The sequence below is a fragment of the Nicotiana tomentosiformis genome, chromosome 6 (assembly GCF_000390325.3).
Source record: "Nicotiana tomentosiformis chromosome 6, ASM39032v3, whole genome shotgun sequence".
In the NCBI taxonomy this organism is placed as follows: Eukaryota; Viridiplantae; Streptophyta; class Magnoliopsida; order Solanales; family Solanaceae; genus Nicotiana; species Nicotiana tomentosiformis.
The window spans coordinates 35156021-35228109 of record NC_090817.1 but is presented as its reverse complement, the minus strand read 5'-3'; the positions used below and the strand labels follow the sequence as shown (position 1 = coordinate 35228109).

The 72089-nt window shown below is 39.7% G+C and overlaps 4 protein-coding genes across 5 annotated transcripts; 3 read left to right on the top strand and 1 right to left on the bottom strand.

Annotated features, from left to right (window-relative positions):
- Nucleotides 1-2905: 2905 nt before the first annotated feature.
- LOC104088619 (protein NRT1/ PTR FAMILY 6.2-like) lies at nucleotides 2906-5980 on the top strand. Of its 2 annotated transcripts, XM_009593328.4 has the most exons (6): nucleotides 2906-3000; nucleotides 3090-3183; nucleotides 3592-3809; nucleotides 3893-4440; nucleotides 4676-5022; nucleotides 5274-5980. In XM_009593328.4, the coding sequence occupies exons 1-6, from the start codon at nucleotides 2998-3000 to the stop codon at nucleotides 5813-5815; spliced, it is 1752 nt and encodes a 583-aa protein (XP_009591623.1). In that variant the 5' UTR covers nucleotides 2906-2997; the 3' UTR covers nucleotides 5816-5980. The 2 variants fall into 2 exon arrangements, with proteins under 2 accessions (XP_009591623.1, XP_009591624.1); XM_009593329.4 differs by lacking the exons at nucleotides 2906-3000; nucleotides 3090-3183 and adding an exon at nucleotides 3296-3453.
- Nucleotides 5981-34924: 28944 nt separating this feature from the next.
- Nucleotides 34925-35889, top strand: LOC138893784 (uncharacterized). Its single transcript, XM_070178446.1, has 2 exons — nucleotides 34925-35180; nucleotides 35606-35889. Exons 1-2 carry the CDS (start codon nucleotides 34925-34927, stop codon nucleotides 35887-35889), a joined length of 540 nt encoding a protein of 179 aa, XP_070034547.1.
- Nucleotides 35890-43461: 7572 nt separating this feature from the next.
- LOC108943812 (dolichyl-diphosphooligosaccharide--protein glycosyltransferase subunit 4A-like) lies at nucleotides 43462-43614 on the top strand. The gene has a single exon (XM_018768279.2). The coding sequence runs from the start codon at nucleotides 43501-43503 to the stop codon at nucleotides 43612-43614; it is 114 nt and encodes a 37-aa protein (XP_018623795.1). The 5' UTR covers nucleotides 43462-43500.
- Nucleotides 43615-61356: 17742 nt separating this feature from the next.
- LOC138893783 (uncharacterized) lies at nucleotides 61357-61692 on the bottom strand. Its single transcript, XM_070178445.1, has one exon. It carries the CDS (start codon nucleotides 61690-61692, stop codon nucleotides 61357-61359), a length of 336 nt encoding a protein of 111 aa, XP_070034546.1.
- Between the last annotated feature and the right edge of the window lie 10397 nt (nucleotides 61693-72089).

Genomic DNA, 72089 nt, shown 5'->3' with positions numbered 1-72089 from the left:
TGATTAGGTTATTATAGCGCTCTGGATCTGCACTTCCGGAGTCTGCACACCCACAGTGAGTGCAATTGTTATTGATTTTTGAGGCTGGATCTGCCCTGGGCTGGATCTGCCTTGTACAATGCCGAGTGCTAGAGCCGAGAGTGAGTGCCGAGTGATTAGGAGGACTGAGTGAATGTGAGGAATGAGTGACCGTGAGGACTGAGTGACTAAGAGAACTGAGTGAATTGATACTCTGAGAGTATACATATGGATTTACCACTGTGTTGCATTGCATTTGACATGCACACCTGACATGCAGGCATAAAGATGCATTTTCCTCATGTTGTACGGTATTACGTCATTCATGACCTCTCATACACATTGACATGTAGGCACAGAGATGTACTTTCCTCATGCCATCTAATAATGATACATTTACCTGTTAAAAGTTGTGGGAAAAATCACAGTTTTTCAAACTTACTCATATTTTGGTGATTTCAGTAAAATATTTGGGTTTTACTATTATACGTGAAAAGTATGACTATTGTTCCGCAACTGTGAACTAGTTGAACATCATATCTGTGGGTTATTTCTTGTATCACTTTTATTATATTGTTATGAGTTGTTGTTGGCTATTGGTATTGAACTCTGACCTTTGTCCCAGCTTGTCACTACTTTCAACCTAAGGTTAGGTTTGTTACTTATTGAGTACATAGGGTCCGTCGTATTCATATTACACTTCTGCACCTTGCGTGCAGATGTTGAATGCTGATGTTGTTGTATATGGTGGGAGCTAGATATGAAGATGTACATGCGTTCCGGTCATAGCTGACTCTTGATCTTGGTAGCTTTAGAATTTTAATATATTTATGTATATTTCAAACAGATGATGTATTTTATTTCATACTAGCTTTGTAAATTATAAATCTTAGAAGCTCGTGATTTGTACTACCAGTCCTTGGAAAATGTACAAAGGTTCAGTTATTTTATCATTCATTTGTCTCAATAAATCTCATTAAATTGGATAGTTGTTAATTGGCTTACCTAGCGGGTTGGGTTAGGTGTCATCACGACTAGTTGGATTTTTGGTCATGACATACTAATACAGGAAAAAATTCACATATAACATATTAACTCATAGTACTTCTCAAGTAAGGAATATAATCTTATCAAATGAAAAGAAACTTGACTTCCATACAAGTGCCTTTTGAAATATTCAACGCATATTATAATTTATTTTCTTTTGGTATCTTCCATATTTAAATACCAAAGTTAAAAATCTTAAATATAAAAGCAACTTTAACTTCTACACAAAACATCTCAAATTAGTAGAAAATGTGTCATAATTCAATGATGTCTTCACCCAAATGAATAAGAGACCCGACAAAATAGCTTTTCGGAGCCAAAAATATGAGTTATATTTTTTTCTTTTACTCAAATGCAAATTTTCACCACAAAAAATCTCAAATTTATAAGGCTTCATTATAATTTTTCTCACATTTGTTCTTCTTAGGATCATGCTATATAACTCTGAAAATATACCTAGACTCCCACACTAAAAGAATTATTCAATTAGGGAATAACCTTTCCACGATTCATAAAGAGTTTTACTAGTTTCTCATACGAAAATCCATTAATTCTAGCTAATGCAAATTAATTCTCTTGATTGATTTTTCTTCAAATGAAACCAAATGAAACATTTGAAAATCCAATGGCACAATAAATTAATACTCTTGATTGATTTTTCTTCAAATGAAACAAAATGAAACATTTGAAAATCCAATGGCACAATAAATTAATACTCTTGATTGATTTTTCTTCAAATGAAACCAAATGAAACATTTGAAAATCCAATGGCACAATAAATTAATACTCTTGATTGTTTTTTCTTCTATGTGATAAGTTTTTATAATATCTCAAGCTTAAGACTCAAAAGATATAATGATATAATCTTAATAAATCTTAATTTACTTTTGATTTGGAGTATAAATTTATGTATAACAATCTATTAAAATGCAATAAATAATATATATGAATCCATAACTCTAAGGGGTTGTTTGGTATGATAGATAAGCAAAAATAATCTTGGGATAAAAATATAGTACCGCCTTATCTCTTGTTTGGTTACTAATTTTGGCATAAGTTATTCCAGGATTAAAAATAGTACCGAGATAACTTATACCTGTCGGAGGATGAAATAAAAATCTTAGGATAAGTTATCTCAAGATAAAGCAGTAAAATTGTCACTCCCAGGATTAATACAACATACCAAACAATCAATAAAAAGTAATACCAAAATAACTAATTTCAGCATAAAAAGTCTTAGTATAACTAATTCCGGCATAACTTGTCTTCAAACCAAACGACCCCTAAGATAATGAGTTCAATTCTAATAAACTTTAAAATTTGAACTCATAAAACTTAAATTCTGGATAATCTACCTCTGCTTACTTTAACACAGCTTTTCATATTTGCATCACCTTTTGGATATAGTACGTATTATTTATCGATAATAAAATATTATTCGCTTATCAATGTTTTTTTGGGTGTAACATAGCCACTGTTTCAAGTTCACGAAAATTTGTTGGAATACACAATTTGAAGCTGCAAATCTTAATTTGAGAATTATTTCCTAATGGTTTTCACTCACAAACACATCTAACCTTTTATCAAATGAAATGCTATATGTTTAAAAGCATACGACTCTACACTTTTTTTCAACTTCAAATACTCGTTTCATTAACCTCAATCAAATGTTGTCCAAAAGGAAACGACAACTAAATGCTAGAACCTTCCATCTTTAAAATATTAATGAGATATATAGGCCTAAATTCAATCAAGAAGTGATCTGTCGATCTCAAGCTAGTAGTGGAGGGACACTTTTTCCAAAAACCTTTGCTATAAAAGGAGGGAATTTGTAAGCGGAAAATCAAGAGTGTGAAAATAAAGAGTTTCAATAACTTTATATCTCTGGGGTCTTTTCTTTTCGACTGTTGACACTAATTAGTCGGGAAAGAAATGGTTAGTAGAATTAGTTAATACTATTATTACATTATCTACGTGTTTCCTGTCTTAATATTCTCTTCATCTCACCAATTACTTTGTTTCAGATGAGTTGGACTGTCTCAGATGCTGTGGACTACAAGGGGTCCCCAGCTGATAAGTCTAAAACTGGTGGTTGGGTACCTGCTGCTCTTATCTTAGGTTTGTACTGTATTATTATTTTATATTTTGAAACCATTTGGCTTTAATAAGTTGGTATAGCGATACAACTTGGAAGTCATATAAAAGTGTTTACTCTTTAAGTTTTTAAGATTTTAAAAGTCTTTATTTATTTTCTTAAATTTCGTGCCGAGTAAATTTTATTGGAGTTTTTAACTCGATCTCAGTGTTTCCTCATGCTTTATAAGATAGTGATTGAGAAACTTAGCATGCATTTTTTGAATTCATTTTCATATGGTTATGCTTATTATGGTAAGTCATGGAAATTAAGAGTTAAGTTGCTTCTGTAACTAAACATTAAAGGCAATGACAAGTGATGTTAATAATTAAAGATATACTATTAACTAATGAAAAAGTGATTGATCTTCGTTGGTAAATGAAATTTTGCAGGGATTGAAATTGTTGAAAGGTTGTCGACAATGGGAATAGCAGTAAATCTGGTGACATACTTAGGTGGAACTATGCATTTGCCTAGTTCAACTTCAGCCAATATTGTAACAGATTTCATGGGCACATCATTCCTCCTCTGCCTCCTCGGCGGCTTTCTTGCTGACTCTTTCCTTGGCAGATACAAAACCATTGCAATCTTTGCTCTTATACAGACACTGGTAATTAAACTAATAATCATGAGGCCGTCAATATTAATAATGTTTTCAACTTTATATTAATAAAAACATAAAATTCTACTCAGGGAACTGGGATGTTAACACTGGCCGTTAGCCTACCGCAGCTGCGGCCACCTCCTTGCCATCGTCATGATGTCAGTTGTCAACCAGCAAAAGGTTCTCAAATGGGAATCCTATACATGGCCTTGTATCTCATAGCATTAGGTACTGGTGGCTTAAAATCAAGTGTCTCGGGATTTGGAACAGACCAGTTCGATGAGAAAGACGACAAGGAAAAGGCACAAATGGCGTATTTCTTCAACAGATTCTTCTTCTTCATCAGCATAGGGACTTTGACAGCAGTAACCGTGCTTGTTTACATCCAAGATGAAGTCGGACGGAGCTGGGCTTATGGTGTTTGCTCTGTATCCATGCTCATTGCCATCCTAATCTTCCTTCTAGGTACTAAAAAGTACCGATACAAGAAAAGCTCGGGAAGTCCTATAGTCCACATTTTTCAAGTCATTTTTGCGGCTATAAGGAAAAGGAAAATGGATCTTCCATATGATGTTGGCATGCTCTATGAGACTACTAATTCAGAGGCTACAAGAATCCAACACACACAAGAATTTAGGTTAGTTTTCTTTTTATATCAAAATTATGTTCGGCTAAACTTACTCGAAGATACTCTTAACATGGTGTGATATTGTCTGCTTTGGGCCAAATTCGTACGGTTTTTCCCAAAAGGTCTCACACCATTATGAGAACCATATTATCTTCTCAGCTACTAATATGGGACTACGTTCACACACCTAACAAATTCAAATATTGGACTCTTTAACTAACAATGTTTACTAATTTGGTTGTAGAGTACTGGACAAGGCTGCAATTGTAGCTGAGGGAGATTTTGAGGACCAATATGGATCATGCTCTGATCCAAATCCATGGAAGCTTAGCACAGTGACAAGAGTTGAGGAAGTGAAAATGATGGCAAGGCTGCTCCCAATTTGGGCCACCACTATAATTTTCTGGACCACCTACGCACAAATGATTACATTTTCTGTTGAACAAGCTTCCACCATGGAAAGATCAATTGGCAATTTCCAAATTCCAGCAGGGTCTCTCACTGTCTTCTTTGTTGCGGCCATCTTGATCACCTTGGCTGTTTATGACCGAATTATTATGCCACTTTGGAAGAAATGGAAGGGAAAACCAGGTATAACTTTTATGCCTTTTAAATATTTTGAATTGTTAAGTATTGTAACTAATGATGTACTTTCCAAATATGAATTTTATTTCGCAAAATTTAAAGATTCTATGTTTGAATTCGCGTCAAAATTAAGAAGTTTGACTCTCAAAATCCGAACTGCATCACATAAATTCGGGCAGAGGGAGGGAGTATATCTGAGTGGAGAATTAAGCTGAAGGTGCTTCATCAACCCTAAACATGCATGGTTAATTTTGCAGGTTTTAGCAGCCTACAAAGAATTTCCATTGGGCTTGTATTTTCCATAATAGGAATGGCAGCAGCTGCCTTAGCGGAGAAGAAAAGATTGACAGTTGCAAAATCCATGGGGCGCCACAACTCTTCAACTAATTTGCCAATTAGTGTATTCTTCTTGATCCCACAATTCTTCTTGGTAGGAGCAGGGGAAGCCTTCATATACACTGGCCAACTCGATTTCTTCATAACACAATCGCCCAAAGGGATGAAGACTATGAGCACTGGCCTTTTCTTGACAACCCTTTCGCTTGGTTTCTTCATTAGCAGCTTCTTAGTATCGGTTATCAAGAAGGTGACCGGAGGCAATGGTACTGATGAAGGCTGGCTTGCAGACAACATAAACAATGGAAGGCTAGACTTGTTCTACTGGCTTCTTGCTGTGTTGGGAGTTATAAACATTGTGATTTACCTAATTTGCGCAACATGGTACAAGCCAAGGAAGCCTAAGTCAGCCATACAGATGGAGAATCCGCACACTAAAAATGCAGCTGAAGAGAAGTGCTAGGATTTATGCTGTTCAAGTTGCCCTTTTCTTAATTTTATTAGCCAATATACAGTGAAAGAGCTGTTGTTTCAGTTTAGTTTCTGTTCTCTATATATCGTGTTTGGATCAGTAAATTGGTTTTCGGTTTTGCAGTATCCTAATAATCTTATTTCTATCTTGATAAAATGTCTATCCACTGGCTTTATCATGACCTTTGTAATGCTTCGATGGGAAATGTTTACTCACTAAATTCATGAAAATTAATACCTTTGGTTAGTTTGTCTCACAAAAGCACTTACACACAAGAAATTTAAGCGTAGTTATTGCGAGTTAAAATAGTTGATTAGACGAAGAGTAACCGCGTTGCGTAGAGGATTTGATGCAGACTAGCAGCGCAAACTAAGATCTGAAAGCCGTAAGAAAGTTGTAAAGAGAACTTGTAAAGGCTTAAAGAAATAAGGAAGACGTGAGGGATAGTTGGTTACAAGGATTAGGATAACAATCCTTGTAAAATATTGGATTATTTTATCCCACTTGTGGTAAGATGCCCTTCTCTAAAACTATTCTCTTAAAGTCCTTAAAGAAAGTCAAAGTTAATATTAAGAATAAAAGTTTATTCAAGTTATCTAGTGAATACATGTTTTATATTATATCTCGCATATCCCATTTTAGTCCAATGAATCGTATATGAAGTAATTTATTGAGGTGAGGGTCTATCGAAAACAGTCTCTCTACCTTACACAAGGTAAAGGTAAGGTCTGTGTACACCCCACACTCCCTAAACCCTACTTGTGAGATCACACATGTCACGACCCAAAATCCCAACCATGGGGTCGTGATAGAGCCTAACATCCGTGTAAGATCCCGTAAAATTTTACCTAAAATCTGGGGTTTTGTGGTGCTGAGGTAGGCTAATGTGTTTGAGGGTTGTACGGACTTTTTGGGTTATGCAATACGCTGGGGAGTTGGAAGGAAAATTGTTGCAGAACATGGCGTTTCTGCGGTCCATTATGCGACCGCAGAACTACTCCGCGGATCGCAGATCCGCGGCGAAGTGGAGTAGAAAAAGGGCCAATTTTTGGAGGTCGTTTTGCGGTCAACTATGCGACCGCATAATTATTTTGTGGGCCTCACATCCATCGCAGAACCAGCATGAGAAAATTCTGGAGGGAGATTCCGCGGCGCGTTATGCGACCGCATAACTGTTCTGCGGGCCACAAAACGGCCGCAAACTTGACCAGGCCAGGCCAGTTTTGGGGACCATTTATGCGGTACATTTTACGGGCCGCAGACCTGATCTGCAGTGCAATCTGCGACCACATAGTTGAGTTCGGACGGTCCAGTTTCTATTTTTATAACCCTACCCCATTTTGATTAAAAACCATTGGGGCTCATTTAGAAGGCAAAAATCAGATATTTTAAGAAGTGGGAAGGAACTAGAGAGAGAAGGAGGGGCTCCAACATCTTCCACTTCAATTCCTTGCACAAGCCTTAGAGAATTCACAAGGAAAACTTGCAAAATTGTCCACTAAAGAGGTAATGTTCTAGCCCTAGCTTTCTATTTTGAATTTGGGGCAGAAGATGAGTAATGGGGAGTGTGATTCTTGGGAATGAGAGTTGTTCTTGTGCATGCATATATCAATAAAGGTGGTGGGGAGGTCATTGAACTAATATGAGTAAGCTCTTGGTGTTGGATTGGTGGCGGGATGAAGGAAATCCCATAAAAGAACCTTGTAACTAAATTGCACACCTAGTGCTTGATGAAATGCTTAAATGAGCTGAACTCATGAATCTATTCCTAATTATGGTTTTGTTATGTCTCTAATTAGATTGAAGTCGCTCGGAGTTTCGGAACATTGTAGTAATTTAAGAAAAGCTCAAGCGAGGTATGTTGGCTAAACTTCTCTCATAGAATCGAGTTCCATGATGTCCTCGTATGTTTCAAGCGTGGTTGGCCGAAGTTCTTATTTCCTCATGATCTGGGCCATTTCTAATATATTCAGTTATCTCAAATAAGCATTGTGTCGGGAATTATATGCTCAAAATATGTTTCAATTGCTCCTATCACGTTATGCCCTCCTTCGTGAATGTATTCAAGTATGGTTCATGTTTCAAAATGTTATGACTCCAATTCATGTTTCAAATGCAAGTTTATGATACTTAATTATTGGGAAGAAAACTCAATGTGCTTAAGACTCCATTTACTAATATACATATTCAAAGTCTGATTTCAAATGCTCTTATTGTTGATAACCTTTGATGATACTTGAAAGTGAATATGAGATATAAAATATGGCCATCGCGCCAAGAATGAAAATTACACTTGTGGCCAATAATGCCAATAAAATAAAAAGAATGTGTGAAAGGCTATGAAATAAGTTGTAACTCCTTTATATAATAAATATTTTGGGAGTATCGTTTAATCACCTAGGAAGGGTAGGTTGAAATAACCTAACCCCGAAACTACGCGTGCCGGCGTAGGAGTGATTGAGGGGTAAATTCCCGTATTGATGTGTTGAGATTATTCCCCTTAAATGGGATGAGATTGATGTGTTGAGATTATTCCCATTAATTGGAATGAGATGATTGCTAGCATAAAGTGATGTCGATCCACACGGCATTGTGGTGAGACGACTTAACTGATCGGGTTGAGATCGGACGCCATGCCACGCACATGGTGGTGTTGTGATTGGATGTCTCGGAGTGAGATGGCTTAGCTAATCGGGCCGAGATCGGACTCCATCGCTAAACACACGGTGGTATATCGGTACTAAAGATCTCCCAACTTAAAAATAATGATATTTACTTGGAAAATACCTTTCTCTTAACTTCATGCTCTAATACTGTTTGAGGCTCTCATTGATTCCATGTTTCTTTCTCATTGTACAGTTATACGATTCATTGAGAGGGTGTTTAGTCTTACATACTAGTACTATTCCATATTTACTAACGTCCATTTGCTGGGGTGCGCTGCATCTTTAATGGATGCAGGTGGTTCCACAGCAAGCGGCATCGATCAGTGATAGCGGTACATACTCTCCTCAACTGACTTGGGGAGCCCCATTTCATATCGGGGTCTTGTATCTTTTGCTCCTTTTGCATAGTGTTTTGAGGTATAGCCGGGGCCTTGTTGCCGGCACCATGATATCACTCTTTGTATCCATTAGAGGCTCCATAGACATAATGTGAGTTATATCGTGACTTTGGAAAGTTAAACTAGAAATGTTGTATATGTATCACATGTTTCTACTTCTAGGCTATGAATGTGCAATGTATTTTGGGAATTATAAATAGAGTAACTAATGATAATGAAATCCTCTCATTGTCTAATGAATGGCATGCATCTTCACTTTATTCATGGGTAAGGTCGGGTAGGAGGCATCGAGCAGGCTTGCTTGACTGGGATATCTCGGTTGAGTACAGGTCGCGTTCCCCAAGGTCAGGGCGTGACAATCCTCTTGCTAGACAAGCCAACATCAGCACAATGACTAAAGCATAACAACTAAAGGCATACTAATAATGATGAAAGGGTGAAATCGCAAAAAAAGAAAAATAGATCTACAGCTCTCGTTGTTTAAGACATTTTCCAGTATCTGGTGTCACAAGTACATGAACCACTAGTAATGCTAAATACAAGTCTGCAATCAAAAATACAATATTGTTTGGTACAATAAACAATAGATAAAGGTAGGAAGGGGACTTCAGAGTCTGTGAACGCCAAGCAACACTAACCCAAGTCTTATGGGAAAGGTCCTAGCAATCACCTATGAACACTGCTGGTACCAACATCGGGATCTATATATACAAGAAGTGTAAAAGTATAGTATGAGTACAACTGACCCCATGTACTTAGTAAATATCGAGCCTAACCTCGAGTTAGTGACGAGGATATGGTAAGACACTCACAATAAACTGTATGAGTAATTAGCAGAAAAACAATGACAATATAGAGAAACAGATAACTACATAATGAATGGAATAAGAAAGTAGATAACAGAGGGCCACAAAATAATATCACATTACAACCTCATAATACAACACGGTAGCGGATCATAATAACCAAGAACAACTACAAGACATCCTTTCCGTTGTGGTGCGCAACCCGATTCCAATATCAATAGCAATACTGTTGTGACGCACAACCTGATCCCAATATCAATAACAATACCATTGGGGCATGCAACCCGATCTCAATATCATTAACAATACCGTTGTGGTGTACAAATCGATCCCAATATCAATTCAATTAAAAATGCTCAATAACAACCAAATATGGCGAATCTCACTATATAACATAAAAGGGAGCTAAAATGCATAATTCACCAAGAAAACACGAACAAAAAATGTCAAACAATTCAATGTTCATAAACTAGCATCACAATATATATCAACAAGAGCCACAATGAGTTGTAATAATGGGAACTATCTAATGATCATGTAATCCGATAAAACATAGTAGAGTGAAACAAAAAACAAGTAAAGGCAATAAGGCAAGTAAAGGTATGAGACATGTAAAAGCATTTATCTAATAGCATGTAAGAGCATGTAATAGGTAAAGGCGTACGATAAATAAAGGTATGAAATAAGCTACAACATGTAACAATTAAGGACATGTAACAAGTGAATACACATATACCAAGTAAAAATATGTATCAAATAAGAGCACCTAATAAGTAAAAATATGAAATAAGTAAAGATATGGTATAGTTAAAGACGTGAATTAAAATGGTACACCCTGCATGCTTAAACTCATGACAATGCATATATACTTGTCACCTTGCATATACGACATCCCCACACATAGATCACATAGCAAATCGACCAATCGTGTCTTAATTCCCTCAAATCAAGGTTAACCATGATACTTACCTCTTTTCGGAATAAGATCAACAATCCAACACGGCTTTTCTTTTAGAACAAGCCTCTAAACCACCAAAATCTAGTCAAATATTACTCAAATAAGTCAAAACAGGCTTTAGAAAATACCCTCGTACGAAAAAGGTTCAATCTTTAACATAATTGAAAAAGTCAACAAAAAGTCAACCCGGGCCCACGTGGTTGAATCTAAAATTAAGACCAAGTTTCGATTATCTATTCACCCCCGAGTCCAAATATGTGATTTATTTCGAGATCCGACCTCAATTTGAGGTCTAAATCTTAATTTTATAAAAACACTAATCTATATCCAAAACTCTAATTTCTACTCTATGAAATCTTAGATTTAATAGTGAAAATTCATGAAACATTAATGGAATTGAACAAGAACAAGTTAAAATTACTAACCTATATGGGTCGCCCGGGACCCAAACTAAATATGAGTACATGTCTAAAATCACCATACGAACCTGATAAAATCGTCAAAATATCGATTCACAGTCGTTTACCGAAAATATTGACCGTAGTCAACTCTAGCCACTTTCAATGTCAAAAATCATATTTTCTTAAAAAATTCAAATTTAAACCTCCTGGAAATAGACACGGACCACGCACGCAAGTCATATATCATTAAATATAGCTATTAAAGGTTTCAAATACAAATGGGAAGCTAGTACTCAAAACGGCCTATCTCCATCTCTAAAAGAAATGTTCGTCCTCGAATGGACATAAAGATTTACTTGGATCGATAAAAAGATGCGAATATATACTCCTTATGTCGCAATCAGACTCCCAAGTAGCCTCCTTAGTCGAGTGACCTCCCCAACACAACTTTTGAACCTTCCGATCTATAGTAACCGTCAGCTTTTCCTCATAGGTTAGATTATTATCAAGTTGCACCGCGCTGAAGTCCAAAATTTGTGAACTATCCTTATGATACTTCCGAATCATAAAAACGTGAAATATTGGATATACCCCTGCTAAGCTAGGAGGTAATACAAGCCTATAGGCAAGGCTCCCCAACTCTCTCCATGATCTCAAACAGAATAATAAACCTCAGGCTCAACTTGCCCTTCTTCTCAAATCGCATCACGCCCTTCATAAGCGAAACTCGGAGAAGAACCTTGCCACCCTCAAAGTAAGCCACATCACGAACCTTTCTATTAGCATAATACTTTTGCCTGGACTGTGTTGTACGAAGCCGCTCTTGAGTCAATTTCACATTCTTCAAAGCATCACGAACTAAATCTGTGCCCAACAATCTAGCCTCACCGAGCTCAAATAACCAACCAAAGAACAACATCGCCTCCTATATAAGGCCTCATATGGAGCCATCTGGATACTCGACTAATAGCTGTTGTTGTAGGAAAACTACGCTAGGGGCAGAAACTAGTCTCACTGACCTCTGAAATCAATAGTGCATACCCTCAGTATATCTTCCAAAATCTGAATGGTCTGATCGGACTGCCTGTCTGTCTAAGGGTGAAATGCAGTACTCAACTCAATATGCGTGTCCAACTCACACTACCTGGATCTCCAAAAGTGTGAAGTGAGCTGCGTTCCATGGTTTGAAATGATATAAATGGTCATACGGTGAATGCAAATAATCTCCCTAATGTAAATTTGATCCAACCTCTCTGCAGAGTAGGGAGTCATCACTAGAATGAAATGTGTAGACTTGGTGAATCGGTCAACAATGACCCAAACAACATCATGCTTCCTCAAGGCCCGTGGTAAGTCTACCACAAATTCTATGGTGATGCACTTCCACTTTCACCCCGCTATCACCAGTTTTTGAGTCAAACTGTTGGATTTTTTATGTTCATACTTCACCTGTTGATAATTCAAACACCGGGAGACATGTACAACAATGTTTTTCTTCATCTTTCATTACCAGTAATGTTACTTTAAGTCATAATACATCTTCGCGACATCTGGGTGAATAGAATACATTGAACTATGACCTTCTTTAAGGATCAACTCTAATCCATCAATATTCTGAAACACAAATCCGGCCATGAAGGCGCATAACACCATCATCCCCAACCACGACCTTCTTAGCACCACCCCACTGCACCGTGTCTTTCAACATCAAAAAGTGAGTATCATCAAACTGGCGACCCTTGATACGCTCCAACAAAGATGATTGTTCCACAACACAAGCGAGAACATATACTAGGCTCCGAAACATCCAACCTCACGAACCTGTTAGCCAAAGCATGGACATCCATGGCTAATGGTCTCTCTGTCGGTAGAAATGTCAAACTACCCATGCTCTTCGCCTTCCTACTCAACGCATCGGCCACCACATTGGCCACTCCCAGATGATATAATATGGTGATATCATAGTCTTTCAATATATCCAACCATTTTCATTGCCTCAAATTAAGATCCCTTTTCTTGAATATATGTTGGAGACTCCAGTGGTCGGGGTAGACCTCACATGGCATGCCGTATAAATAATGCCTCCAAATCTTGAGTGCATGAATAATGACTACTAACTCCAAATCATACACATGGTAGTTCTTCCTATGAACCTTAAGGTGACGAGATATGTAGGAAATCACCATACGATCCTACATCAATATCGCGCTAAGACCAATACGCGATGCATAAGAATACACAGTGTAAGGCCCCGAATCTGTGGGCAATACCAACACTGAGTCTGTAGTCAAGGCAGTTATGAGCTTATGAAAGATTTTCTCACACTCATCAGACCATCTGAAAAGAGCATCCTTCTGAGTCAACTTGGTTAATGGGGCTGAGATAGATAAAATCCCCTCCACGAATCGACGATAGTAGCCCGCCAAACCTAAGAAGGTCTGAATCTCTGTAGTCGAAGTAGGTCTAGGCCAATTCGGAACTGCCTCAATCTTATTAGAATCCACCTTGATACCATCAGAAGACACAACATGATAAGAAGGAAACTGAGTCCAACCAGAACTCACACTTCAAAAATTTGGCATATAGCTGATGATCCTTCAACCTCCTCTCTACTTTGAGAGTAAACCAGAATATCATCAATGAAGAAAATCACAAAATAGTTGAGATAGGTCTTGAAAACTCGGTTCATAAAATCCATGAAGGTTGTTGGTGCATTATTCAAACCAAATGACATTACCAAGAACTCATAATGACCATAGCGGGTCCAAAAATCTATCTTAGGGACATCCGATGCCATAATCTTTACCTGATGGTAGCCCTATCTCAAACCAATCTTGGAAAATACCTTGGTGCTCTGAAGTTGGTCCAATAAATCATCAATCCTAGACAATGGATACTTGTTCTTGATAGTAACCTTCTTCCATTTCCGATATTTAATGCACAACCTCATCGATTTGTCCTTCTTCTTAACAAACAACACCGGTGCACCCCAAGGTGAGATGCTCGATCTAATGAATCCCCTGTCAAGAAAATCTTGGAACTGATCCTTCAATTTCTTTAACTCAACCAGAGCCATACAATACAGTGGAATAGGCTGAGTGCCCGGAACTAAATTAACGCAAACGTCAATGTCCATGTGGGGTGACAAACCTAGCAAATCTATAGGAAACACCTATGTAAACTCCCTCCATCTGCTAGGGATCCATAGGAGGAACCTCTACACTAGAACCCCTAATTTAATCCAAATACGCCAAATACCCCTTCTCAACCATACGCCGAGCCTACAAATATGAAATCACCCTACTAGCGGAATGACCAAGGGTCCATTTCCGCTCTAATTTCGGCAACCCTGGCATAACCAATGTCACAGTCTTGTCATGATAATCCAAGATAGCATGATATAGGGACCATCAATCAATACCAAGAATAACCTCAAAACTCACTATATTCAGCAACACAAGATCAACTATAGTATCAAAACTATTAATAGTAACAACACAAGACTGATACACCAAATTAACTACTATGGAATCTCCAAACAGTGTAGACAGCGAATCAGGAACATCAAGAGAATCACGAGGCATACTCAAGTATGAAGAAAAATATGAAGACACGAAAAAATATATAGAACCTGGATTAAACAACACGAAATGATCTCTATGACAAACTGAGATAATACCTGTAATAACCGCATTAGATGACTCTGCCTCGGGACTACCCAAAAATGCATAAAAATAGGGTTGAGCCCCACCAACCTGTCCTCTACCTCTAGGATGACCTCTCACTGATTGGCCTCCACCTCGAGCTACCTAACCCCCACCTCTAGATGGCTGCGCGGGTGGTGAAACAACTGGTGCCGGAATCATGGAACTAGTACCCTGCTGTAACATGCTGCCCTGCAATCTAGGACAATACCTCCTAATATGACATGTATCTCTGCACTCAAAGCAGCCCATCAGCTAGCGTGGCTGCTGAATTTGAGACTGACCCTGACGACTCGAACGACCATTGTAATAGCTCTGAATCGGTGGTGCACTAATAAGAGCTAAATGTGCACCAAATTCTAGCTTCTCAGAACAAGATCCATAAGTACCGCAGCTGCCTGATGTACCTTGTGTGACCTGCAGTAGTGATTATACCGTCCTGATAAAATGGCCTCTACTAAAGGAACCCCTACCTCCAAACGAGGCACCACTGAATCCTCCAAAATAATGGGGCCTCTTGTCAAAGGCCGCCTCTCACTCTTGGCCTCTCATACGCTCAATCCTCCTGGCGATCTCCACTAACCAAGTAAAAGAAATCTCGGTCTCGATCTCTCTTGCCATATGAAGTCTGATTCCGTATGTAAGACCCTCTATAAACCTCTATACCTTCTCCATCTCAATAGGGATCAGGATAGCTGCATGGCGAGACAAATCAAACAAATCTAATCACATACTAAGTAACGTTCATGCTACCCCGCTGAAGGCACTCGAACTGACTGCGCAACTCCCATCTCTGAGTGAAGGGAATAAACTTCTCTAAGAATAACTACTAGAACTAAGCCCATGTGAGAGGAGGTGATCTCTCTAGCCTGCCCAGCTCATTAATCTGCCACCACCTCTTGGCGGAACCATGCATCTGAAAGATGGTGAAATCAACTCCACTGGACTCCACTAATCCCAAGTCATGCAAAATCTCATGGAAACGGTCCAAGTAGTCATGGGGGTCCTCTGAAGGTTCACTACTAAGATGAGGGGGAAACAACTTTGTGAACCTATCCAACCTCTTCAGCTCATCGGCTGACATTGCAGGCATGTCCCCGGGCTGTGTAGCAGCAACAATAGGTTGAACTACCCCAATTGGCAGTACTCCTGGAGTCTAATAGCCATGGGTCATCTGCTCTGGGGTGTGAGTAGTGGGAGTCTAAAATCCTCCCTCCGCCTAAGAACCCAATGATGCCACAGGAAACACACAACGCTTGAGCCATATGCTCCATGAAGCCAACCTTGCATACTAAGGAATCCTGAAGCACTGGAGTACCATTGAACCCCTATGAGACCTGAGCTAGTCCTACTGGCTCGGTCTAAATTGGGATCTCATCATCATGTGCTACCTGAGGCTCAACTACGAGTGACATTGCGTGTGCTCTAGGCTGAGCTCTGCCTCTACCTCTGCCTCTGCCCTAGCCCTGATCGTTACCCCTGGTAAGGGCTGCAATCTGGGTCTTCGGCTCCTGATCAGGTGTGGACAACGTATATGTTCTCAGCATTTATGAGAGAATAAGAGAAGAAAAAGAAAGATTCAATCTTAATGATAAAACAAACTCACACGATATAAAAAAAAGTTTCCTAAATCCTTATAGCCTCTAGAAGATAAGTACAGACATCTCCTTATCGATCCTCAAGACTCTACTAAGATTGCTCATGACTTGTGAGATCTATACAACCTATGGCTTTGATACCAACTTGTTACGATCCAAAATTCCAACCACGGAGTTGTGATGGTGTCATACATCCGCTTGCTAGGGAAGCCATAATTAGCACAACGACTAAAGCAATTTAACAACTAAGGAAATATTAATAAGGATGAAAGAGTGAAATCGCATAAACGCATAAGAGATACACAACCCTCGTTGTTTAAGACATTTTTCAGTATCTGGTGTCATAAGTACATGAGCCACTAGTTGCTAAACACAAGCCTGTAATAGAAAATACAATATTGTCTGGTACAATAAACAATAGATAAAAGGGAGAAAATGGACTCCAGGGTCTGCGAATGCGAAGCAGCACTACCTTAAGTCTCTTTGGAAAGGTCCGAGCAATCACCTCTAAACACTATTGGGACCAACATCGGGATCTACACACGAAGTGCAGAAGTATAGTATGAGTATAACCAACTCCATATACTATGTAATTATCGTGCCTCAATTCGACGAGGTAGTGATGAGGCTATGACAAAACAATCATTGTAAACCTGTACGAGTAATAAGCAGGAAAAACAATGACAATATAAAGAAACGGATAACTACATAATGAACAGAATAAGAAAGTAGATAATAAAGGCATTCAAAATAACATCACATTACAACCTCATAATACAACACGGTTGCGGAGCATAACAACCAAGAACAACTACAAAACATCCTTTCTATTACAGCACGCAACGTGATCCCAATATCTATAGCAACATCATTGCACCGCGCAACCCGATCCCAATATCAATAACAATACCATTGCGGTGTGCAATTTGTTCCCAATATCAATTCATTTGAAAATGCTCAAAAATAACCAAATACGGCGACTCTCAGAACATAACATAAAAGGGAGCTAAATTCATAATTCACCAAGGAAGCATAAACGAAGAAGGTCAATAAACTAGCCTATGTCAACAAGAACCTTAACGAGTCGTAAACACGGGACCGATCTAAAGAATACGTAATCCGATATAATATAATAGAGTGAAACAAGAAATAAGTAAAGACAATAAGGCAAGTAAAGGTATGAAATAGGTAAAAGCATCTGTTTAATAACGTGTAAGAGCATGTAACAGGTAAAGGCGTACGATAAATAAAGGTATGAAATAAACTAGAACATGTAACAATTAAGTACATGTAACAAGTGAAGACACATAAATCTAGTAAAAATATGTATCAAATAAGAGTACCTAACAAGTAAAACATGAAATAATTAAAGACATGGTATAATTAAAGACATGAATTAAAATGCTACACCCTACATGCTTAAACCCATGACAATATATATACACTCGTCACCTTGCATATACGTCGTCCCCGCACATAGATCACATAGAAAATAGACCAATCATGTCCTAATTTCCTCAAATCAAGGTTAAACACGTTACTTACCTCTTTTTCGGAACAAGATCAATAATCCAACGTGAATTTTTCGATAGAACAAGTCTCCAAACCACCCAAATTTAGTCAAATATTACTCAAATAAGTCAAAACAAGATTTAAAAACTACTCTCGTATAAAAAAGGTTCAATCTTTAACATAATTAGAAATGTCAACAAAAAGATAACTCGGGCCCACGTGGTAGAAATCTAAAATTAAGACCAAGACCCGGTTACCCATTCACCCTTGAGTTAAAATATGTGATTTGTTTGGAGATTCGACCTCAATTGGAGGTCTAAATCTCAATTTTATAAAATCTATAATTTTTACCCAAAATCCCAATTTCTACTCTGTGAAATCTTAGATTTTCTAGTGAAAATTCATAAAAGGGTAATGGGAATTGAACAAAAATAAGTTAATGTTACTAACCTATAAAGTTGGGAAGAAATTGATCTCCAAAGATCGCCTCTATGGAGTCTAGGTCTGAGAAACTGTGTAAAATAAGCTAAGTCCTGAAATTCCAATCTTTTATCCAACTGTAGGTATCGCAATTGCGATGTCCGAAAATGCAAAAAGATGGTCACAATTGCAAACCATCTCTTGAGCTTCCAATATCGCAAATGCAATACATGATCGCAAATGCGAACATGGGATATCCGTAAATGTGAACTCACCTTCGCAAAAGCAAAGTTGTGCCTACTCCTACAGGTCGCAATTGCGATAAGAACTTCACAAATGCGAAGGCTGGATCACTCGCAGATACAAACTATGATTCGCAAAATCGAGCTACCATCCCCTACCCAACATCGTAAATGCGAGGCTCATATTTGTGAACAGAACCTCGCAAATGCGAGATCTGCAGCCCAACAACACCAACAACTCTAAAGCTATTCTGAAACAGTACGCAACATATTCGAAACTCACTCGAACCACTCGGGCTCCAATCCTAATATTCACACAAGTATATTAACATCAAGCGAGCTTTCTTGTAAGCTCATATCATTACAATAACATCTAAAATCAAGAATCGATCACCCAAACTCAAGATTTTTTAAAGTTCACACTCAAAATCCAAAATCATCATACAAACCTACCGGAATCGAACAAATACTGATCTGAGGTCATTTACTAAAAATATTGACCGTGGTCAACTCTAGCCACTTTCAAAGTCAAAAATTACATTTAAGCATTTCAAAAATCGACACGAACCATGCATGTAAGTCATATATCATCAAATAGAGCTATGAAAGGTCTCAAAACACCAAATGAAAAGCTAGTACTCGAAATGACATATCGGATCATTACAACACAGTGTATATTATTGTTATTGTTGTAAATCACACACACACACACACACACACACACACACACATATATATATATATATATATATATATATATATATATATATATATATATATATATATATCCACTAAATAATCTTGTCATTATTTAATGCTTATATTATAATTTTTACATTATAATCTCAGTACAACTTGTTCTCAAACTAAATAAATACTTGAAATAATTGAATTGAATTGGACAGTTTGTGAACTTGATTCTATATGATGTCCACCATGAGACAAAATAGTGTTATTTAATTTTACAAGAGATATGGGTCATTCACATGGCCAAAGCTAATGTAAGTGATAAATGACCAAACAAAAATGGTTATATGTGTGTTTTTCCATCATTTCATATGTGAGTTCCGAAAGATCATATGCTTATCGCCATGAAATATGTTCATTATATGTTTATTGTATGTAAGAACGAGTTTGGATGAAAATTTAAAATTGATTAATTTGATGCAAAAAAGAAATTGAGACTAAGAAAGGAGCATGCCAAAACTAGCACCTCGCGTGAAAGGCGGGCACGCTAGGGCCTCGGACATGAACCACAACCAGTATAACACTTGGCACCAACCCCCTGTGCAAGAAAAAAGAAAGAACTGAGAGCGTGCCTAGGGGTCTAGTATCGCGCGAGACCTAGTTTTCCTAGTCGAAATAGGAGAGCAAAAGGTTGTTTCATATACACCATAATTGATATAAAACATCTAAAAACGTTCTTTTGAGGGGGGGGGGAGATACTACTTTGGAGCGTGCCAACATACTTGGAGGCAAGAATACATGAGAAGCAAAGAGGAAGATTCAATCACAAATTTTCCTTTCTTCTTTTTATTTTTCATTGTTGGTTATGAATTTTAGTATTGTATTTCTACGTACTATTATGAGTAGATAATTATCTCATCTAGGATTTTGATGGAACCTTTTGTAGGATAAATTCTTGTTATGTTATTGTATAATTGAGCCGTTAGATTTCTCTACTTGTTCAATTACGTGCTTAGTTCAGTTGATTGAATGATCATCAATTAGTTGTGCCTATTTATTATGTGTTGCTCGAGAGAGAATTCATATTTAGGTAGTTGTTGAACAACAATACTCCCTAGGTATATTGAGAGATTAATACAACGGGTTTAAAAATAGAATTAGAGATAACAAAGCTTTGGCATGATCATAGTGAGCTGTGAGAAATTGTCAGCTAGAATAGTTCGAGAGAATAAGTTTAGTAAATTATTATAATTTCTCGAGAGAGAATTGCGGTAAGTTGAGTGATCACGATCAGCAGAGAACAAATCGGCAAGATTATAGATAACATAGCAAGAAGAATTCTGATAATTGAAAATTATTGCTCTAGGTCTCTTTAATCTTGTCTCCAACTTCATCCTATTAAGTTGATAATCTTACTGCTTTCTAGTATTTGTTAGTTAATTAATTTAAATAAAAAACACAATCTTTATAACTAGAAAATTATTTGAACTTGTGTTTCTTAGCGATATTGAACAACTGTAGCTAGCCTTAGTTCTTTTTGAAATTTGATTCCGGACTCTTGGACCGAATATATTTGTAGTGATCGCTTATCCTTTTCAGAACTAGAGTTAAGCGTGATCAGTAAGCAAATTATAAAGATAGAAGAAAGAACATGAAGGAAAATTAGAAAGTAGACACAACTTGAAATCCTAAACTAGGAAATAAGGAATTAGAAGACCAATTACCACGGAAAAGAACAAGCAGATAAACTATAGAAACTCTCACAAGGTAAGAATTCCCCCTATCAAGCTTCTTGAAATGTTTTGGATTCAACATTGGCAATATCCAATTCTCACCATAGGAGTTCAATTTCATCAAGGTCTAACCTAGCTAAGAGTATATATAAATTATTTTTAGCAGGATTCTTAAGTAAGCTAACAAAGAAAATGATACACCTAAATAGGCCCTTAATAGATTGGGCTTGTAACTACAAGGCAAAACAATGTTTGTTTAAAATAATTTTTACCTATCTATGCTACATTATAAACTTATTTACCCCTATTTGAGAGGTGTGTTTATCCTTAAAAATGAGTAACAATTAAATTTGTACGTGGTTTAAAGGATATGTGATTGAATTCAATACGAATGATCTAATAACGTCAAGTAATTAAATTGAAGAAAACATGAACAATCAAACCAATCGTTATGTGATGTAAAGCCTGATCGTATGTTGAACACTGGAATTTGGCCTCGATCGGACCCTCGATATAAGCTCGGTTGCGATTAAAGAAGAGAATAACCGAAGAACACTTTGAATAATATCTAGAAGGCAAAAATAAATTTTTATTTCCTTGATATGCGTGTCCACAGTATGTTGAAATGAAAGAAATTCTTCCATAATTGCTTGGAGCGATCCCTACTTGCCATGCCCAACCGCTTCTCCTTTTTCTGTGGTCTCAAAACTTTACTTGGTCCGGGTCCATTGTTTTGCCATGACCGATCCCAGATGCATCGTTCACACCTCCCAAGTTTCGATACGAGGGATCCTTTGGCCTTTCTCGTAGTTGCATCGGACCATGCTTCCTTCTTGTTTCCTTATCAGGGAATCGGGGAAAATATTTCCCCTTATTTTATTTGTTCACAGATAGTCCCCTCGCTTTTCAGAGAGCAGGCTTATCGAAGCTACTAGAAGCGATTAACCCGGTTCCTTCTTTTGTACGCTATAACTGAGTCGACAGTTCAGCGAAATGTCCTATCAGTCACGTCGTTCTGACGTCGGACACGTGTCAGCCTTCGATTTACTGTCCTCGAATGTGAAACTTCACGCATTGATTGCCCTATCTCTATAAAAGCTTCGGTCCTTTTTTCACTTTTTTACTTTCCGATTTCATAACTCCTTATTTATCCCCCAAATTTTTCACTTGCTCTTAACCCCTTCAGATTTTCATACATTATTCTATATATCTTCATATCTTCATCCTTAAATCTTCAAGTTTGACCTTCAAACCTTCATACTTGTCTTTAAATCTTCATCCTCATCTTCAAATCTTCATATTTCCCAGAACTCAATGGTGAAGACTTCGAAATTTGTGCCCCAACAAACCGCCCCTTTAACCTCTAACCCTGCCATAGATGCTAAGGTGGCCGTACCTGAAGTTGCCACGGAACCTCCCCTGAAGAACTTCATCCCCGGAGGCTGCTCTATAGAAAATGACTTCAAGGTCGAAAAAGCCTCCAGTCAACAAGATCGAGGTGAGAAGGTATAGAGGTACAGATGCTCCATCACCGAGGACACGCTCCCTATGGTTCGGGAGGACTATAAATGGGAGGGCAAAGAAGTGGTTGTCCCCGGTCCTGATGAGGGCATCACCACACATGTGGAGGGGTATCTAAGTGTTTACATGTACCCCTTCACACTTGCCCCCGTGGACCCTATAGTCCTTGACTTTTGTAGAAGGTATGAGGTCTGCCTTGGGCAGATTCATTCATCCTTTTAGAGAATCGTGATCCTCCTCCACTACTTCATTAATAACACCGAGGCACCCCGGTTTACCTCGACCATCTTCTTCGTCTCTACGGTCCATGAATCATCCGAGGTGGATTAATCAAGCTCGTTCGTCGGGCGAAGAAAGCTACATTCTCGAGCATAGACAAAGATCGGGATTGAGGATGGCAGGGAATATTCGTTCGGGTGAATATTACCTCCGAGTTCCTACCATTCCTTGAAAAGTGGAACCTAGCCTATAAGTCCTTCTCCTTTTTGAGTACTTAGAATTTCTTTTAAATTTTTTATTCTTCTTCTTCATTTCTTGGTTCTATCATCGTTCAATGGTTACCCGAGTCCCTAACACAGTTCCTTGCTTCAAAGAGTGGGTCGAGGGGATCTGCACATAGATGTTGTATTTTGAGCATGAATGGCGCAAGCTCTAGAATGGCAAGTGGGAGGCTTGTTCACATGGTGAGTGCTCTTCCCGACCAAACTTACATATTTAACTAATATTTCTCTAAATCTCTCTCTTTCTTCAATAAGTTTGCCCAAGACCACTGAGCTCCGGGCATTGGACGAGGACGAGACTTCATCCTCACCCAATAAACCCTCCGCTTCAGGACGGCCTGAGGCTTTTGCGAAGAAAGAGGAGAAGAAAGAAGAAAGAGAAAGTCTCTTGGTTCCTCGGACTCCGAAGCCAAGAAGAAGAAGGCAGCGGTTGGGGCCCGAAAAAGCAATAAGAAGAGTACCCGGGCTAGGGTACCGGACCCCAACTCCCTCTACTGGTTTAGGGATTATCTTAAAGATGACGACCTAGAGTTCGTCGCCCGTGGGCCGACCATTGATGAAGAAGAGAGAACGGCGACCAGGGGAAGTGACTGAGAGGACGACCCCTCTTTAGCTTGGGAAAACCAGTGGCTACGGTCTCCCGAGGAGCTACCCCTGCTCCGAGGGGAGCCTCCAGTGTCATTGACATCACAGAATCGCCGTCCCATACAGAGTCCTTATTCGACAAGGCTCAGGCTGTCAAGGAGAAACCAAATGAGATGGCACGGGCCACAGATGAGGCCCTCAACCTTTTCTTTGATGGTGTGGATCGACACGTTGGAGGATTACTCCGGGTTTGGTCACCTGAAAAACCCAAAAAAAGATATGTCGTCAGAAGAAGGCGGGCCGAGCTCAAGCCCGAAGTTGGTGAAGCAGTTCCCTGCTTCGAGCGTGGATCCTGACCGCAAAAGAACTGTCGTGTTTACGATCCCGGAGGATACCCGGGTTCTGTCCAAACCGGTTAGTGTGGCTAGTTATCTTCGTTGCTTGGTGACCGAAGAGGATCAGGATAAGATGAACGGGGTGAGCACTCCGATCCTCTTTAACAAGGCACAACAAGCATTGAACCGGGTAAGTTACCCTTTCATTGTGTCCTTGATGTAACTCATTTAACTTCAACATATCTTCATGATTTCATTAATTTGTTTTTAAAGTTTCGATGCATCATCAGGAAAGATTCCATCGATCTCAAATGGAAGTCATCCAGCTCGAGTTCGAGCTCAAGGAGCAAGTCCTGAAAAAGGATATGTACAAGTCTCTCAATGAGAAAAAGGATGAGGCCTTCAGGGATCTCCCCATTCCCCAAGCTGCGCTGGAAAAAGCTCGAAGGGAGGCTTCGTCCGCGAAATGGGAGCATGCCAAACTATCCGCTAAGGTAAGGATATTTGAGATTAAAAATGAGAGGTTACGCGTAGCATCTAACGACTCAACCTCACAGGTCCAAGAGAAGACAGACCTGATCGACTAGCTCCGGGCCGAGATGGATGAGCTCAAAGCTTCGGCCGAGACGTTGAGGAGTAGGATGGACCTTCTGGCCTCGGAAAAGGAGGCTACCAAAGAGGAGTTATAATCGGTCAAGGGCCAGCTGCGAGTGAGAAAGGATAAGGACGACAAGTGGTCTCGGCTAGATGATGAGCTTCGAGCACAACTGAGTTCGGCTGTTTTGGAATGGGATGACCTCGGTCGGGAGTATACCACGTTGAAGTCCAAGTTAGAGAAAGCTTCGACCGATTCCTCCAAAGTCAAGGAGATGCTAGCCCAATATAAAAACCACATGGAAATAGTTGAGGCCCGCTTAGTAACAAAAGCTGAGTACGTAAAGTGGCTATCCCGGAAGGAGACCCTCGAGGAGATTCATGCCCAAGGGTTCGACCTATCAGCCGAGATTGAAGAGGCAAAGAGGCTTGAGGCTGAAGCTAAAGAGTTATATGAGCCCGAGAGTTCCGGTACCGAGTCGGGCTCTGGTGAAGACTAGGCGGAAATGCCTTAGGTCATTTTCCGTTTTCTTTTTGTTCATTTTGAGGCCGTTTTATCGTGCCTTTGTAAATATTTTTGGAATATATAAAATTTTCCCTTAGGCTATACTGTGCCTTTTATTTTTCAGTATCTATTTACAACTATTTATTTGAAGATTGTCATTAATGCCTTAGCATAAAATTGGACATAAGGAAGGGCCCGGTGAGTTCTTAAGAATCATAACTGTGCCCCGGAGACACGGTCGAAGCACGCCCGTCCAGTGTGCTTCTTTCACGACATGCTATAGTCCTGGGTGTCTTCCAGTGGTCTTCTAGCCTTAGAAGAAGTCGTGTCCGCCCCGGGCATCTGCAACGTCCTCCTTTGATATTATAATCTGGGAGAACTAAAAGACTGACCCATTCGGTGACTTTCGCGGTCGCCCTCACTAAACCAACTTGGATCTGAATCGTACTTGTTCCCCAAAGCTCTAATGGGGCCCGATTTTGATAATAACTCTGAGTTTCTTAGGCTTTGAAATACTCGACAAAAAATGAAGACTTTTAAGATACTTGAATGTTTCAGTCTTACACTACGGTATTTTATCGAGGGCAACCTTTTAATATGTGTTAATCATAAGACCTTACTTTCTGAGTACGGACTTGGACGTCTCAAATCCGTTTTGAGTTGGTCGTAGCCTTTCATGTTCGGTCCTAGACTAATAGGCTCGGTACCTCCGGGATTCGATAGCCCGGGTTGTCCAATCTTTTTATCGGACAACAGTCCCCGATTTGGGGAGGCCCGTAGGCTCTAGGGTTTAGGATCCATTATTTGTTTCAAGTAACTCTAAGAATATATTGGTGGTGTAAATGCGACATAATAAAATATAGAGGGCAAATTTCTTTAATTACCTTGTATGTATAGTACATAATCGGAGGCATATAAGCTTTCTGCCATGGCAAAAATAAGCTACACGGGTACGGCTCGTTTGACCGTTTGACCCTTATAAGGAATTCTAATAATCGAGCCTTGGCTTTTAATATCAAATAATAACACCTTCTAAGGATCCTAACTTAGGGGGTAATGACCCCCAGTATTTGAGACTGAACTTGCGAGGGCTCGAATACTGTTGGTCCAGTACGAGTGGTCAGCAATTCTAGCCTTAGGCCGACCTTCGAAACTATGGTAGAACGTTTTACTGTTGCCTCTTTAAAAACCTTACCGTAAAACCCGCTTCGGGAGAAACCGGTTAAAGGGAAAAAGAGTACAACATGTGCTTTTAGACCTAATTGTCAACTTTTCCCTCGGCCGAGTACTTGCATAAGTTAGTCCATAGTATAACAAATTTCAAAAGGAATTATGTTCGTACCTTAGAAGTAGTACCGCTTTAAGTGTGCCATATTCCAATTGTTCGGTAGTTGCACACCGTTTCCTAACACGAGCTTATACGAACCTTTCCCGGTTATTCTGGCAACTCAATACGGACCTTCCCAGTTTGGGCATAGTTTCCCGTCGTTTGGGTTCTTGGTGTGAAGCATTAGTTTCCTTAACACCAAGTCCCCGACTTGGAAATTTTGAAGGTTAGCTCTTCGGTTGTAGTACCTCTCTACTCGCTGCTTTTGGGCAGCCAATCAGACCAGGGCGACTTCTCTCCTTTCATCCAATAAAATCAAACTCATGTTCATGGCCTCGCCATTTGACATCTTAGTAGAATACTGGTACCTTAGGCTTGGTTCCACCACCTCGACCGAGATTAAGGCTTCCACACCATAGACTAGAGAGAACGGGGCCGCACCGGTACTTAACTTCGAAGTTGCTCGGTATGCCCACAAGATTTCGGGCAAGATTTATTTCCACTTTCCCTTCTAATCGGTCAATATCTTCTTCAAGTTTTGGAGTATAGTTTTGTTCGTTAACTCCACTTGTCCATTCCCACTAGGGTGGTAAGATGTCGATAATATCTTTTTGATTTTGTGGTCTTTGAGAAACTTACTTGCCTTGCTGCCGATGAACTGCTTTATATTCTCGCAAACGATCTCGGCTTGTATCTCGAATTGACATATTATATGATCCCAGATGAAGTCGATGACCTCTTTCTCCTGAACCTTCTCAAACGCCTGAGCTTCGACCCACTTAAGAAATAATCGGTCATGAGTAGTATGTATTGGGCTTTACTGGGTGCCCATGGCTGGTGATCGACGATGTCCATCCCCCATTTCATAAACGGCCATGGCGATAGGACCGGGTGAAGCATTTCTCCTGGTTGATAAATCATTGGGGCATTTCTTTGGCACTCATTGCATTTTCGTACAAAGTCTTTTGCATCCTTCTCCATCTCGTTCCGATAGTAACCGGCTCTGATTAATTTCTGAACCAAGGATTCTGCTCCTGGGTGATTCCCATAGGTGCGCTCGTGTACTTCTCTCATGGAGTAGTCTGTCTCCCATGGACCCAAGCACCTAGCTAGTGGTCCGAAAAAGGATCTTCTGAACAATTTTCCCTCGACCAAGCTGAACCTGGCAACTTTGGTGTGTAGGTCTCTTGACTCCTTAGGGTATGATGGCATTTTTCCTTTCTTAAGTTAGTTTATGTACTTGTTTCTCTAGTCCCAAGTCAAGCTTGTCGAGTTCACCTTGGTGTGACATTTTTCTACCACAGAGTTCATTAATTGTACCATTGTCCCAGAGTCGAATTCATCGGAGTTGACAGATGACCCCAAGTTGGCCAATGTATCAGCCTCGCTATTTTGATCCTGAGGTACGTGCTGTAGAGTCCATTCCTTGAATTGGTGTAAGGCCACCTGCAACTTATCCAAATACCTCTGCATCTATTCCTCTTTTACTTCAAACGTCTCGTTGACTTGGTTTACGAAAAGGAGGGACTCACACTTAGCCTCGATCACGTTGACCCCTAGGCTCTTAGCTAGTTCTAGACCTGCAATCATAGCTTCATACTCGGCTTCATTGTTAGTCAATTTTAAAATTCTAAGAGACTGCATGATTACGTTACCCCTCAGTGGTTTTAATATGATACTAATCCCGGACCCCTTTGCATTGGATGCACCGTCCGTGAATATGGTCCAGATCCCCGAGCAAATCCCCGAAGTGAGCAGTAATTCCTTCTCAACCTTGGGGACCAAGGCCAGTATAAAGTCGGAGACAAAGTCCATCAAAATCTGAGAGTTTATGGTGGTTTAGAGTTTGTACTCTATATTGTACCCGCTAATTTCTACGTACCATTTGGCCAACCGGCCCAAGAGCTTAGGCTTATGCATGACATTCCTTAGCGGGTACGAGGTCATGACACATATGGGGTGGCATTGAAAGAACGGTTTTAATTTTCTAGAAATGCTTAATAAGGCGAGCGCTAATTTTTCTAAGTGTGGATACCTCGTTTCGGCATCGACTAGGGTTATACTAACATAATAAGTGGGATATTATGCACCTTCTTCTTCCCGAACCAGGACACCACTTACCGCCACCTCAAAAACTGCCAAGTAGAGGTATAAATGTATGTTCGCCTTCGGAGTGTGCAGTAAGGGAGGGCTCGACAGGTATCACTTGAGTTCTTCTAAAGCTTGCTGGCATTCCGGGGTCCAAGAGAAGTTGTTCTTCTTTTTCAATAGTGAGAAAAATCGATGTCTCTTATCCGATGATCTCGAAATAAACCGGCCCAATGCAGCTATCCGCTGTAAGGCCCCATAAAATTTTACCAAAAACTCAGGATTTCGTGGTGCTGAGGTAGGATAACATGTTTGAAGGTTGTAGATAATCGCTTACCACTGTATAGACTTTTTGGGTCGTGCAATACGATGGGGAGTTGGAAGTAAAATTGTTGCAAAACATGGCATTATGTGGTCCATTATGCGTCTGCAAAACTACTTTGCGGACCTTAGATCTGCCGCAGAGTGGAGCAGAAGAAAAAGCCAATTTTTGGAGGTCGTTTTGCGGTCGACTAAGCAACCGCATTATCATTTTGTGGGCAGCACATCCATTGCAGATTCAACATGAGAAATTTCGGAGATAAACTTTTGCGGTGCGTTATGCGAGCGCATAATTGGTCTGTGGACCGCAGACCTAACCCGATCGACCCAATTTTGAAGGATGAATTTGCGGTCCCTTATGCGGACCGCATACCTGTTCTGCGGTCCACTCTGTGAACGTAGAGTTGAGTTCGGAGGGTCCATTTTTTATTTTTATAACCCGACCATATTTTAATTAAAAGCCATTGGGGCTCATTTAGAAGGCAAATATCTTGAATTTTACAGAGAAGGGAATGGAGCTAGAGAGAGAATTAAGGGCACCAACATCTCCATACTTTAAATTATTGCTCAAGCTTTAAGAGTTCAAGGGAGGAACTCACAAGGTCTTCATCTAAGAGGTAAAATTCTACTCCCTAGCCCTCAATTTCGGGATTAAACTGAAAGTAGGTAATGAGAAGTATGATTCTTGGGTGTGGGAGTTGTTCCATGTGCATGCATGTACCAACAAAGGTTGTGAGGAGGTTTTTGAACAGAAATGGGTGAATGATGGGTTGTGGGATGAAGGAAATCCACCATAAGTACTTTGTAGTCGAATTGCACACCTAGTGCTTGATAAAATGCCTGAATGAGTTGCACCCATGTATTTTCTCTTAATTATGGTTTAACTTTGTCATATATCTTGTTTATTGGAGTTGCTAGAAGTTTCGGAATGTTATAGTAATCCAAGGAAAGCTCAAGCGAGGTATGTTGGCTAAACTTCTCTCATAGAATCAAATTCCATGATGTCCTCGTATGTTTCAAACATGGTTGGCCCAAGTTCTTAATTTCTCATGATCCGGGCCATTCCTAATATATTCAGTTATTCCAAATAAGCATTGTGTCTGAAATTATATGCTCAAAATGTGTTTCAATTGCTCCTATCACATTATGCTCTTCTTCGGGAATGTATTCAAGTACGGCTTATGTATTAAAATATTATGACTTCAATTCATGTTTCAAATTCAAGTTTATTATGCTTAATTTTGGAAAGAAAACTCAATGTGCTTAAGACTCATATTACTCATACACATATTCAAAGTCTTGATTCCAAATGCTCTTATTGTTGAAAATCTATGATGATGCTTGAAAGTGAAAGAAGTGAGTATGAGATATAAAATATGGCCATCGTTCCAAGAATGAAAACTACACTTATGGCCAATAGTGCCAATGAAATGAAAAGATGTGTGAAAGATTATGAAATATGTTTTAACTCCTTTATATAATAAATATTTTGGCAGTATCGTTAGTCACCGAGGAAGTGTAGGTTGAAATAATCTAACCCCGAAACTACACGTGCCGGTGTAGAAGTGATTGAGGGGTAAATCCTTGTATTGATGTGTTGAGATTATTCCACTTAAATGGGATGAGATTGATGTATTGAGATTATTCCCCTTAATTTGGATGAGATGATTGTTATCGAAAAGTGATGTCGACCCACACGGCATTATCGTGAGATGACTTAGCCGATCGGGCGCCATGGTGGTGTTGTGATTGGATGTCTTTGGGTGAGACGGCTTAGCTGATCAGGCCAAGATCATACCTTGTGCCTAAAACACGGTGGTATATCGATGTTAAAGATCTCCCAACATAAAAATATTGATATTTACTTGAAAACATATCTTGCTCTTAACTTGACGCTTTAATATTGTTTGAGGCTCTCATTGATTCCATGTTTCTTTCTCCTTGTACTGTTACACATTTCATTTAGAGGGTCTTTAGTCTTACATACTAGCACTATTCCATATGTACTAGCATCCCTTTTGCCGGGGACGTTGCATCCTTAATGGATATAGGTGGTTCTCCAGCAGGCAGCATCGATCAGTGATAGCGGTACACCCTCTTCTCAGCTGACTTGGTAAGCCCCACTTCATATCGGGGTGTTGTATCTTTTGTTCCTTATGTATAGTGTTTTGAGGTATAGACAGGGCCTTGTTTCGGGCACCATCATATTACTCTTTTATATCCATTAGAGGCTCTGTAGATATAGTGTTGGTTGTGTTTTGGTTTGGGTAAATCAAACTTGAAATATTGTACTTGTAACAAATGTTTCCACTTCTAAAACTACGCATATGTAATGTATTTTGGGAATTGTGAATGAAATAACGACAATGAAATTGGTGTTGTTTAAGAAATTCTATCATTGTCTAACGAATGGTATGCATCTTCACTTTATTCATGGGTGAGGTCGGGTAGAAGGCATCAAGTAGGCTTGCTTGACTGGGATATCTCGGTTGAGCATCGGTCGCGCTCCCCAAGGTCGGGACATGACAAGCTTGGTATCAGAGCCTAAGGTTTTAAATTGTCCAAGGATGTCTTGGAGCTGTGTCTAGTAGAGTACTTCTTACCAGTGTGTTATCGACCATACCTATAATTAGGAGGCTACTTCGGTATTTAGGAATATCACCCTTCTTTAATATTCTAGATCGTGCGATAGAGCCGATTTTAAGATTGTTCCTCCTTTAACTCGTGCATTGTTCTAATTTTCAATATATGGCGCCTAATAAGAAGGCAAGAACTGGCCAAAGAGCCAATGCCACGTCAGGAGTGACAGTTGATCCTATACTTAATAATGTGGGTGAGCACCTGAGGGTTGAGGATAATCCCCAAGCCACAACACTGCCTGATTCTACTACTCTTGCCCAAACTGCACTCAATCGCTACTCCTACTGAGGGTGAAATTATTCCTCCTCCAAATGATACTTTGATTCCACCTCCAGCCTCAGCTTCCATTCCTAGTATTCCTGACGGGAACCTTAGAGGTTCCATACAGATGTTGGCTCAGATAGTGGCTTCCCAGGCCCAGATATCGAATGTTGCACCTACTTCTTCTAGCCAGTAAGGGGATTTTGCTAGTTCCATAGTGAACAGGTTTTTTTAGTTGGATCCTCCAGTGTTCACGGGTACTAATCCTGAGGAGGACCCCCAGGACTTTATTGATGAGATGTACAAGACTCTCCGAGTTATGTGTGCTACTCAGATGGAAGCAGTGGAGTTGGCCTCCTACTGCCTGAAAGAGGTGGCACATTCTTGGTTTGAGCTGTGGGAGGGGTCCCATGAGGAAGAGAACCCTCCGGTAGGGTGGAGTGAGTTTGCCGATACCTTCATTGATCATTTCTTACCTGCCAAGGCTAAGGTAGCCCGTACCGCCGAATTTGAGAGCTTGAAATAAGGTAGCATGATTATGTGGGATTTTCATATGAGATTCTCGTGCATGTCCAAGTATACCATCTACATGTTGCCCACTATGGAAGCTAGAGTGCACCGATTTGTGCAGGGCTTCAGCCCCTTCATTATTAATGAGGCTGCTACAGTTGCCCTAAATTCTGATATGAACTACGGGAAGATGGTGTAATTCGCTCAAGCCACAGAGACTCGCATATTGAAGAATAGAATGGAGCGGGAGGGAATCAATAAGACCCGATCCGTGGGCAACTTTGGTGGCTCTTCCAGTGGTGGTAGTGGTGGAAGGTCAGTATTTAGGGGAGGGTCATCCGGGCCATCCCAGTCCTTTGCCTAGTCTTCAGTCAGTGCACCGCCATCAGGGCCCGGTCAGCAGCAGTGTAGCCATTTCAAGCCCAGTCTAGGCAACAGAGAATCCTACCAGCAGGGTCAGCCTGGAGGGAGATTCCAGCAGTAGCGGAGGGCCCCATGCCCTAGGTGTAGGAAGATGCATTTAGGGGCATGCTACATGGACCTACCCATATGCTACGGGTGCGGGATCAGAGGTAATATTCAGAGGGATTACTGTTCATCCCGCCAGAATATGGGCAGGAATACGGCACAGCCAGCTAGTTCTGCAGCTACTACATCTGCGGTACCTCCTCCAGCTCGAGGCACTCCAGCACCCGTAGGGCGTGGTACAGCTAGGGGTTGTGCAAAGAGTTTGGGAGGACCCAACCGGTTCTATGGTATGAGGGGTCTCTAGAGTTCAAAGGCTTCTGCAGATGTTGTCACAGGTATATTGACTGTCCAATCTCATGATGTATATGCTCTTATTGATCCCGGTTCCACTTTGTCATATGTCACTCGCTATTTTGCTATGGAATTCAGGATAGAATCAGAACAGCTCCATGAGCCGTTCTCTGTATCTACTGCAGTTGGTGAGTCTATTATGGACGCACGAGTTTATAGGGATTATGTCATCATGGTGCATGGTCCGGACACCATGGCCGATCTCATTGAATTAGGGATGGTTGATTTTGATGTTATGGGGATGGACTGGCTTTATTCATGTTTTGCCAAGCTTGATTGCTGAACCAGAACTATTAGGTTTGAATTTCCAAATGAGCCAGTCATTGAGTAGAGGGTCGATGATGTAGTTCTGAAGGGTAGGTTTATTTCTTACCTTAAGGCGGCAAAGATGATCAACAAAAGATGTATTTACTATTTGGTCTGGGTTACGGACATCGATGCTGAGGCACCTATGCTTGAGTCTGTGCCAGTTGTGAATGAATTTTTGGAGGTCTCTCCTGATGAGCTCCCTAGGATCCCACCAGATAGGGAGATCTATTTTGGAATCGATGCGATGCCATGCACGCAGCCTATATCCATCCCACCCTACAGAATGGCGCCAGCAGAATTGAATGAACTAAATGAACAATTGAGGGATTTGTTAGAGAAGGGTTTCATCCAGCTGAGTGTGTTGCCTTGGGGCCGACTAGTTCTCTTTGTAAGGAAGAATGATGGGTCACTGAGAATGTATATTGACTACTGGCAGCTCAACAAAGTCACAATCAAGAATAAGTACCCACTGCCAAGGATAAATGACTTGTTCGATCAATTACAGGGTGCTAAGTATTTCTCCAAGATCGACCTAAGATTTGGGTATCACCAATTGAAGCTCAGGGAGTAGGATATTTTGAAAATAGCTTTCATGACCCGGTATGGGCACTTTGAATTTTTGGTGATGTCTTTTGGGCTAACGAATCCCCCAGAAGCTTTCATGGACCTTATGAATCGAGTCTTCAAGCCTTTTCTCAATTGCTTTGCGATAGTTTTCGTTGATGACATTCTTTTATGTTTTCGTTGATGACATTCTTTTATTTTCACGAAGTTGAGAGGACTATGTCGATCATCTCAGGGCAGTTCTACAGACTCTGTATCAATACAAGTTGTATGCGAAGTTTTGAAGTATGAATTTTGGCTTGAATCTATCACATTATTGGGTCATATAGTCTCCAGTGAAGGAATCAAGGTTGATCCTCAGAAGATTGTAGCTGTGAAGGGGTTCTCTACTCTTGCCTCTCCGTTGAATAAATTGATGCAGAAGGCGGTTATGTTCCAATGGTCAGACACTTGCGAAAAGAGCTTCCAAGAGTTGAAGACGAGATTGACTATAACTCCGGTGTTGACCTTACCGGAGGGTACGGATGGGTTTGTGGTATATTGTGATGCTTCGAGAATCATACTTGGGTGTGTATTGATGCAATATGTCAAGGTGATTGCTTATGATTCTAGGCAACTCAAGAATCATGAGAAAAACTATCCAACACATGACTTAGAACTTGGGCCTATGGTATTTGCACAAAAGATTTGGCGTCATTATTTGTATGGGGTCCATGTGGATATATTGAAGGACCATAAGAGCCTTCCATATATTTTCAAGAAGAAGGAAATGAATCTGAGGCAGAGGAGATGGCTTGAGTTACTCAAGGACTATGATAACAATATTCTATATCATTCGGGGAAGGCTAATGTTATGGCGGATGCTCTTAGCTGGAAATCCATGGGTACTTTGGCTCACTTAGAGATATGTAAAAGGTTGTTGGCCAAGGAAGTTTACCTGTTGGCTAGTTTGGGAGTTTGTCTTGTGGACTCTAGTGAAGGAGTAGTGGTTGTGCAAAATAGGGTTGAATCATCACTTGTTGTGGAAGTAAAGGAGAAGCAATACAATGATCTGTTGTTGGTGCAGTTGAAAGAGGGAATTCATAAACATAAGACCATGGATGTTTCTCTTGGCATGGATGATGGTACACTAAGTTACCAAGGGCGATTATGTGTTCAAAATGTAGATAGTCTCCAGGAAAGACTCAAAACCAAGGTTCATAATTCTAGGTATTTCTTGCACCCAAGCTCTACAAAGATGTACCATGATCTTAAGGAGGTCTATTGGTGGAATGATATGAAGAGGAATGTAGCGGACTTTATGGAAAGATTTCCAAATTGTCAAAAAGTGAAGGTCGAACACCAAAGGCCCGGTGGGTTGGCATAGAACATAGAAATTCCAATATGGAAGTGGGAGATGATCACTATGGACTTTGTGGTGGGACTACCTCGCACGCCTCGTAAGTTTGACATAATTTGGGTAATTATGGATCGACACACGAAATTAGCACACTTCTTACTTGTTAAGGCTACCGACATAACGGAACAATATGCTCAGTTGTATATCAAGGAAATAGTCAGGTTGCATGGCACTCCGATTTCTATTATCTCATATCGAGGGGCACAATTCACATCTAATATTTAGAAGAAATTTGAGCAAGGTTTGGGTACTCAGGTGAATCTTAATACATCTTTTCATCCACATACCGACGGATATCAGACGCGCGAGGATATGTTGCATGCTTGTGTTCTTGACTTCAAGGGTAGCTGGGATGATCATTTGTCGCTTATAAATTAGCCTACAACAACAGTTACCATGCCAGCATTCAGATGGCACCATTCGAGGCTCTATATGGTAGGAGATGTAGATCTCCCATTGGGTGGTTTGAGGTTGGGGAAGCAGAATTGATAGGCCTAAACCTCGTACACCAGGCTATGGAGAAGGTTAAAATCATTAAGGAGCGGTTAAAAACTGCTCAGAATCGTCAGAAGTCCTATTCGGATGTGCGTCACAAGGATTTGGAGTTCAAAGAGGATGATTGGGTATTCTTGAAGATTTCTCCCATGAAGGGTATAATGTGATTTGGGAAGAAGGGCAAATTGAGTCCCAGGTATGTCGGGTCATACAGAATCATTAAGAGGGTTGATTAGGTGGCTTACAAGCTTGAGCTACCATCAGAGATGTCGCTTGTGCACCCGGTGTTTTATGTATCTATGTTGAAGAAGGTATTTGGAGACCCGGCACTCATTATCCTAGTTGAGGCTATTGATGTTAACGAAGAATTGACTTATGAGGAGATTCTGATTGCCATTCTTAATAGGCAAGTCCTAAAGCTGAGGAATAGAGAGATTGCCTCCGTGAAAGTGCTATGGAAAACCAACATGTGGAAGAGGCCACCTGGGAGGCCGAGGAAGAGATGAAGAAGAAGTACCCTCATTTGTTTGAATAACTAAGTAGTTGTGTTCTATGAAAATGTTAAGAGCTTACTTTCTATAAATTATGTTCCACTTGTACAGTCTATGTTAAGGATGCTCCTTTTGGTAATATAATGCTTATGACGTTACGGTTGATGTTGTTTTCATGTTGTGATACATCGTTGTGTTATGGTTATGTTGTTAGGACTGGTTTTTGGGATTCTCTGACAGGTGGATAGGCCCAAATACAGGGGAGACTATGCCAAAATATTTGAAATTTTGGGGAGTTAGTCAAAATTTAGAACTGCTGGTGTGTGAATTAAGAGCTAAGTCACATTGGATGTCGATGGTGGACTTTGACCTTCATTCGAGGATGAATGATCCTAAGTGGGGGAGGATGTAAGGCCCCGTAACATTTTACCAAGAACTCGGGGTTTCGTGGTGCCGATGTAGGCTAACGCATTTGAAAGTTGTAGATAATCTCGCCGCGATATGGGCTTTTTTGGTTGTGCAATGCGATGGGGAGTTAGAAGGAACATTGTTGCAGAACATGGCATTTATTTAGTCCATTATGTGATCGCAGAACTACTCTGCATACCACAGATCCACCTCGGAGTGGAGCAGAAGAAAAAGCCAATTTTTGGAGGTCGTTTTGCGGTCAACTATGCGACCGCACAATCATTTCGCGGGCCGCACATCCATTGTAGATTCAGCATGAGAAATTCCGGAGGAAGAATTTTGCGGTGCGTTATGCGACCGCATTACTGGTCTGCGGACCGCAGACCTGCTGTAGACCTGACCCGATCGACCCAGTTTTGAAAGATGAATTCGCGGTCCTTATGTGATCCACTCTGCGACCGCAGAGTTGAGTTCGGAGGGTCTATTTGGTATTTTTATAACTCGACCCCATTTTGATTAAAAGTCATTAGCGCTCATTTAGAAATCAAAAATCTGGTATTTTAGAGAGAGGTGAAGGGAGATAGAGAGAGAAGGAAGGGCACTAACATCTCCATACTTCAAATTCTTGCTCAAGCTTTGGGAATTCAAGGGAGGAACTCACAAGTTCTTCATCTAAGAGGTAATATTCTACTCCCTAGACCTCAGTTTCGGGATTGGACTGAATGTAGGTAATGAGAAGTATGATTCTTGGGTGTGGGAGTTGTTACCTGTGCATGCATGTAACAAAGGTTGTGGGGAGGTTGTTGAACAAAAATGGCCGAACAATGGGTTGTGGGATGAAGGAAATCCACCAAAGGAACCTTGTAGTCAAACTGCACACCTAGTGCTTGATAAAATGCCTGAATGAGTTGCACCCATATATCCCTTCTTAATTATGGTTCAACTTTGTAATATCTCTAGTTTATTGGAGTCGCTAGAAATTTTGGAACATTGTAGTAATCTAAAGAAACCTCAAGCGAGTTATGTTGGCTAAACTTCTCACATAGAATCAAATTCCATGATGTCCTCATATGTTTCAAGAGTGGTTGGCCCAAGCTCTTATTTTCTCATGATCTGGGACATTCCTAATATATTCAGTTATTCCAAATAAGCATTATGTCTGAAATTATATGCTCAAAATGTGTTTCATTTTCTCCTATCACATTATGCTCTCTTTCGGTAATGTATTCAAGTACGTTTTATGTGTCAAGCTTTTATGACTTCAATTCATATTTCAAATGCAAGTTTATTATGCTTAATTTTGGAAAGAAAACTCAATGTGCTGAAGACTCTTATTGCTCATACACATATTCAAAGTCTTGATTCCAAATGCTCTCAATGTTGATAACCTATGATAATGCTTGAAAGTGAAAGAAGTGAGTATGAGATATTAAATGTGGTCGTCATGCCAAGAATAAAAACTACACTTGTGGCCAATAGTGCCAATGAAACGAAAGTATGTGGGAAAGATTATGAAATGAGTTTTAACTCCTTTATATAATAAATGTTGTGGGAGTATCGTTGATCACAGAGGAACGGCAGGTTGAAATAATCTAACCCCGAAACTACACGTGCCAGTGTAGGACTGATTGAGGGGTAAATCCTTGTATTGATGTGTTGAGATTATTCCCCTTAAATGGGATGAGATTGATGTGTTAAGATTATTCCCCTTAATTGGGATGAGATGATTGCTAGCGGAAAGTAATGTCGACCTACACGACATTGTGGTGATACGGCTTAGCTGATCGGGCCGAGATCGGACACCATGTCGCGCACATGATGGTGTTGTGATTGGATGTCTTTGGGTGAGACGTCTTAGCCAATTGGGCCGAGATCAGTCTCCGTGCTAAAATAACGGTGGTGTATCGGTGCTAAAGATCTCCCAACCTAAAAACATTGTTATTTACTTGAAAACCTATCTTGCTCTTAACTTGATGCTTTAATATTATTTGAGGCTCTCATTGATCCCATGTTTCTTTCTCCTTGTACTGTTACTAGTTTCATTAAGAGGTTATTTAGTCTTACATACTAGTACTATTCCATATGTACTAACGTACCTTTTGCCGGGGGCGCTGCATCTTTAATGAATACAGGTGGTCCTACAGCAGACGGCATCAATCAGTGATAGCAGTGCACCCTCTTCTCAGCTGACTTGGTGAGCCCCACTTCATATCAGGGTATTGTATCTTTTGTTCCGTATGTATAGTGTTTTAAGGCATAGCTTGGACCTTGTTACCGGCACCATCATATTACTCGTTTGTATCCATTAGAGGCTCCGTAGACATAGTGTGGGTTGTGTTTTGATTTGGGTAAGTCAAACTTGAAATGTTGCACTTGTAACACATGTTTCCACTTCATAAACTACGCATGTGTAATGTATTTTGGGAATTATAAATGAAGTAACTAACGGTAATGAAATTGGTGTTGTTTATGAAATCCTCTCATTCTCTAACGAATGGTATGCATCTTTACTTTAATCGTGGGTGAGGTCGGGTAGAAGGCATCAAGTAGGCTTGCTTGACTGGGATATCTCGGTTGAGTGTCGGTCGTGCTCCCCAAGGTCGGGGCATAACATCCGCCCGGTCAGTCTTTGTACTGCCTTAATGTTGTCAACTACAGTGATGTCTTATATGGCCTTTATTTTGTCCGAGTTGATCTTTATTCCCCGGTTAGATACCATGAACCCCAGTAACTTGGTCGAGTTGACCCCGAAGGCACATGTCTCCGGGTTTAGCTTAATGTTGTACTTCCTTAATATGTCAAAGTTTTCCTGCAAATGGTCCTCTGCTCGCTGGTACTTAAATAACATATCATCAATATAAACTTTCATTGATTTCCCTCTTTGTTCTTCGAACATCAGGTTAACTAGGCGTTTGTACAGGGCACCAGCGTTCTTTAGTCCGAATGGCATTACGTTATAATAGTAGGTGTCGAACTTGGTTATGAAAGAAATCTTTTCTTGATCGCCCGGGCCCATTCGAATTTGGTTGTACCTGGAACAAGCATCAAGAAAACTTAGTATCTCATGTTCGGCGTCGCATCGATCATTTGATTGATGTTAGGCAAAGGGAAAGAGTCCTTCGGACACGCTTTGTTTAGATCCTTATAATCTACACACTTCCTAAGTTTATTTCTTTTTTTAGGTATGACTACTACGTTAGCTAACTAATTCAGGTATTTGACTTCCTGGATGGAATCTAGTTTCAGAAGTTTATATACCTTGATCTTAATGAATATGTGTTTGATCTCTTAACCGGATGGAACTTTGGATCCAAGCTCAATTTGTAAGTTGTTACCTCCGGTGGGATAACTGTCATGTCAAGATGGGACCAGGCAAAACAATCTGCATTGGCTTTAAGAAAATCAATAAGTCTTTTCCTGAGCTTGGGGGTTAGTCCCGTGCCCAGGTATACATTTCGATCCAGTAGGTGCTCGATCAGTATAACCTACTCCAACTCCTAGATCATTGATTTGGTGGCATCAGTGTCATCGGACGCTATAAAGATCTTGGGACGCCGTAATAATCCTCATCGTCTGCTCTGTGATCCTTATGTTTTTCCAGCCCTGTTGAGGCCGGGATCATTGATTGCTATTTAGTTTCTTTTTCTTCGGTCTGTTCCCTGCTTTTTCATGTCGAAACCGTAGGCACCAGGATTACTTCATCGACAACGAACATTTTCTTTGTGGCCGGTTGTTCCTCGTAGACTATTTTGACTCATCTCGGAATGGGAAATTTCAGCGCCTGATGTAAGGTCGAAGGCACTGCTCTCATGCCGTGAACTCATGGCCTTTCAAATATGGCGTTATACCTCATATCCCCTTCGATCACGTAGAACTTTGTTTCTTGGGTGGTCCCAGTAGTATTTGTCATGCAACTTCAGTTGTTCTACGGCCCTCGATCAGATGATGTTGGACAAGCTACCTGGATCAATAAACACATGTTTAACCCTAGATTTATTAACAAGTATGAATATTACCAGTACATCGTTGTGAGGTTGGATGATGCCCTCGACGTCTTCGTCGCTGAACGAGATGGCCCCTTCTGAGACGTAATCCCATGTGTGATTTTCCCTCGTGATAGAAACTTTGGTGCATTTTATCATTGGCCCTTGGGGGACATCCACTCCCTCAATGATCATGTTGATCATGGGCTGGGGCTTCTCTTGTTCAGTATATTTGTTGGCGTCCCTGTTTCTAAAGTGGATTTTGGCTCATTCGCTTAGGAATTCCCAAAGGTGCCCATTGTTGAACAATCGAGCCATTTCTTCTCTTGGTTGTCAACAATCTTCGGTCCTATGACCGTGAGTACCGTGGTATTTACACAGCAAGCTATGATCTCTCTGAGTAGGATCGGACTACAGTGGTCCAAGCCACTTGGTCTCTTTGATGCCGACACTATACTGCAGTGTCTACATTGAAATTATACTTTGATAATCTCGGTGCTTCCCTACTCCCGAGCGACGTGTCAAACCTGCTTTTGCTTATCAGGCCCTGAATTCTTGGTCCTTGATCATTTCTCTTGTCATTCCTTGTTGGGTGGCACCCGGATCCATTTGCCCTCTAATCTGCATCGTATGGCTGGTATCGATCTCGGACCCGCCTTGACTCATGATCGATGATTCTCTTAGACCTGTCATTGGTTTTGTTGGGGTAAACAAATCCCAAAGGGGCCTTGATTTGGTCATCCTTGACTCAGATCATCGATTGTTACCTATTGTGGACGTCGGCCCAGGTGACCGTCGGGTACTCTACCAAGTTTTGCTTTAACTACTGAGAAGCCACAGAGCTTCAACGGTTGAGCCCTTGAATAAATGCCTTAACGGCCCAATCATTCGTGATCGTGGGAAGATCCATCTGTTCTATCTAGAACCTTGATACGAACTCCCTAAGCATATCGTTATCCCTCTGCTTGACCTTGAAAAGGTATGACTTCCTCGTCTCGACCTTGATGGCACTGGCATGGGCCTTTATGAAAGCATCTGCAACCATAGCAAATGAGTCAATAGAATTTGGAGGCAAGTTTTGATACCATGTCATTGCTCCATGGGACAAGGTTTCCCCAAATGTTTTCAGCAACACCGACTCAATCTCGTCGTCTTCCAGGTCATTCCCCTTGATTGCGAATGTATAGGAAGTTACATGCTCGTTTGGATCTGTGGTCCCATTATACTTGGGAATGTCGGTCATTCTAAACCTCTTCGGGATCGGCTTTGATACTGCACTCGGGGGGAAAGGCTTCTAAATGAACTTTTTAGAGTCTGGTCCCTTCAATATTGGGGGTGCTCTCGGGATCTAATCGACCCAGGAGTTATAACTTTCCACCTTCTTGTCTTTGGCCGCTATCTTTTTCTTGCCAGACACCACCCGTTTTGTCAATGCTTAGAGCATCTTCATCACCTCGGAAGTTTCCCCGGGCCCGAATTCACCCGATTCCACAGCAACTTGTTCATCCCTTCGAGTATTTTCCCTAGTCCGCTCGGGCTCGACCTTGTTAGGGGCGTGGCTCTGGGTCTGTAACTGCGCTATTGCCACTTACTGAGCTTGCAACATTTAGAAAATCAACCGCAAGCTCACCCCATCACCTTCAACTTTGGGCGCTTCTCGAGCCGATGGTCGGGTGCCCCGCAAATGCTGTTTTCGGGGTCAGTTGGTAGATTAATATTGATGGCAACCTGTGAGTTAGCATCTACCTGGTCGGCGGCTGGGACACCATAGGATCAATAAGGGCACATCATTGCTAGGTATCACGTTATTGTTCTCGCCGTGGTAGCCTGACTCAGCGTCAACATTCAAGTGAGCAGACTGAGAATTTGACATCCTTAGGCTAACCTGAAATCAAAACTTCAAAGAACAGGCGTAAAATAGGGTGTGTTATGGAGATTCATATCAAATTACCACTATTATCCTTATTCCCACGGTAGGCGCCAAACTGTTTACCCTTAGAATTGAGAAACAATTAAATTTGTACGCGATTTAAAGGATACGTGATTTAATTCAATACAAATGATCAAAGAACAACAAGTAACTAAATTGAAGAAAGCATGAGCAATCAAACCAATCGTAATGTGACTATCAAGTCTGATCTTACGTGAACACTAGAATTCAGCCTCGATCGAACCCTCGATATAAGCTTGGTTGAGATTAAAGAAGAGAATAACTGAAGAACACTTTGAATAATAGCTAGAAGATATAAATAAATTTTTATTGCTTTGATATGCCTGTCCACAGTATGTTGAAATGAAAGAAATTCTTCCCTTTATATAGTAGGAGAATTTTAATCGTAATACAAGTCTAAATAAGGTAAAAATCTTCTCTTTCCAATAAATGTCAATTCGTAGTTGATATCAGACGAGATTTGCACCGTAATATCCGGTTAAGGGTGAATATTATGGCTCCCTACTTGCCATGCCTAACTGCTTCTCCTTTTCCTGTGGTCCCGAAACTTTACTTGGTCCGGATCCGTTGTTTTGTCGTGCTAGATCCCAGATTCATCGTTCACACATACCGAGTTCCGATACGAGAAAATCCTTCGGCCTTGCTCATAGTTGCATCAGACTGTGCTTCCCTCTTATTTCCTTATCGAGGAATCGGGGAAAACATTCCCCCCCCCCCCCAATTTTACCCGTACACAAGCTTATCACTTAATTTCTTTTTAATATAAAGATTTATTATTTATATACAAAGTAATGTATTAGACTGCTATTGTTTCAATTTTCTCTCCCTCGCATTTCTTTCTCAAGCCTTCCAATCTTATTTCCACTGTAACACTTCATATCATTCTCATAACTAGTAGGCTTCTTCGAATTCTACACCAATTCTCCGTTTCGTCTTAATATCACTATGAGTGTTGACCAGAGACTAGGCTTCTTCACCAACTTCCGTGGTATCTTTATCTTTGTGCTGATGGTTGCTTACAATTATGTGATGGCAGACCCAATATATGAAGGGAATTGAAAGTTAATTATCTAAATATATCCATGTACTATCAAAAAAAGGTTTAAAAATACTCTCTGTTATACTATTTGGTCATCTTATCCCCTATCGTTATACTTTGAGCCAAAATTACCCTTAATTTTAACGGAGGGACACGTGGCAACTCATGAACAAAAGGACTCATCTCGTCTTTTTACCCGCTTCATTTAACCTTTGCCCACCCATAACCCGACCCACTGTCACTCCCTTCTGCCAACTTCATTCTTCTTCTTCTTTCAGAAAAAGAAAGAAAGAAAGAAAAAAATAGTGGACCACCATCATCAAAGAGCTGGAGCATCCATAGCAAAAAATAAATCACAACAAAATACCAAATATTCAACCGAATCGACATCAACAGATATTTCCACGACAATAAACCTCAGCGGATATCTTCAATTTTGTTTTCCGATCAATCACACCACTTTGAGTTCTTTTGTAAAATAAAAAATCAAAAGAACATCTTCAAATACTTTCTTTAACAATTTAATTTCTTAATCGGATTTCACACAACCAAACCTGGTTGGAATCAGTTCTTTAATCAATTTGAAGCTTAACAACTCAAAACAACACCTTCAAATCTACAACAAATCAAAAAAATTAGATTCGAAATTCAAGACCCAAAAGTGTTTCAATGGTGGTGCATTGGTTCCACGGTGGCGAAATGGGTGGTGATTCGGCGGAGCAACTGTGTGTGAGTAAGCTATGGTTGTGGTATTTTAGGATGATGTGATGTCTTTAATAGAGTTACAAAATAATTTTAGTGAAGAAAATGAACCCTTTTTTCTTTTTGTGAGCTACGCTGCTCAACTATAGTGGCTAATATCTTTCTTCAATTTTGTTTCTCGATTAATTAAACATTGATCCATGCCATCTTGGGTCAAGTAATGCGTACAAATTAGGGGTGGGTTTTAATTTGATTGGGGTATAAAAATTAGGGATGGGTCCTTTTGTTCCTGAGCTGCCATATGTCCTTTTGTTAAAGTTAAGGGTAATTTTGACTCAAAGAATAACGGTATGGGATAAGATGACTGTTTAACCCAAAAATAGATTTCTCGGTCAAAACTAATATTAGGAAAAAATTGAGTTACTGATAACCAAAATTACTTCACTTTCTTTGTAATTCAAAGAATAGGAAAAATAATGAAAATAATAGGTGAGTAAGGAAGCTTAATGTTGATTGCTAATCTCTCCTAGAATTGCGGTTTGAACACTTGAATTGAATAAAGTAAAAGACTGATTGTATATATTAAAAAAATATTCAGATGGCTTTACAAAGAGGAACGGGTCCTTATATAAGGATACACAATTAAAACGGTTTCCCTACTTAATTCTGGCTCATTAATGGTATTAATTGCCTTGATTGTACGTTACCATATTTAATTGTAACGGTTATAATAATAACTGAGAATTTTTCGTAATCAAGATCAGTGGTGATTTCCTTTCCTTATTTATAATAGATTCATGAATCTTCCCCTTTTTTGGTCTTCATTCATCTCGTGCCTATTTTTTCTTTTCCGGTTGTCAGGGTCGATACCTCTTCATGGTGTTTCATTCGTGCCTTTTCGTTTTTGTTTATTGGCTCAACTGGAAGTGCCACTTGTCACCCCGCTGATAGTCCATGTGTCATGCCTTTTTCTCACCAATACAGATAGTCCCTACACTTTTTGAATATTCTCAACTGAATATTCGGGAAGTGGTAAGTCCTTATGGCAGGAATATCTTGTCACCTTTTCCCGATTATCATAATACCTTCTTCAGAATCGATGAGACATACATCATGTCTATTTAATGCTCAAGACACATGTCTTATTACAACTGGTTCTGCCGTTGTCAATGCCTTTTTAGGGCTTTTCTGTGGCTGCATCAGTCACAAAATGACAGTTCCATGATGACAATTCATAATGACCATCTGTGATGGCAGTTGTTTTCCCTTATAAATAGCTCATCACACTCAACTTCGAAAATTCCCTTCTTCTTTCCTGCATTCATATTTTTAACTTCTTTTGTAGTTCTTCTTCTTTCTTTTATACTTTCATTATTAAAGATGTCTTCTCGTTCGTTAAACCCTTCTTCATTATCAGACCCTCGTAAGGTAGTGATCGTTGAGGAACTCCCTCTCTTTACTGCCCCTACTAGGAGTAGGAGAGGTGGCAGATTACGTAGCTTAGGTTCTTTGTCTACCCACACTTCTACGCCTCAAAGTAGTACTACCAAGCCTTCTTCTTCTAGGGCTGGAACTTCTATAACTCCTAGATCTTCCTCTAGAGGGATAGATCATAATGAACCCATGCGAGAACCCATTATTTCTAATATTGTCCCACAAGAATTTTCTTTTGTATCAGATCGTGAAGCTATGAAGAAATAGGTTTCTTCCATAGCGTCTCTTAATCCTGATGATCATTATCCTAGCTTGATTACTCATCGCTTTTTTTCCTTGGTTCGACGTGAATGTCACTAAAAACCTGATTTTCCAGTAATGACCCCTAGTGTCGATGACAGAATCACCTCTTACCATGAAAGTTATTCCTTTGTTTACACCTATCCTTTCACCTTAAGGTTTATCCCTCCTATTGATCCCGTGATCATTGAATTTTGCCTCTATTTCAATGTTTACCTTGGTCAAATAGGTCCAATTGTATGGAGGGCAGTTGCTTGCCTTCATTACTTGTCAGGTTTAGTTTCTGCTCCTTTTACTTTCCATCGCTTACTCCACCTGTATTCCCCAAAACATTTTCGTGAGGGTGTCTTTTTTCTGGTGGCAAGAAGTAAAAGAGTTTTAGTCAGCCCCGAGGATGACCGTGACCATGGCTGATATGCTCTGTTTGTTGTTGTTCCCACTCGTGAGTTAGTGAGTGATGAGAATATACCCTTCCCTGAGAAGTGGAACTTTGCACATGAGTATTTTTTTTCTTATTTCTTTGCTTCCCTTGACATTTTTAATTTTCTTCTCATAAGTATATGTTCATTTTTCAGCAATCATGGAAGTCTTCGCAGAAATTTCTGACTTTCGTGATTGGGTAGAAACCATGTTGAATGTTGCTCCCATGGACAAGAGATCTTAGAAATTTCTTTTACAAAATTTTGGATGAAAAGTGAAGACCCATGGTATACTTTTATTCCCATGGTTCTCTTTCTCTTTGTTCATCTTTTTCTTTCTTTTTGATATATTTTTTTACTTTTGCGCTTTTTAGGGTTTGCCATTCGTGGCATCAGCCCTGTATCTATTCCTTCTGCTAGGCTTTCTTGTAGCTCTGCACAGGAATAAATTTTAAGTGTGTCTTCCTCCAAGAGGAAACATGCTGAAGCTTGTGGCTTTGAAGATGGAGAGGATAATGAAGAAGGTTCCTTAGTGAGGAAGCCACAAGTCAGAAGACGCGTGGTTTCAGATGATGAAGCCCATGTTTCTCAAGACACCCCCTCCGGGTTCTATTACTTTTAACCTTGGTGATGAACCAGAGAGTGTTCACTTGGACATCTCTGATGAAGATCTTGGTCATTTGATAACCCTCCCTCCAAGTCCCGTTGATATATTCTTTGCGAGGATTTGAGGGTGAAGAAGATTTTTGTCCTATTTCAGATGAGCCACCCCTTGCCTCTCTTCTGACGACTTCAGTTACCCCGGTTGCCAATCCTCATGTTTCTTCTGCTTCCTTGCCTATATCCGCCCCCGTTGTTATCCCTGCTACTACTTCTCGTGGAGAAGCTAAGCCTTCTAGCGGTAGACAGGGCATGAATAGGGTTTTAATTGAAGTCCCCGATGGCGGAATCTATTGTAAAAATCAGGCCAAGCTGTTGTATGGTTAAAACCATTACGTGGTCCCATGGAAAGGAAGAAACTTGAGTCTTGTAGCTACTTGACTTTGATGAATGATATTATTCATTTCTCTCTCAAGGTATATTCTTATTATTTTTAATTTCCTTATTTTCCTTTCATGCTTGTAACTCCCTTTCCTTGTCTTTTTATAGATCAATTTGACAGGTATGGAGCTTATGAGGAGGATTTCTTGGACTGATCAACAAGCAATTGAGTTGCGCACCGAGGCTGATAATTGGAAGGAGCAATTTGAAAGCCTTCAACTGGAGAAAGATGTTCTTGATGAAGAGAAAGGAGATCTAGAACAACAATTAAAGATAACCACCACCAAACTAGTAGTTTTGAAAGCTTCCTCCAATCAAGTTGAAAAATATAAAGATAGATTGGAATCCTCTTTCGTTGAACTGCACGCAAAGGCAACTGAAGATATAAGAAGCTTGAAAGAGCTCCTTAACCAGAAATAGGTGTAGGTGATTTGGTGCAAATGCTCACCCAAGCTCAACAAGATCTTCATGCCTCATCTAAGAATATTCAATTCCTTGAGAGTTCTCTTACTCCTTTGAAGGCATCCAATGAAGCTTTGGAAGCAGAGAAAGAAGAGTTGAGGGTTGAAATTGAGCAGTGGAAGAAGGATTACGAAGCTCTTGAAGACAAGTTGACGCTTGATGTTAGCTGGGCTTTGTCAAACACCCATTTTGAGACTCTAACTGAAGCTAGCCAAGAGGGTTTTGACCTCAATGCTGAAATCACAAAGGCTAAAGAAGTAATTTAACAAATGCAGCAACGTCAAAACTTCTCAATACCCAAGGAAGAAGGTTTCAAAGGTGATGGAGATGGACTTACACCTGGTGAAGTTGATATTCAACCTTCATCTTCTCAAGTTGATCCCTCTACCCCCATGGATGATGCTCCTTAGTTTTTACCCTTTGTTTTTAAAATTGACTTGACTTTGGGTTGGTTTTTGTTGAAACTCTCTTTTGTTTTTGTTTTTGAGTAGTTTCAGGGAAATTTTTCTGCCCCTGTTTGTTGGGGAAATGATATAAATATCTTTTTGTTGCAAGTTATGCGTTTTGTGCTCTTTAAGATCTTGAGCTTATACTTGCCTTAAAAATGATTCAACAGACCGCGTCTCTGATATGCACATGCCTTTTATTGATAAGTTGGTATTTTACCAAATTTTCGTTTCTTGATACTTAGGCTTTTGTATGATTTTGTTAAGAAACTAAGACATTTGTTGACATTTATTGGCATATTCAGGTATCAAGTGATTTACAGAAGATATGGAAGAAAACAAGTCAAAATGTGTTAAATGAGAAAAATAGACTGCTACCAGATAATGCTCTTCGCGATCGCGAAGATTCATATGCGATCGCGGAAGAAACGCGATGAAGAAAGCTAACCAACGGTTGTCAAGTTCCTTACGCGAATGCGGGTTTTGGTTTGCGATCGCGGTGCTTTGCAGCATTACTCTTCGCGATCGCAGGCCTGTTTGCGCAAACGCGATTTACTAAACTTGGCAGAAATCTGGGCAGTTTTGGCATTTCACGTTTTTAACCCCCAAACTATTTAATACACGACTCAGCTCATTTGTAAAATATCTTTGATCGATCTCTGGGCATCTTTGGCTTATTTTCAATCTCTTGCCTAGAGAAGACAAGCTTTAGAGCTAGGGTTCTTGCACACACACTTGGGTCTTGAAGATTTGAAGATTTTGGTTGAGAAATGCTTACCCATTTATGTTCATTTCTTCATTTTCTAGCTTTGTATTGAATATCTAAGTGTGTAGTAATTTCTCTAACACTTGAATCTTGTGTATGGAAATATTCATATTTAAAGTGTGGATTAAATATCTTGTAGTGCTTATGTATTGAACGATTTTTATTTATTATGAAGTGAGTTATTATTTCTTTAATTATTCTTGTTCTTTAATGTTTCCAAAGGGATTAGCTAATCCTAGGACTCGCCCATTAACTTCTAATTAATTTTGGAAAAGATAATTTGGGGTTGGGAAAGATTAATTAACAAGAACTTGAGGCATTAACCCTCACATTATAGATTCTACCTAGGGATAGGATTAAACTACTTGTAGCCATATTCGGGGATCTTCCGAGATACTGTCTCGTAGTCCCAAACGTAAATGTGCAGTGGGATCTCCCGGAATACTATTCCGTAGTCCCAAAGCAAATATGCAAGATAGGGGGGATCTCCCGGAATACCGTTTTGTAGTCCCAAAGTAAATATACAAGGAGAACTCCCGAGGAACTGTCTCGTAGTCTCAAAAGTAAATACGCAGATCAAACGACAAATACAACAGTTAACAGTAAGATTTCTACGGCTATATTGATAAGAAACAAGGAAAAAAGCAGGAAATCAACTAGGCATGCTTCACAGAGTTCAAGTAAGCAGTTAAAGCATGTAGACATGCGATATTAGACTAAACAGGATAGCTACACATATTGGAATAACTCAATTAAAAATAAAAACATATTAATACTCATAAAAATGGTATAACTCAAAATAAAAGGAAATCAGGTTGTTGCTCGGTAAAAATTGGTTTTTACAACAACTAGCCCATGTACGTACTCGTCAACTTACGTACACGGCGCTCACACATCAAAACAATACCAAATCCTAAGGGGACGTCCCCCACACAAGGTTAGGCAAGCCACTTACCTCAAACCAAGCTCAAGCAATCGATAACAATGCCTTTTCCATGAATATCCAACTCTGAATGGCCCAAATCTAGCCAAAAAAATTACATATCATAAATACAACTATAATAGACTAATCTAATTAATTAAATCAATACTTTAACAATAATTCCGAAATTCGCCCTAAAAAGTCGACCCGGGAATTCACAAAATCCGAAATCCCATTCACTCGCGAGTCCAACCATACCAAATTTATCAAAATCCGACCTCAAATGACCACTCAAAACCCAAAATCAAACTCTTCAAATCCCTAGCCTCAAACTCCCAAATTCCACCTTAAATACATACTAACTAGGTGGAAACATAAATGGGGAAGCAAGATTATTGATCAAAAATAAGCACAAGGGACTTACCTCAAGAAATCTCTCAAAACTGCTCTCACAAATCGCTCTAAACCGAGTTTGCAAAGTCCAAAATGACAAAAATCACGAAGCCCTTCGGTTTTAAACACTGCCTAGGCATTTCCGCACCTGCGGAGCCTGGGCTCACACCTGAGGGTGCGCTTGTGCGGAAAATGAGCATTTCTACGCAAACCACTTATCCCCCTCTGCCTCCGCACCTGCGATGAAAGGGCCGCACCTGCTGCGCGCCTGCGGAATCCTGTTTGCTTCTGCGGTCTAACTTCGCACCTGCGGTCAGCCTTGCGCATCTGCGGGCATCGCAGATGCGACCTTTTCCATGCACCTGTGACCCCTGACCAATCCATCCAACTCCGCTTCTGCTCCATATTGCTTAAACCTACGGGCAGCCTTGCGCAGGTGCGATTACACCAGAACCAGCCCAGAACCAGAAAATCTTCTAAGTCCAAAAAATGATTTGATAACCATCCAAAACTCACCCGAGGCCCCCGGGACCTCAACAAAACATACCAAGAAGTCTTAAAACACCCTACGAACTTAGTCGAGCCTCTAAATCACATAAAATAATGCTAAAAACACGAATTATACCTCGATTCAAGCCTAATGAACTTCAAAGTTTCAAACTTCCACAACTGATGCCGAAACCTATCAAACCACGTCCGATTGATCTCAAATTTTGCATACAAGTCATATTCGACATTACGGACCTACTCCAACTTTCAGAATCGGAATCCGACCCCGATATCAAAAAGTCCACCACCGGTCAATCTTTCCAAAAATTCGACTTTCGCCATTTCAAGCCTAAATGAGCTACAGACCTCCAAAATACATTCCGAACATGCTCCTAAGTCCAAAATCACCCAATGGATCTAACGGAACTGATGAAACTCCATTCCAGAGTTTTCTTCACACAGTTCTGACTACGGTCAAAATCCTAAGACTTAAGCTTCCGTTTTAGGGACTAAGTGTCCTGAAACACTCCGAAACCAAAAGCAAAACCTTCCGGCAAGTCAGTTAAGCAGAAAACAGATACGGGAAAAACAGTAAATAGAGAATCGGGGCTATTACTCTCAAAACGACTGGCCGGGTCATTACAAGTATAGAGATAGGAAGAAGGGCCTGCACATGGTATTTATTGACCTAGAGAAAGCATATGACAAGGTTCCTAGAGAAGTTCTCTGGAGATGCTTGAAGGCAAAAGGTGTGTCGGTTCCTTACATTATGGAGATTAAGGACATGTATGATGGGGCTAAGACTCGGGTAAGGACAGTAGGAGGCGACTCTGAGCATTTTTTCGGTTGTTATGGGGTTACACCAAGGCTCTGCGCTCAGTCTATTCCTATTCGCCCTGGTGATGGATGCGTTAACACACCATATTCAAGGGGAGGTGCCATGGTGCATGTTATTCGTCGATGATATAGTTCTGATTGATGAGTCGCGAGCTGTTAACGGGAGGCTGGAGGTTTGGAGATAGGCTCTTGAGTCTAAGCTAGCGTTTGGCCATAGATTCCCAAATTTGTTTTGAAAATTCTGATTTGGGTGAAGTTAGATTTGAAGATGAAAATGTGTTTGGACATGATTTTTCAAAACATATTTCACTTTTTATTTGAAAAAACATGAAACACGACTTATACCCACAAGTTCCAAAAACTATCACAAATACCCAATAGTACCAAACAAACAAACTTGCTATCTTGTATATACATAACCTTCATTACTCAGATTACACATAGGAAGTCATTACTCATATTACACATAGGAAGTCATTACTCATATTACAATCATGCCTACACCACAACGTACAACTAAAATAATTAGCATCAACGTTTCATGCATTAGAGTACAACATAACAAAATAAAAATAACAGTTAGCTCAATTTTTCTTTAAGTCGTTAAACCATTCGACTTGATTTTTTTCGGTCATATGAACGAATATCTTGCGAAAGCTGGGGTTAAGCAAGAAAGGCACTGTTGGTGAAAATTTTTCGTCAGCTAAACCATGTTTTTGCAAGACAAATTGCAAGTGGGTAGTCACAGCTTCCTCAGAGTAGATATCAATCTCAGTTTCTTTCGAGAGCAGATACAAAGAAAGAAGCAGGAACAAGAGCAGAAATTGAGGTGATTATTTAAATATGGGCTCTTTTACAAACTATAAAAGTTTGGGGTAATATTTAAAAAATGTAATGGTCATGTTTTGGCCCAAAATCAGCAATTGAGGTGATTTTGGAATTTGGGATTTGGGATTTGGGATCTTGCCAATATATGGGAAAAATCTATGGCCAAACATGTGTTTGCCAAATTAATTCCAAATTTATTTTGGCAAAACTCATGGCCAAACGGGTCCTAAGGGTTTCAAGCTGAGCAGGACGAAGACAGAATACTTAGAGTGTAAGTTCAGCACTGAGCCGGGGGAAGTGGGCATGGATGTGAGGCTTGACTCACAGGTCATCCCAAGTAGAGGCAACTTCAAGTACCTTGGGTCGGTTATCCATGGGGGATCGGCGAGGATGTCACACACCATATTGGGGTAGGATGGATGAATTGGAGGTTAGCATCTGGAGTGTTGTGTGACAAGAAAGTGCCACCGATACTCAAAGGTAAGTTCTATAAAGCGATGGTTAGACCGTCCATGATGTACGGGGCTGAGTGTTGGCCTGTTAAAAACTCACATATCTAGAAGATGAAGGAAGCAGAAATGAGGAAATTGAGGTGGATGTGCGGGCACACTAGGATGGATAAGATTAGGAATAATGATATTCGGGAGAAGGTGCACGTGGCTCCCATTGATGAAAAGATGCGGGAAGCGAGGCTCAGATGGTTCAGGTATGTACAGAGGAAAAGCCTAGATACCCCGGTAAGGAGGTGTGAGCGACTGGTTATGGAGGGCACGAGAAGAGGTAGAGGGCAGCCGAAGAAGTATTGGGGAGAGGTGATCAGGATGGACATAGCGAGACTTCAGATTTCCGAGGACATGGAATGTGATAGGAAGATGTGGAGGTCGAGTATTAGGGTTGTAGGTTAGGAGGTAGTTGAGTATTGCCTTACTTTATACCATTGTGAGACTAGTCTGATAGGGTTTTTTTCTAAGCTAGCTAGTGGCAATATCGTGTCTTACTATTTCGCTTTTCAGTGTCAGACCTATTTACTAGCCATCGCTTTTGCTTTGCATCTTTCTTCTGGATTTCATGTTGTTCCTATTTTTTCTATGATTTCTGTGGTGATACTGATATTGTCTCCTTTTGTCTTTTTGTCGTTTTGTCCTCTTGAGTCGAGGGTCTTTCGGAAACAGCCTCTCTACCTCTTCGGGGTAGGGGTAAGGTTTGCGTACACACTACTCTCCCCAGACCCCACTAGTGGGATTTCACTGGGTTATTGTTGTTATTGTTGTTCCTAATTAACATAAACTCGCTCATATTTGTAAAATCGTGAAATACATTGGATTGTTACTTGAGTGTAATTCCACGTGTATCCATGCTTGTAGCCATTGATCATTTTACTTACTTTCTAGGTTAGTTGATATTTTTGAAATTAGACATAAATATTTTCTCAAAACCCTTTTTAAGTGTTTGTCTTATCATAATAAGTGATAATTCTCTTACACGCCTAATTGCCTACATATTATTCTCTGTGGGATTCGACTTCGATTCATAGTTGGGTATATTATATTGCATGCGACCGTGTCCATTTACTTTTTAGTAGTGGATTTGGACGTCATCAAAATTGGCGTCATTGCCGGAGAACAATTTGGCGTATTTAGGTTGTTTGAGAAGTAAGCGTACATGCTTTGGTCCAAACTTGTGAATATTTGTGTAATTATTTTCTTTTCTTTGTTTATTTTTCTTGTTTGTTTTCTTAGTTTTTAAAAAATGGCATCACATGACGAAAATCGGGCGGATGGTAGTTGTTCATACTTTGATGACCCTTGTCTTTATAGTGGAGGACCACACCCATGGCAAAATTATTTAAATTCTCCCAGGGGCGGATTGTGCGCACAATCTCAAACCCATGCGTGGAGTATATGTGATAAGTGTGGTGGTCAAAATGGCCATTGGAATAATTGTGCTTATTTGTCCTTCCCTTCCCTGAACCCCCACTATGATGATTTTACTTTTTGTGATGACAAGTATAGGGATATGGAAATGGAAGAAATTGAGCATGGTCAAAATGGAGAGTTCAAGCTCATGATAGAATGCCTACTTGAAGTAGGAAACAAAGAACAAAATACCTTGGAGGAGCTTTTAAAAAATAGTCTCCAAAGCTATTTGGCACTTGAAAGGTTGAATTCACAAATGGTATAAATGCTTGAAGCTTTAGAGGTCCAAAAAGCCTCAGAAGTGGATGATAGCCAAGAACTTTCCTTAGAGGTTGAAGCCGAATATCCTTTTTTGGCACTTGATCAAAACCAAGAAGAACTCTCAAGTGCTCAAAATGAGAGGATGATGCTCATGTTGGAGGCCAATCTTGAAAATGAGGAGAAGCACAACTTGGCACTCGAGGACTTGAAACAAGTTTTGACTCAAAATGATGAAAATATCCGTACTTTGGAAGATGAAATAAAAATATTGGTTCAGGCTCACTATGCCCACCAACTTGAGAGTGTGGAAAGAGGTCAAGAAGAGTCCAACTTTAAGAAAAAAAGTGAGTTTTATTTTGAGGAATCAAGAACTGAACATCCGCCAACCGATTTCATACTTGTTGGTGATACCAAGAAAAAAAGTAAAAATAGAGTCAACCGGTATAGTTGAAAAGATAGTTGAATTTGGCTCTAGTTCAGGGGACCAAGAGAAGGTCAAAATCCGTAAAGAATTGTAATTTGGAGGCTTGATGTCACATTCCAAGCATTTCTCAACATTAGAATTGTATGGTGATATGGGAATTGAACTACATGAGTCAATGAGGGATTACGAAGAGGAGAGGCAACGGCCATACATCATACAATTTGAAGGTACAAAAGGGCAAAATGACATTCCTCACATGAAAGCCAAGAAATGCTAAATGAAGCAAATGGCATTTGGCTTGATCATCTACTTACCACCCTCCGTCGCTCATGGTCACAAGCTTGATTCCAAGCTAGGTACCCAATTCATATCTTCAAAGTGGAGAGAAAAGTGGTAAAGTTGATTTGCGCCGTGCCACGACGTTAAATGCGGCGCTTGGTGGGAGGCAACCCATCGTTTTCAAATGTTGTTGTTAGACTTTTGTTTTTGTAGATTATTTATTTTTGCTGAACATTTGATGTGTGGGTGTCTTAGAGTGCAGGGAAAGTGAAGAAAAAGTGGCTAAGCTTGCTTTTCTGAGGCAAAAATAATGTGATCGCATAGTGGTTATGCAGATCGCATATTGGTCGTGGAATGAGACAGAAGTTCGCAAGCCATGGTCGCTTAAAAATGCGGTGGAATGCAAATTCCGCGGACCGCATAACGATTATGTGACCGAAACTACGGTCGCACATTGGCCAAGAACACACCCATCATTTTCAAATTTTTAGTCGTTTTTTGAAATATTCTTTTTTAGAATAGCTTAGTATACTATTTTTGACTAATCTATCAAGTTTTATAATTTTTGGAGTTGATTTGAGTAGGTCGGGTTGACCGGACAGCCAAAAACCAGTAGCTGAAAAAAATGCAGAACTCCACGATCGTACAATGACTTCTGCGTTCGCACAAAACAAAGTGTTTCTTACTTCTACACTATCGCAGATAATCAAACACAGTCGCGAGGCTTTGGAAAGTTTTTGTTCATTGCGAACGCAGAGGTAGGAAAGTGATCGCGTAATTGAAGTAAGTTCCCAATGATTGAAAAACTGGAAATTAAAAAAAAAAAAAATGGGAAGCCCACATTTGAACAAACACAAGAACGAACCCTCCTACTCCCCTAACCCCAAAATCATCTCCAATTCTGCTATTGCTTCAATCCCATTGCAATATTCACTTTTGATTCTCAAGTAATGTGGATTTCTCTCATAACTCACTTTTTCCCAAAGTCTTGTTGTGAAATAGGTGAAAGGCACACATGTTTTCAAGATTTTAGGGCATAAATTTTATTTTCTTTCTCAAATAAAAATATTGTGTGCTTTGCGTGCTTTCTTATTGGGTGAGACTGGTTGAGAGTTTGAGTGATGTTCTGTGAAATTTCGGGGTAAAACTTCATGAGTCAATGGTGTGAAATTGCTAAGAAGAATAGTGCACATGAATTATTTGATGAAATGCCCAAATGAACTGTTATTGTGAGAGGAAGAAGACCCTCGCGATCGTGATTCCCCATTCTGCGATCGCGTAGGTCTAATTCTGCTAAGAACCAAAATTGCCAATTGCGAGCGCGGATTCCCCTCTGCGATCGCGTAGCTTTAAATCTATTGAATATCAAAATGCTCTTCGCGATCGCGTGCCCATTTCCGCGAATGCGATTCAATAGTTCCCAGCAGCCAAACAGTAACTGTGCAACTTCTGCTATGGTTTTTGACCAATTTCTTTGGCCTAAATACCTCCTAATACAATGATTTAAGTGTCCATACATGTGTTTGACATGTTCACTCTTTTTGTAGGTACTTTGAACTTAAAAATGGCTTCGGCATCAAATGAAAATGTTCAAGAATATATCGAACAAGTTGCCAAAGAGGAGTACTTTGATTGGGACATATTCACATCACTAAGATGTTCCCGCCGCTATGACAAACAGCTGTGTAAAATCATGATTAAGGAGAAAGGCATTATTTTGACCGACCTTGAAGGTTGGTGGCCCGAGTTCCATGGAAGATTGGTATCGAGTGGATGGATTTGCTTTGTAGAAGAACCAAGAAAAGCCAATCATGAAGTGATAAGGGAATTTTATGCAAATGCCGTGGAGACTGACTTCAAGAATGATTTGGTTGTTACTGTCAGGGGCAACCAAGTCCACTTTGATCCAGAACTGATAAATGCATACTACAATCTTCCCAATAATGACAATCGAGTGTACCTGGATAGAGCTAAAGACTTGGACACACAGTGGTTTGTGGACCATTTGCATGGAGGAAAAATGCCGAATTGGATAAGAAATCACTTAAGGATTGAGTCTTCTGAGTTTACGACCGAGGCCAAGACTTGGCTATCCATTATTTTTGCTCGAGTCATGCCTTATCAAAATGATACAGAGGTTACACTTGAGAAGGCACGAGTGATTTGCGCGATTATAGAGGGCACACCAGTGAATATGGGGCAGCTTATTATTGATGAGATAGCAGAGGTTGTTGCGGAGAGGACTAAGAGTTTATTATTTTCCTCCTTGATCACTCATTTATGCTATGAGGCGAGGGTGGAGAAGAGGCCTACAGATAAGGAAAAGAATCCCGAGAAGCTCATTCATCCATTGCTGAGAAAGGGAGCTAGGAATGCACAAAAGAAAAGAAAGATTGATGTCGCATCTCCCTCATTTGGCCAGTTTCCTGACACCATTACTGAGATGCTTGATTCTCCCGTAGATGCCATAGGGACTTGTACTGCTATTGTACCACTTGAGCAGGGACCTCTCACACTCAGTTACATCTCTCACCAGGTCTATGTCATGGAGACACAGGTCCGCCAGCTTATAGCTGGTCTCCTTTCTGGACCGTCTGGAGAGAGCACATTTGCAGGTCCACCTGGCCAAGGAAAGGTTCCATCTTCGACAGATCTTGCTAAGGAGCAGCAAGCCATTAAAGCCAAATTGGGTATGATTGAGCGGAGGCAGTTGAAGCAGAGAGAATATGAAAAGAGGAAGAACAAGTTCTTGACAAAGATGATGAGCACACTAAGGAAATTTTGTGGATAAGATGACAGCGACGAGGATGACTTGGAGCTCACAGTTCCCAGTACCTCCAGCTCGGAGTGATGCAGTTTCAGGGAGCACCACTTTCATTTTATCTTGTTTTATTTAGTTGCATTGAGGAGAGTGCAACATTTTAGGTTGGGGGTGGCTCATTTATATGTGATGATATATGTGGAGCATGACTATTTTTTGTAAACTTGTGTAGATTGGTTAACGTTTGTAGTTTATTAGTAATGTTTTGTAGTTTATTTCTAGCATGTTAGCATTAGTTTTATATTCTTATTTTGTTACTTTATTTACTTGTAGTAGTATAAATTAAACTCCTCTAGTTTTTCTCTTTTTACGTAAATTATTTTTTTAGTTAGTTTAGTAGCTAGTAGTGAATAAATTAGTTATTGGGTATGATCTTTTTGTCCATAAACCAACGTGTGGCTTGTTTAGTACCAACATAATTTAAACTTTGTCATATGAAGTCTGATCTTTAAAATTAAAAATGATTGAAGTGATAATCCTTGTTGTGACGTTTAGGTTCTATTTTGGCTCTTTGATTCATTAAATAGTCTTTTAGGCTATATGTGATTTTCTTTGGGTTCATTGGTTTTAATTGAATTTTGGATTTATATGTCACTCGAGTTTGCATGTGCCATGTGTGGTGAGATTTATTGTGAGTTCTTTTGTATTATTTTTAGTCTAGAACTTGCTCGGAATGTGCTTCAAGGCGAAATCCTAGACTAACTTGGTTTGAAAAATGATGTTAGGCCTTCCTTGGACCGTTATTGTGTCTTAAATTTCCTACCCTTACATATTTTCCCTAGTCAGCCCCTTTTGAGCCTTTAAACTTTTTCTTTGGCAACCATATTATAAGCTTTAACCCTTCGTTCTTTATTGATCTATCTTTTGGCATCCTACCTCCCTAAGTAATTTGAAAGTGTAAACATAGGCTAAAAGCTTAACTTTGGGGGTGAAGGTTAGAAAAGTTGTGATGTGGAAGTTGCTTAAAAGGTGAAAGGTAATAAAAACAAATAGTGGAACCTTCCTTGATTTTTGAAAAAACAAATGAGTAAGAAAGAAGAAAAAGGAAGGAAAAATAAGGAATTATGAATAAAGGGAAGATTAGGTTTGGAATGAAAAGTGAAGAAAGGATGGAAAAAGTTTTCGAAGCAAGTGTGCTTTAATTGTTGCAAATTGTAGTGCTTAGGGAGGTTTTGAGTCACTCTTATACAAATAGTGCCCTACCTTAACCAAAAACCTACATTACAATCCTTTAAGTCCTACTTGATTGTGAACCAAGTGTGTCTATATTAGTGGAGAAATACATGAAGGGCAAGCCTATGGCACTACTTTTGTGCATTTGAATATCTTTGTGTGTGAGAGAGAGAGAGTAAATTCTTTCCATTTGATATCTCATTTGTATTTAAATTGTAATTTATAAGTTGGTATTCTCTCTTAAGTGTGAGGGCGGGCGTATGAAATTTTGAGTTGTGAACTTAATCCAATCTCCAATTGGGAGGAATGAACAAAAGAAAATTATTTTTGATAATGAGGCAAATTTTGAAGCTTTAGTGTCATGACTGGTTGCTACTTTGATTAATGTGGTGTTTGAGCACTTGAATTGAAATGAAATTTGTGAGAAGTTGTTGGAGATTCATATGCTTTGGATTAATTGTTGGTACCAACCGAAGTCGCTAGATTTTGTTTAATTTGAACCTTTTTGACTTGAAATGATGTTTGGTATGTCATTGAGCTTAATTGATAATTTTATTGAAGGATGTTCTTAGTTGTTGAATTGCTTGAGGACAAGCAATAGTTTAAATTTGGGGGTTTGATAAGTTGGTATTTTACCAAATTATCTCTTCTTGATACTTAGGTTTTCGTATGATTTTGTTGAGAAACTAAGACATTTATTGAGATTTATTAGCATATTTCAGGTATCAAGTGATTTTTAAGAGCATTATCCGGCAGCAGTCCATTTTTCTCATTTTAACACATTTTGACTTAATCACTTGATACCAAAATGTGTTAAAATGAGAAAAATGTGTTTATGTTCTTGAGCTTATACTTGCCTTAGAAATGCTTCAACATACCGCATCTCTAATATGCACGGGTTTTTTTATAAAAGGGGGCCCTCTTATATTAACAACACTGATGAAGATGACGTCTCATCTTCATATTGATGCAAAGATATGAAATATGAAGTAATTTGAAGAAGTTTTATTTTTTGAACTTTCAAATAGTATTCTCGTACAACATTTTCACAACTACTTTCTTTATAGCAGGTTTACAAGTACGGGTAAAATTTCCCCTTGATTAAATCTATGGCCTTAACTTAGAAGCTCGTGGGAGTATTCTGTAGGTTCTTCAACTTTCTACTGCCCATTCTTTCCGTGAGCTTGAACGCTCTTGAAAATTTAACATTTTCTTCAAGGTTTATTCAAGATTTTTACTTTGGCTAAGCTATGCTTTTGTGTTGTATATCTTCTTTCCTTGTGTACTCTTCCATATGCATAGTCCCCCCATTGCTTGAGCATTGAAGCATGAGATCTCGAACACTGGATCAACTTCTTACTTTTGGTCCTTTCCTTGAAAAAGGAAATATGAACGGGACTCGGAGGTAACTTTTTAGATGATAACTGCTTAACCCTTGCCATCAGAAATGTTGTAACCTAGACCGAAAATAATTAAGTATTTCGCGTATCTTTTGAGTCTAATCTCATCATTTGGTACGGGCTAGCTTATTGCCTATCATCTAAAATGGTTAGTAAAACTTTAATAAACAAAGTAAAAATTGAACTTTCATGATACCTGACCATGGGTATTAACCCCTTCATAAGAAATACTTCTTCAAATGGACTACATTCCAATGGGATGGTAATACCTTGTCGTCCATAGTTTCCAACTCGTACGCTCCTTTTCCAGCAATGCCTTTACCTCTATATGGGCCTTCCCAATTTGGACTCAACTTTCCTGCATTTACCGCTTGTGTTGACCGAAATACTTTTTTGAGGATGAAGTCCCTAATTTTGAAATACCTCAGCTTCGCCTTCCTGGTATAGTATCATTCAATAGTCTGGTTTTGAGCCGCCATCCGAATTAATGTTGATTTTCTTTTCTCTTCCGTCAAATCCAAATTTATTCGAAGCTCTTCTTTGTTTGTTGCCTCACTTATGTACGTATACCTTGTACTTGGTTCCCCTATCTCCGCTGGGATTAAAGCTTCTGTTCTATAAACAATTGACAATGGGGTTTCTCCCATGCTCGTTTTCGTCATCATTCGATAAGCCCATAATACACCCGGTAGTGCTTCTGGCCACTTTCCTTTTGATTCTTCCAATCGCTTATTTAGGTTGTTGATGATGACCTTAGTTGTTGACTCAGCTTGTCCGTTATCCATTAGTTGGTAAGGGGCGGAATAATTTATTTAATTTTCCAACTTTTTAAAAAGTCAGTATCTTTAGCACCTATGAATTGCGGCCCGTTATCACAAATGATTTCCTTCGGGACTCCAAATTGACATATTATATTTCTCCAAATGAAGTCCATTACTTTCTTTTATTGCACCTGTTTAAAGGCAACTACTTCTACCCATTTTGAAAAATAATCGGTCAGAATTAACAGAAATCGTACATATTATTAGCGTATCGTTGGCACTTATCGCACCTTGGTCCTATGATATCTATTCCCCATTTCATGAATGGCCATGGGGATATAACTGAGTGTAGCAATTCCACCGGTCGATGCATATTATTGGCATACGATTGGCACTTATCGCACCTTGCTACGAATATTTCTGCTTCATCTTCCATTTTTGGCCAATAGTATCTTGCTCTTATAGTGTTTTTACCAACAATCTTCCACGGCATGATTGCCGCAATGCCCCTCATGTACTTCTCTCATTACGTATTCTATTTGTGAAGGTCCAAGGCATCATGCTAAAGGTCCACCAAATATTTTGCAATATAAATTCCCTTGTATCAAGTAATATTGAGCACCCTTCAACTGTTGCAATCGGGATTTCTTTTTATCCTCGGGCAAAATTCCATACTGCAAAAAGTTCACAAACTCGTTTCTCCAATCCCAAGTTAAATTATTGAAATTTACCTCATTCTTGGTTTGGTTGAGGGACGGGTGAAATAAGTGTACCACAATAGCATTTTTTGCATTTGTTGCATCAGCGACGGCTGCGAGATTTGCCAATGCGTCTGCTTCTGTATTTTCCTCTCTGGGTAATTTTACAGCTTTCCATGTCTGGATCTACCTCAACAATTCTCATACCCTTTCGAGGTACTGCTGCATTCGTGTTTCTCTTACCACGTAAGTTCCTTGTATTTGATTAACTACTAGTTGTGAGTCACTTTTGATTATGATTTGTTGAATACTAAGCGCTTTTGCGAGCTCCAAATCTGCAATTACGACTTCATACTCTGCCTCATTGTTAGTAATTGGGTAACATTTTATTTCATGTCTTATGATTTCACCTGAGAGAGGAATTAAAACAATTCCCAAACTTGCTCCTTTAACGTTTGAAGAACCGTCTGTAAACAAGGACCAAATCCCCGGATTAGCTCCGGTAAATATGCATAGCTCTTTCTCTGCTTCAGGAATCAGGCATGAGCTAAAATCATCTACGAAATCTGCTAGCACCTAAGACTTTATAGCAGTTCTGGGCTGATATATAATATTATATTCACTAAGCTCTATATCCCATTTAGCTAAACTTCCTAATAATTCTTGCTTGTGCAATATATTCCTTAGTGAAAAAGCAGTTATAACATAAATAGGATGACATTGAAAGTAAGGTCATAACTTCCTTGATGACATAATTAAAGCTAAAGCAAATTTTTCTAGGTGAGGATATTGTGTTTCAGCATCTAGTAAAGACTTACTAACATAATAGATAGGAGATTGTTTACATTTGTCTTCGCGTACCAGTACCGCACTTACAACCATTTCTAACATAGCAAGGTAGATGAGCAATCTCTCCCCATCTTTTGGTTTTGCTAGCAGGGGAGGATTTGACAGATTCGACTTTAAATCCTTCAGAGCTTGTTGATATTCGTCAGTCCATTCAAACTGATTTTGCTTTTTCAATACTGAAAAAAACTTAAAGCATTTTTCTGATGGTTTGGATATAAGCCTTCCTAGAGCCGCTACCCTACTTGTTAATCTTTGTACTTCTTTTTTTCTCATGAGTACATCAGGTATTTCTTCAATAGCTTTGATATGTGCGAGATTTACTTCAATACCTCTGTTAGAAACAAGGAAACCCAAAAATTTACCTGAAGCCATGCCAAAAGCGCATTTATTTTGGTTCAACTTCATGTTGTATTTGCGGAGAATTTTGAAAGTTTTAGCCAAATGTTGAAAATGGTCCCCTGCCTGTGTTGACTTGACCAACATATCATCTATGTAGACCTCAATAGTTTTTCCCAAGTGTTCTGGAAATATTTTGGTCACCAATCTTTGATACGTTGCTCCAGCATTTTTCAAGCCAAATAGCATGACTTTATAGCAATAAGTCCCCCTGTTTGTGATAAATGAGGTCTTTTCCTCATCTAGAGGGTCCATTTTTATCTGATTATAACTAGAATAAGCATCTAAAAAACCTAAAAGCTCATGACCTGCAGTAGAATCAATTAACTGGTCTATGTGCAGTAAAAAAATGAATCTTTAGGACAAGCCTTATTTAAATCGGTATAATCTACACAGACTCACCACTTTCCATTCTTTTTTGGAACCATGACAGTATTAGCTAAGCAGTCAGGGTGCTTTACCTCTCGTATTGAACCAATTTTTAGAAGTTTTTGTACCTCATCGTGGATCACTTGATTTTTAAATGCTCAGTGCATCCTTTTCTTCTGTTTGATAGATGGATGTAATGGATCCTCATTCAGTTTATGGGTCATCACCTCCGGTGGTATACCTATCATATATGAATATGACTAAGCAAAGAAGTTTGCGTTAGGACATAAAAATTCAATTAACTTACCTTTCATTTCCGGGCTCATGTTTGCTCCGATGAAAGCTTTTCTATCAGGCCAGTAGACAAATAATATTACATCTTCGAGCTCCTCCGTGGTTGTTTTGATATTCTCATTTTCCTCTGGTTCTTGAATCATATCAAGTCTTGAATCCATATCAATTTGACCTTGTGGACTTTTAGTTGAGGTGTGAATAGAATTATCCCCAACTGCATTCTTTAATGGCTATTTCGCATCTGCTTTGTTGGATGTTGCATTTGCAACCACCACTGAACTAATACTCCATGATGCTTGTTGATCTCCCTGGATTTGTCGAATCCCCCACTGTGATGGGAATTTGATGACTTGATGCAACTGGGACGAGACAGCATCCATATCATGAATCCATGGCCTACCCAAGATTATATTATAGGCTATATCCGTGTCTATTACCTGGAACTTTGTGTCTTTGATGAGACCTTCTACAAATATAGCTAATACAACTTCCCATTTCGTAACGACGCTCGAATTATCGAACCCAGATAATGATCGTACTTTTGGTATTATTTTATCATTCGCTTGCATTTCATTTACCACTCTCAGTAAAATGTTCACTGAGCTACCTGGGTCAATCAAAACTCGTTTAACGTTAGTATCATGTACAAATAAAGATATTACTAGTGCATCGTTGTGAGGAATCATCAAGCCATCATTGTCATCAAACACTATGTTGTTGTCACACCCCAAACTCGGGGAGCGCGATCGGCACTCAACCGAGTGAACCCGGCTGAGCAAGCCTATTAGATTCCTTCTACCCAAACACATCCTTGAATAAAGAGAATACATATTTTCGTTAATTAGACAATAAGGTGATCATGTCTACAAAACCAATTCGTTACCAATAGTTTCATCATTTTAAAGTCTCAACTTTCACACACGTTTTTCATAGTCAGTAGTGGAACAAGTAATCCAAGCACAACATAACTAGTTTGACTTTCCCAACACCAATATACAACCTACACTATATCTACGGAGCCTCTAATAGATACAGAAGAGTATTATGATAATGCTGGCAACAAGGCTCCGGCTATACCTCAAACATAATACACAAGGAACAAAAGATAGATGACCCCGAAATGAAGTGGGGCTCACCAAGTCTGCTGGGAAGAGGGTATACCGCTATCACTGATCAGTGTCTCCTATTGTGGAACCACCTGCACCCATTGAAGATGCAGCGCCCCCGGCAAAAGGGACATCAGTACATATGGAATAGTACTAGTATGAATGACAAAACACCCTTTCAATAGAATAATTAATAATACAAGTAAGAACAATCATAATATTAGTGGAAACCTCAAACAACATCAAACCTCAAATTATGATCAAGATAATGTTCAAATAAATTTCCATATCTTAAGTTGGGAGATCTTTAGTACCAATATGCCACGGTTCACGATATCAATATTCACAATACCAGTACCACCGTACCTTTAGCACGGAGTCTGATCACGACCCAATCGGCCTGGCCATCTCATTTTGAGACATCAACCAAAATTATACTTTCTAGCATAATCACCACCATGTGTGCGGCATGGCATCCGATCACAACCGATCGGCTAGGCCGTCTCATTCGAGACATCAACCATTTTATACCAATCATCTCATTTCTTACTTCTTTCCTATATTTTCATTTCATTGGCACTAGTGGCAACAATTATAAATATCATTCTTGGCACGTCGACCGTATTTAGTATTTTATGCTCACCTTTTCACTTTCAAACATCATAATCATCATCAACAACAACAACAACAATTCAATTCGAGGTTTGTAGTACACATATGAGCAATTAAAAGTCTTAGGCATATAGAGATTTTTCACAAAATTTGGCATAATAGCCTTCGTTTGAACTTGACTTGAAGTCAAAACATTATTAATGCACAGCCCATACTTTGAACCCATTCTCAAATGATAACATGACATGATAATAGCATTTGGTATACATATTGAACATATAGCTTTCAACACGAGTTTATTCGAAATAGCCAATTTTATAATGAACCACTCGGGTCTTACATAAATTACATGAATATCGTGGGATTCAATTCTAAGAGAAGAGTTTAGTCAACATACCTCACTTGAACTTCCTTAAACTCTAAAATGTTCTGGAAACCTTAGCAACTTCGATCTATTTTAGAAATGTAACAAAATGAACTAAAATTGGGAAGATGATCATGGTTCTAGCTCGTTTGAGCATTTTATCAAATACTATGTGTGCATTAAGGTTTCAAGGCCCTTTTATGGAGGATTCTATCATCACACAACCCATTCTTTACCATGTTTAGCTCAACAATCATCCTACACCCCTTGATAACACATGCATGCAAAATAACCAACTTTCATACCCAAGAATTATCTTACTAATTACCCATTTCTTGTAAACTTTCTAAATGAAGGGTTAGGGTGTAGAATAATACCTCTAGGATGAAGACCTTTTGAGTTTTCCTTGTGAATTTCCCCAAATCTTGAGCAAAGACAGATGAAAAATTAGCCTAGTGTTTCCTCTCTCTCTCTAAAACACTCTCACTTCTCTCTAAAATATCATATTTTTGCTTCAAAAGAGACCATCTACCTCAATATATCAAAATAGGATCGGGTAAAAAATTAGAAAAAATACAACACGACACAGGTCTGCGGTCGCATATGCGACCACATAATGATGCTGCGGCCGCAGAATAGGTCACATAATGAACCGCAGAACAGTTCTGCGGTAGCATAGTCGACCGCAGAATGGCATCCAAACTTGCCCATTCCTGCCTCACTCTACGGCCATTATGCATTTCGCAGAGTAATTTTGCGGCCGCATAGTGGGCCGCAGAAATGTATTTTTTTTGCCCAAATTTTTCCTTTACTTCCCAGAGCATTGTTCAACTCAAAAAGTTCAAGCCTCAAACATGTAAGCCTATTTCGGCACCACGAAACCTTAATTCCTTTGCAAAATTTTACGGGGCCTTACAAATGTCTCCTTCCAAGACTTGGCGAACTCGTTTCCCGTGAGTGACGGTGACCTTTGATGTCTTTTTCGTAGCCGTGTACGCTACCCCATTAACTTCTCTCCTCCAATTATGACGTTTACCATTATCTTTCGAGATGGAGCCTTTGGTGGTTCTTACCTATTTTTCATGTATGATTGTTTTCCTTTCTCACTAAACAGATCATTGAGATAACCTTGCTTTAATAGATATTCAACTTCCCCTTGTAAGAGCCTATAATCTTCTGTTCTATGGCTATGATCATTGTGAAACTCGCACCATAATTCTGGATTCCTTTTGTTTGGATCCGATCTCATCTCTTTTGTCCATCGTACATTGTCTCCCATTCCTCTCAAAATAACCACCAATTCAGAAATGCTGACAGTGAAACTATAATCTCCTATTCTTGCTTGAGTGTTGGAATCGTTGCTTCGAGTGTCCCATTCCTTTTTAAATCGGCAAGAAGAACTCGTTTCCTTTTGCTTTGATCTTGAATCGAACCGTGCATTTTCTTTTTTAGGCCACGAATCTCGCCCCGTAAGTTCCATGTAAGGATCGTACCTGTTCTTACCAGACCTTCTCTCTAATTTTGAGCATCTAGATCCTCTCCTTTCATTTGCCCTTGGTTGATAACCGTATCTTCTTCTATCCGCAGCTTCGTGTTATATCAATTGTACACATCATTCCAAGTAGTTGCAGGAAACCACCAGAAACTTTCTTTCAACCTCCTCGTGGCTTCTAAACTTTTCTCATTCAAATTGCTTGCAAAGGCCATAGCCGCCCAATTATCAGGTATGCATGGTAGCAATATTCTCTCTCGTTGGAATCTATCTACGAACTCTCTAAGCAATTATGTATTTCGCTATTTAACTTTGAAGATATCTCCCATCCTTTTTTCAACTTTTTGAGCCCCCGAATGTGTTTTTATAAATGAATCTGCAAGCTCAGTAAAAGAATCAATAGAGTTTTCAAGTAAAAGTGAGTACCATGTTAACGCCCCTTTTGTGAGAGTTTCGCCAAACTTCTTGACCAAGACTGATTCAATTTTCTGCTTGGTTAAATCATTGCCTTTTAACCCTGGTGAATGTGGTAACGTGATCCCGTGGGTCAGATGTCCTATAATATTTAGGGATATCATGCATTTTAAACTTTTTGGGAATTGGCAAAGGTGTTGTGCCTGGCTTCCAAGGCTATTGTGAATATTTGTCAATCCTCAAACACGTAAGCCTACTTCGGTACCACGAAACCTTAAATTCATTTGCGAAATTTTACGGGGCCTTACATTCTCCCCCACTTAGGATCATTCTTTCTCGAATGAGGATCAAAATCAGTTATTAGCATCGAATGTTGCCCAACTATTAATTCACACACACCAGCAGTTTCAAAATTTGGCTAACTCACTAAATTTTCAAAAATTTTGCCAGAGTCTCCCTTGTAACTGGGCCTATCCACCTGCCAGAGAATCCCATAAACCAATCCTTACAGCATATACATAATCTGATGACGCAATATAACATAAAAACAACACCAACTGTGGCCTCATAAGCAACATATTACCATGAAAGGAACACCCTTAACATCAACGGTACAAATGATACATAATTCATAAAAAGTAACTCTTAGAATTTTCATAGAGCACAACTTATAAATACATGGTTATTCAAACAAATAAGGATATTTCTTCTTCATTTCTTCCTCATCTTCCTAGGTGGCCTCTTTCACTTGCTGGTTTTGCCATAACACTTTCACGGAGGTAATTTCTTTATTTCTCAACTTTCGGACTTGCCGATCAATAATAGAAACTGAAATCTCTTCATAAGTCAATTTCTCATTAACCTCAATAGTCTCAACCAGAACAATGAGTGTCGGGTCTCCAACTACTTTCTTCAACATAGACACATGAAACACCGGGTGCACTAATGACATCTCAGGTGGTAGCTCAAGCTTGTACACCACATCATCGATCCTCTGAATGATTCTGTACGGGCAGATATACCTCGGACTCAATTTCCCCTTCTTACCAAATCGCATTACACCCTTCATGGGGGAAACCTTCAAGAATACCCAATCATCTTCTTTGAACTCCAAATCCCTACGACGAACATCCGAATAGGACTTCTAACGGCTCTGAGCAGTCTTCAACTTCTCCTTAATGATTTTAACTTTTTCCATGGCCCGATGCACGAGGTCTGGCCCTATCAACTCTACTTCACCAATTTTGAACCACCCAATGGGAGATCTATATCTCCTACCATATAATTCCTTGAACGGTGCCATCTGAATGCTAGCATGATAGCTATTGTTGTAGGCAAATTCTATGAGTGGTAAATAATCATCCCAGCTATCTTTGAAGTCTAGAACACAAGCGCGTAACATATCTTCAAGCATCTGAATAGTCTGCTCTGCCTGCCTGTCAGTCTGCGGGTGAAAGGCTGTACTAAAATTCACCTGAGTACCCAAACCTTGCTGAACCTTCTTCCAAAAATTAGCCGTGAATCGTGCCCCCTAATCATAAATGAAAGAAACTGGAGTGCCATGCAACCTGACTATTTCTTTGATATACAATTGAGCATACTGTCCCGATGTATCAGTAGCCTTAACCGGCAAGAAGTGTGCTGATTTCGTGAGTCGATCCACAATCACCCAAATCGAGTCAAACTTACGAGGAGTACGAGGTAATCCTATCACAAAGTCCATATTAATCATTTCCCACTTTCACATTGGAATTTCTATGTTCTGCGCCAACCCACCGGGCCTTTGATGTTCGGCCTTCACTTGCTGACAATTAGGATACCTCGCCACAAAGTCTGCTACATTCCTCTTCATATCATTCTACCAATAGACTTCCTTAAGATCATGATACATTTTTGTAGAACCCGGGTGCACGGAATACCTAGAAGTGTGAGCTTCGGTCATAATTCTTTCTCGGAGATCATCCACATTTGGAACACATAGTCGTCCTTGGTACCTAAGTGTACCATCATCCGTGCCAAGAGAAAAGGTCGTGGTCTTATGTTTATGAATCCCCTCTTTTAGTTGTGCCAACAATGGATCATTGAATTGCTTCTCCTTGACTTCCACAACAAGTGATGATTCAACACTATTTTGCACAATCACCCCTCCTTCACTAGAGTCCGTAAGACGAACTCCCAAATTAGCTAATCGATGAACTTACTTGGCCAATGGCATTTGATATGCCTCCAAGTGTGATAAATTACCCATAGATTTCCGACTAACAGCATCCGCCACAACATTAGACTTCCCCGGATGATATAAAATATCAATGTCGTAATACTTGAATAATTCAAGCTATCTTCTCTACCTCAGGTTCAATTCCTTCTGTTTGAAAATATATTAAAGGCTCTTATGGTTCGTGAATATATCCACGTGGACCCCATATAAATAATGACGCCAAATTTCAATGAAAATACCACCGCTGCAAGTTGTAAATCATGTGTTGGATAGTTCTTTTCATGATTCTTGAGTTGCCTAGAAGCATAAGCTATCACCTTGCCATGTTGCATTAATACACACCCAAGCCCTATTCTTGAAGCATCACAATATACCACAAATCCATATGTACCCTCTGGTAGGGTCAACACCGGTGTCGTAGTCAATCTTGCTTTCAACTCCTGGAAACTCCTTTCACAAGCATCTGACCATTGGAACTTAATTGCCTTCTGCGTCAATTTAGTTAACGGAGAGGCAAGAGTAGAAAACCCTTCCACGAACTTTCTATAATATCCAGCTAAGCCTAAGAAACTGTGAATCTCTGTTGGAGTTGTAGGCCTTGGCCAGTTCTTCATAGCTGCAATTTTTTGAGGATCAACCTTAATTCCTTCACTAGAAACTACATGACCCAAGAATGTGACAGATTCAAGCCAAAATTCACACTTTGAAAACTTTGCATATAACTTATGTTGATGCAAGGTTTGCAGAACTACCCTGAGATGATCAGCATGGTCCTCTCGACTTCGTGAATATACAAGAATATCGTCAGTGAACACTATCACAAAGGAGTCGAGGAACGTCTTCAAAACTCGGTTCATAAGATCTATGAAAGCTGTTGGGGCATTTGTTAGCCCAAAAGACATTACCAAAAATTCAAAGTGCCCATATCGGGTTCTAAAAGTTGTTTTCGGAACATCCTGCTCCTTGATCTTCAATTGGTGATAGCCGGATCGTAAATTAATTTTGGAGAAGTACTTAGCACCTTGCAATTGGTCAAAAAAGTCATCTATCCTTGGTAATGGGTACTTATTCTTGATTGTGACCTTGTTAAAATGCTGGTAGTCAATACACATTCTCAATGACCCATCTTTATTTCTTACAAAAAGGACTGGTGCACCCCAAGGCGACACATTCGGCCGGATGAAATCCTTTTCTAACAAGTCCTTCAGTTGCTCCTTTAGTTCCTTCAATTCTGTCGGTGCCATTCTGTAGGGTGGAATAGATATAGGATGCGTGTCTGGCATCACATCAATACCAAAATCAATCTCCCTGTTTGGTGGGGTCCTAGGGAGCTCTTCCGGAAAGACTCTCGAAAATTCATTCACAACAAGCACGGACTCAAGTGTAGGTGCCTCAGTATCAGTGTCCGTAACCCAGACCAAATGGTAAATACACCTCTTGTTGATCATCTTCGTGGCCTTAAGGTAAGAAATAAACCTACATTTCGGCACCACATCATCACCCTTCCACTCAATAACTGGCTCATTTGGAAATTCGAACCTAACAGTCCTAGTTCGGCAATCAAGCTTAGCAAAACAAGAATAAAGTTAGTCCATCCCATTATTACATC

Excerpts from the sequence above, each read along its gene's own strand:
- LOC104088619 (XM_009593328.4), top strand. Across the intron at positions 3,184-3,591 it reads ACCTGCTGCTCTTATCTTAG|GGATTGAAATTGTTGAAAGG; the intron begins GTTTGTACTGTA and ends GAAATTTTGCAG. Across the intron at positions 4,441-4,675 it reads CAACACACACAAGAATTTAG|AGTACTGGACAAGGCTGCAA; the intron begins GTTAGTTTTCTT and ends ATTTGGTTGTAG.
- LOC138893784 (XM_070178446.1), top strand. The coding sequence starts at position 34,925 with ATGGATGTTTCTCTTGGCATGGATGATGGTACACTAAGTTACCAAGGG. Across the intron at positions 35,181-35,605 it reads GGTCGAACACCAAAGGCCCG|CCTACAACAACAGTTACCAT; the intron begins GTGGGTTGGCAT and ends CTTATAAATTAG.
- LOC108943812 (XM_018768279.2), top strand. The coding sequence starts at position 43,501 with ATGAGTGTTGACCAGAGACTAGGCTTCTTCACCAACTTCCGTGGTATC.
- LOC138893783 (XM_070178445.1), bottom strand. The coding sequence starts at position 61,692 with ATGGATAACGGACAAGCTGAGTCAACAACTAAGGTCATCATCAACAAC.